General features: G+C 42.4%; 1 protein-coding gene across 2 annotated transcripts; it reads left to right on the forward strand.

Annotated features, from left to right (window-relative positions):
* Window positions 1-17,666: 17,666 nt before the first annotated feature.
* Window positions 17,667-54,655, forward strand: ctif (CBP80/20-dependent translation initiation factor). Of its 2 annotated transcripts, XM_028418281.1 has the most exons (14): window positions 17,667-17,830; window positions 25,055-25,242; window positions 25,658-25,729; window positions 27,396-27,518; window positions 27,720-27,793; window positions 29,994-30,098; window positions 30,223-30,301; window positions 38,801-38,877; window positions 41,965-42,045; window positions 44,023-44,611; window positions 45,052-45,351; window positions 47,125-47,280; window positions 52,378-52,431; window positions 53,302-54,655. In XM_028418281.1, exons 2-14 carry the CDS (start codon window positions 25,066-25,068, stop codon window positions 53,521-53,523), a joined length of 2,109 nt encoding a protein of 702 aa, XP_028274082.1. In that variant the 5' UTR covers window positions 17,667-17,830; window positions 25,055-25,065; the 3' UTR covers window positions 53,524-54,655. The 2 variants fall into 2 exon arrangements, with proteins under 2 accessions (XP_028274082.1, XP_028274083.1); XM_028418282.1 differs by lacking the exon at window positions 41,965-42,045.
* Window positions 54,656-72,089: the final 17,434 nt, after the last annotated feature.

A 72,089-nucleotide genomic window follows, 5' to 3' on the forward strand; every position in this document is an offset into this window, starting at 1 on the left:
CTCACTCCCTCCCTCCCTCATCCATCCATCTATCTCTTCTTAATTCACTCTCTGCTCTATATCTAATCTGCCCTTCTTTCCATCTCTCAGTCGGTACCCTCTACCCACCTCTTTTCACTGTGTTCATTTTTATGCAATCTCTCACTTCTGGCAAGTCTTGCATATAATATTTCAAACTTTTGGACCTCGACACAGCCTCAGTAGGATACATTAACTCACATATGTATAAAGCATCCATTGCACATTTTATTAAACTACTTTCAATGAGATATTAAGAAGAAAACAGAATTGAACACAATGAAAATGAAAATTTGCTGCACTAAATGTATGGTCCTAATTAGATCACAGAACTCTTTTCAACACTCATATTTAGCATCCACTCTCGCTTTTAACACGTCTTCTGTTCATTCAATTACTGTATAAATAATCTATCAGCCATTTGTAGATGACTCAGTGATAAAAAAGTCATCCACAAGAACAGAGGAGTTGACTCACACAACAACAGCTCATACTCAAAACGAAGTCAGCGTTTGTTCTCTGTTTATCAGGGATTTGTTATGATAGTCAGTCTTTCATTGACAAAAACTACTAAAGAACTACATACACATTACGTCTTATAGGAGCGCATAATCTGCTGACACAGCCTTCAACTTTCCCCCGTCAGCTTCATAATAAACGCCCATGAAGTAGCGCGTGTCCTCCTGAAGCTGCCAAAATAAATTGACAAAATTGGCTCTTTTTTGGATATGGCAAGAACAATTGTGGTGATAGTGGTGCATGCCAATTTTGTTGTGCGCCCTTAAAGCAATTTTCATCATTTAAAAATAGCTGCACACACAAATGCAGACACACTTAGGCAAAGTTAAAGGCTTTACAAGACAGCTAATCGGTTTGTGCATTGCAGTGTGTGAACATTTGTCCTATTAATGAAGTGCATCTAAAATAAGAATGGAAACACATATTAGATGTTTTGTTTTTTTACATAAAAATGTAAGAGGTGTCTTCTGCAAGCGCGGCAGATTTTAAAATGCAGAATAAATGCTCTTTTTTGGTCCTGTAAAGTGTAAAGAGAAAGGAGAAACGTTGTCTAAGTCCTGACTTGGAGTGAGAAAAATTGTTATATTTTTATTGATTTTTCAAGCTCAGGAAATAAAAGCAACTTCACCTTAGATAGTAAGTGAGAAAAGAATAAGAGACATCATATATCAGTGAGGAAAACACTGATGTATCAGTGATAGCTGGGTCTGTGTTTTGCATCTCATGTCGTGGCTTGTCGGGGCTCTTAATGAAACTGAGTCATCATGTCATAATGTGCCTGTCCTGTTGTGACATGTGAAAATTGTCTGTATGTATAGTGACGTGACGGCACACTTGTGCCTCGTGCTCTATATGACACTGCATAAATGTATTTTCGTGGATGTGACGTTTACCAGAAGTGTAGAGTACGTTATGGGAGTTGTGAGGAGAGTTGTGTTTTTTTTCTCTGCGGCCCACTTTCTAATAGGCCCCAGGTGGTGCTGACAAATGTGAGACATAGAATCAGTAAGGATATATATATGCAGTATGCAGCTATGAAACTGAAACCAATAAGTTGGAGATAATGAAGATAAGTCTTAACCCCAAAACTCACCTTACAAAGCACCGCCTACCACTGGTTTGAGCTCTGCCATGTCAGCAGTGCAGTATGGGAAATGAGGAGTGGGTGTGTGTGTGTGTGTGTGTGTGTGTGACCCCGCCGACCTATCAACAACTCGCTCAGGGGCCTGCCGCGCACCATCAACATCTCCGCGTACACCATCAACATCTCTGCACGCTCAGCTCCAGCTCGATCGATCGCCCTCATTTTCACATGTACAGAAGGAAAACCAACTGTTTTACAGTTGTGTTGCAAGACGTCTGTGAACTGGGGGAGGTGGAAAGGAAACTGCATCGCAGATGGTCCTTGTGTTTCTTGAACACTCAACAGTTTACTCACCTTCTGTGCTTGTTATCACTTTTACATTATAGTTTAGTGAGAGAGAGAGAGAGAGAGAGAGAGAGAGAGGGGACGTGAGCTTACGGCTTGTTTGGGATATTATATTTAACCTTATGGTGACTGATGTTGTCTAATCCTGCAAGCCGCTACACCTGAGAACTCATGTTTATCACTGCAGTGTGTGTATATGTTGCCCACACATTATTCAGATTGCTTCTTAAGATGAAGCTGAGTAAAAAAGATCAGGTCATCATTCACACTTCTTGCATCAAGTAATTAACATGCACTCAAGTGTGCCAAATCTGCACTTGAAAACCACAACATACTTGTTTATACAGTGATAAAGGAGAAGATATAAATATGCCTATTTTTTTTAAACTGTTCTCACACATGTGCTGTGTTTGTCAGCCCAGCCTAACAATAATTAATTAGCTGTTCTTTGTGTTTATTTTTAGTTTTTGAAGTTGACAAGACAATAAATTGCAGTTGCTTGTCCCCTCATTTTTAAACATTTTTTTTTTGAGTTGACTGGACCCGTCTTCAGCCCGTCAACAAACATGATATTCTACTAAATGTTCTTATAGACGTCAGCCCGCGCTGACAGACGTCATGCCCTGACAGTCAGGTAGCTTCGACAGATGGTCCTGTTATTTCACCCTTGCTAATCACAAAACTCGCACTCAGTGGGGAGTCTCAGTGTTTACAGAGAAGATCCTTCAACCAGAGCAACAGAGTTCAAGAAGTCTCAGTGGCACGGCTTTGTATCAGAGCCCGACTATACCAATACAATTTGCCATGCATGTTGCTGTGAGTTTAAAATGAATGAAATGGAAAAAAAGTTCCCGTTCTGGATTTAGAGTTAATTGTGATACCCTTGTGAAACTTTAGCTCATCATCAGAGCCCATAAAAGCTGGAGCTACTAATTAATAGGTTCACCATTGCTGTAAAACAAACTGAACCTTGATCCGGCAACACCTTCACACCTCGTCTCAGAGTAAAATCAGTCCTTCTCTCATGGGAACTGAGGTTGGGACTCGCTTATATCAGGTGTGAAAGTCATAAAAAAAAACCTTGATGTTTTCTGCCCTCGGACAGTCGTGATAACGTCATTATCTCAGTACAGCTAAATAGTTCATGCGCATATTGCAAGAGCTAAATGAGAGGAAAATGACATTAGTGTGTAAGACAGGAAGTAGGAGTGAGCTATTTCCAATCCTATAAATGCACATTTCTTGTTTATTTTTATTCACAAATTACTCTCTAATTCTTAAAACATAGTTTAACAGGAAATTGCAGGAATCCCAGGAAAAAGAATGCGATGAGTGCAAGGCGTAGTGTAAGGAAGAAACTGGATGTTAGTATGTGTTCGTATGATGAGAAAGAAGAAAGCAGAACAGGAAGTGGCTGAGGACGAAGGAAGGAAGGAAGGAAGGAAGGAGCATCATGGGAAAGGGCTGCGGCTGCCGAGTGCAGCTTTGTCTCAGGCTGTGATTCCAGGGTTGAAATAATGAAGTGATGACAAGAAAACAAGTGAATACAACAACCGAGGATGGCATGTGCTGTAATAAAGACACCGTCATGTTCAGCAGAATAGCAGAGGCAGCTCTGTGTGTCGGAAACCAAAGGCTAAATCACAAGCAGAGGCTTTTATTTTTGGATAAACAGATAATAATGATTGTTGATAATTGAAGGATATGATTAAAAGACACGCGCTTTTATTGATTTTGAGTCAGGGATGTTTTTCTCAATGAAAATATTCACAAATTTATTGAAGTTATGGCAAAAACAAAATGTTTGGGTTGAGCAGTGCCAAAAATAACAAACAAAACAGCTGCAAAGTTTATGTCTAACTAACGCTAACCACACAAAAATCAAACAAAAATAGAGGGCGCTTCCCTGAAACTCAAAACATGGGAGGAAAATGGGAGAAAACGGCTTCTCAACCCTACCAAACTTCTCTAGTATAAAATAAACACATTTAATGTAATTTCAATTATTCACAGCCAAAGGCACAAATACATGAAATTACTTAAAATATTAAAAACTCTCAATACAAAATCGCAAAGTCCTGGGAGGTAGAGAGGAGAGAGAGATTTTATGTGAAGCCGAGATGATGCATCTTATTTCTTCTAGGACAGGTGGAGGAGTTCTCTTAGGTCTGTTGGATCCTACCTAAATAAATAAATCAAAACATTAACTGGTTTATTAGATGCGTTAAAGCATTTTAATTCCTTATTTGTTTGCTTTTTAAAATCTTATTTTGGTCTAAACTCTTTCCTGGTGCACACTGTGAGCCTTGTCCTCTGGTCATTGGTGCTGTATTGTGCACTGTGAACAAGCCCTAATCAGCTTACTTCCTTGGGCATCAGTCTCTGGCCGAGGGCACAAAAGGCCACGCTGGGACCACCGAGATTCTTCCTGAGACTCTCACTGCCCTATTAAATACCACAAACACACACACACACACACGTATATATATACAAACATCTTCCTACACACACACACACACACACACACTGCTGCATTAATTCTGACAGGTTACTCCTTTGTCTCCAACTGACAGACCTCACACACATGAAGTGACACACTGAATTCGTTTTTTTTTTTACTTTTATTTTGGACTGACTCTGACAACTAGCCGACAGACTTTAAACAAACAGCAGGTGGTGGTTAAAATATATGTGAATTAAAGAATGTAAGTTTAACAACATGGAGATGTGATTTGACTGGCCGCTGCCGATGCTTTTCATCAGGAAGCTTGCAGATTGTGACATTTTCACAAAACCAAGATGGTGCCGGTGATAAATCAGCAGAAAACAAAGTGTGAGATTTATCTCTTTCTGTATATAGACGAGAAAGGGCTGAAGTTTCTGGGTCAGTGCTGTGGGTAGGCGATATCAGGCTGCTGAGAAGTGAGCTCTTAACACTTTGTGTGTCACTGATGGCACTGAGACATGCATATATATATATATATATATATGATGACCCCTTTAGATTAGAAATACACAGCTGTGCATTGTCTGTGAAGGTGAATACACTTTTCTGTATTTCTCAACTTTTGTGTCATTTATTGTTTATTTTTTGGCATTCGTATATATATTTTTTTTACCATGACAGTGTCTGTGTTTGCAGCTTATCTTAAGGAAGAGTTTGTTTCTGCCCCTACATTTCTGTCTGTTAGGACACAAATGACTGGCAGTCAGTCTGTTCTGCTGTTTTGTTCGGTCGAGTGAGGATGAGTTTGATACATGAACTTTCAGTTCTGCTCGGAGTACTTAATTAAGTCTTTCTGCAACATTTCATTGGTTGCTATGAAGCACGAGAAACCAAGATGTGATCAGGATTATTGCCATGGTGACAAGTGTTTTCCCTTAGTGACTCATGTCAGAGGAGAACTCACAGCGGGTCTGTGGTATGTGCTTCTGCATGCAGGTACAGTAGAGACAATGCTCTAACAACACAGTCTCACCACTTGTTTTTTGGGCTTTTTACCGTTTCCATGTTCTCATCCCTCCACCCTGCCATCTACCCCTCCACCCTGCCATCTACCCCTCCACCCACCCACCCACCCCTTCCAGAGAAGTCTTTCCTGCCCGCCTGAGAAGCAGAGGCACGGCCTGCCGGCGTTGACCTCACCCTTAGACCCCCAGGAGACGCTGTCCATTACTGTTTCCAGCTGTCTCACTGTCCAGCCAGTTATCCCTTCTCAGACTAAAATAGCATCGGCTACTCAGCCTCACATCCTCTGCCTATTAGCAGTCACATGTGGCCTTACCACTGTCGCTGTCATTGTTTTGTTGGAGGACTGAGTGCTAGCACAGGCCTACAAAAAGTTGTCAGGAAAACCAGAAACTCTTGACAACCACACTTAAATGAATCTGTTGTTATTTTGTGTACCTGATCTGTACTTATGAACACTTTACAGCTTTTGGGCTTAAAGTGATGAACTGTGGGCAGATGACGTGGAAGAGTGAGGTCACCTCTGACATCAGCTGATCCATCACTGCCGGACTATTAGCAGAGAGGAGGATGATGTTATGAAATGACATGCAGGGAGGAGTAAAGCATTCTGGACACAGATGGGTCTATAACTAGTGTTTCAGACGTTTCTGGTCAAACTGGTGCCCTCGTTAAAGTCCTATAGGTGACACGTTGAGGCGTGTTAGGAATACACTGTCCAAGTGAAGAAACTATTTTGTGAAAGAAATAAACACACAGCAGCCGTTTTCAACTAGAGGTGTGTGGGGCGTGCGTGTGATTCACACCCACAGTGTCAACTGATCCCCTCCAGATGTCCACGAAGTGGCAGAAGCATGTCTGTCTCTGTGAGACGACTGTTTTATAGAAGTGGGGGGTTAGGGAACAAGCACACAGGATGCACAGGTCTGAATACAGATCAGAGTAAAGTAAGACATGTAAATCCAAGTCAAGTAATGTGTCACTGATTTTAGTTTAAAATAAGGGCAAAAAGTAGTTTTTAATTAATTTTTTTATTAATTAGACATTTGCAGCAAAAAAGAGTTCAGTTAGTTTAATAGTAAATGTTCTTATTGCCATAATAACCTTTTCTTTTGTAAAGATTGCACATAATTACAAATGTTTTGTTTTATTTCTAAATTCAGTTTCAATTTGTTGTAAGAGTGAAACCACACACACACACACACACTTAAATAACATTGTAATGCTACACACAAGATACAGAGTTATTTTAAAATCGGTCAGTCCTTTGTTTTTATTTCTCTGTGTGGAAGGTTAGGTTTTGATATCCACTCACATTTTGTGCTGCCTTCTCTACTTGTTAGTAGAATTGGAGGTTGTTTAACTTGATTTCTGCTACAGTTATTTTGAGCTTTGGCAGTTTTTAGAGAAAAACTCGTTGATACACATTTTAAAGCAACTGACTGAATAATTGACTCCACCACTTTCTCATGGTAAAATATGGCAAACACCTACTGAGACATACATAACAATTTAAACCATTAGAACAGCCCTAATGACAAATGCAGGAAGGAACCCCCCCCCCCCCCCCAACCATTCATTGTGGAAAATCAATTGAACCAAATCTGTTTATGCATTCACCCCATACACTCTGTGGCACATTACATTCTGCAATGCAAATAAGGGTGCAGGTAATGAAGCTTATGCAGTGTGAAAAGGCCAATTACTCTAGTATGTGGTGGCTGGGACAAGAGTGTGCTCGGGCTCCCTCCAGGCTAAAGACAGAGCCTAGTAAACACCTCATCAGCTGATGAGACACACACACACACACACACACAGTGCTGAAGATTCTCATGGCTATTGTGACACAAAATAACACACACTCCCAATAAATGGCTCACATTAATGTGAGCATTAAACACAGTTGTATGTCATCGTAAAGAGGTATACAGACTCTACATGCATTAATTAAAGGACTCTATACAAATGCATGTTCACAGCAGTAGCCTGCTGATGATGCTGATGAGCAGAGGAGTTGGGTGGAGGAGGAGGAAGGAGAAGCAGAAAGACACATGCGCTATAAATCCTTCTTTTGTGTGGAGGCCTGTCACGTGCTTTGCCGTCCCAATGAGGACTTGTTGTGTCTTGTTTTATGATCGCACATTCTAAAAATGTTTTTGATATTTCCACACAATAAAAATCCATAAGCTAAGAGAAATAAAGCACCGCAGAGCAAACTGAGGAGAGAGGAATCAGGGTTGACAGGACAGAGGAGAAAACAGCAGACGTGCAGCAGGAGGCCACTTGTGTCACCAGTTGCAGAGGGTCATGGTGGGGGAGGTGAAAATTAAAGCACGCAGGCGGCGTCTTGCACCTCAGCCCAGGCTGAACCCCCCTCCTCCCTTGCCCTCGTTGGTGTCAGCACCATGTGTGTGTGTGTGTGTGTGCAAGATGCGTTCAGGGGAGGGGAGTGATGGGTGAGGGATCTCAGGTGAGTCGCAGGTGTAGCTGCGGCACATATTTCAGGAGTATCATCACAGGGCGGAGGGGGCACCTGAGCATGGGGCACGCCATGTGCCTCCCCGCCCGTCAGACAAATTACTCTGATGTCTCATTGTGTGGAGCAGGGAGTGTGGACTGGAAGGAGTGAGACCTGTTGGTTGTGTTGCGAGCAAAAGAAATTTGTTGCAAATATGAGGAAGACGAGGCTCTTTATTGTTTGTGTGCACGTGCAGCTCAGTGTTTTAAACGTATACAGTAGCTGGTCCTCTTCTGGCTCAGTATACACAATTAAATCCAGCAAGCAGAGGAGACACACATGTCTGTAGCGTTGCGGTGAGTCACAGAAGGTCAGGATGAACTAGCCTGAAGGATGGAGATAGAAAGGACGGGAGATGGGAGACAGAGTGTACAGTGCTGTAATGACTTAACTCTGCGGTGGCTCTTTAGCCCATGGAAAAATAAATCAGTTCTTTGAAGGTTTAAAAAAAAAAATTAAACTAACTCCTTTTTATTTAAACATGATGAATGCTACGATGCTAATGTTAAGCAGGTATATATAAGTTAATTAGCATCTTAGCATGCTAATGGTTTCTAATTAGCATGTTATGATAAGATCAAGTTGTTAGAATTAATGTACATATTGTCAATATATTGAAGTCAATGAATGAATTAAATAAAAGTAAACAAGAAGACCGGAAGCTAAAGTGACATGAGAACACACATGAACATAAAAATGCTTTATGTCATACATTGAATTTATCACTGAGAAAGTTTCACTCTGTCTTCTGAGTGTGTGTGTGTGTTTCATTCACATCCTATCTTGACCTATGTGACTCAGCATGGGTTTTAGTGGTCATATAATCGGGATGCCCAAGCACATAAACCATAATCATCTTCCTTTCCATCTCTCAACATTAAAGACTGCTCGTTTTTTTTCTACCATGTAATAATAGGGAACTTCCAATTCATGCCTTACAACGGCTTGTAACTTTGTACAAATCACATGCCCATCAAAAAGCTGGCGCTTCCCCCATTTGGTGTTTATTTCACTTGGTTTCACCAAAACCAAAAAAAAAGTCATAAACATGTTTTTTTTTTTTAAAAAGAAAAAAAAAGTCTTCGTTATTGTAGATTTTAAAAATAGGGGAAATAAAAAAAATGAGATGTATTAAAAGGAGAGGAAGAGGGACGTGTGAAGTTCAGTGTTGTTGACAGGAGGAGTGACGAGAGACAAGTCTCTGAGAAACTCCAGCGAAAGAGGAGGAGGTAGAATCTCTGCCTCACCAGTGGAGAGGAGGGTGGGGAGAGCTTGGACCTCACTGCACACACACACACACACACACACACACACACACACACATGCACACAGACGCGTTTCCATGCAAACAAGTTGGCCGTGCCGGGCGGTTAGGTGGGAGGATGTAAGGGAGAGGGCTACACCCTTATGCGAAGCTTTGTTGTGTGACACATAGACAGCCCACCCTAGCATTCCCACCCCTATATTTGGCCTTGAATACAATTGCAGGTTTGAGAGTGACAAATCGGACTGGGGCAGGCGGGCAGGCGGGCAGGCAGACTCAGCTGAGGACAAGGGCAAAATTAAACGAGTAGAAGGGTAAAACCGCCATGGTGGAGAGGCTGTTTTGCAATAGTGTCAAAGATAAGAAAGATACTGCGCTGAACAACAACTCATGTTAACTCATTATTTTAAGCTGGAAGTCCTTCAACAGGTGCGAATAAAAAGGAAAAGACGGCATATTAAAGTGGGACAGCTGTGGGTTTATAATGACTTCACATAATTTGTCTGAATTTTCAGTTCAGACAGTTTTATTGTTCCTAAACTTTTGATGTTGTTTTGTTTTTTGTTCATTTCCTGCTAACCAATCTCATGTGAGGACTTGAGTAACTTTGAATCTTTTGTTTATTTCTGAAGATGTAAAAACCATTAGCAATGAATTCAGATGGTTTTAGACATAAAACGGGGACATGGTTTCATTTTAGAGATTTAATCTATAATCCTACATCCAATTTATTTTATATTAAACAAATTGCAGCAAGAGCTACATTTACAGTGCTAGTACTATACTATGCAAGTATATACTATATTGATGTACTATTACTTTACTGTGACATTTTTTTGTGCAATTTTAAACCAAAAAGAAGCTTTAAATAAAATGATATTTTAGTTTGACGCTAATAACAAATTAAATTGTATGATTTTACAGCACACAAAAGACTGAAGCGCTCGGAGCATACGCTGAGGTGACTGCGGCGAGCAGCGCTCCCCCTTTGAGAGCGTGAAACCTTGAACAGAACCAGGCTGGTTTGAAGGAATCCGCCCGCTTGACGCCAGCTGGACAGAGAGGCAGAAAGAACATGGAGGTGAGAGAGAAGAGAATCAGAAGCAGATAAAAATTCTTCCTCGTTCACGCTCCCAAACATATAGCATGAAGAAAGATGTTGAATTCAAATGTAAAATCAAAGAGCTCTGTCAGTATAGCGGCGGCCATGTTGGCATTGTTTTTTGTTTATTTTTTTTAATCCTTGTGTTACACGTCTCATCCATGTGCGTACAGTAAGTGCGTGCTTCTTATGCTGTGTGACTGTGTTTGTAATTATGCTTGAGTGTGTGTGTGTGTGTAGTTCTGTGTGTGTGTGTTGGGGGTAATTATACAGTAGTGGACTGGTGGTGGGACAGTAAATCAACTGTAGAATGGCTTGGATTGGTCCGCTTTGCCGGCAGCACTCCTCACCCTAACCGGTCATCAGGGAGGGATACACGCTTAGAATAAATACTGTGTGTGTCTACAGTGTGTGTGTGTGTGTGTGTGTGTGTGTGTGCATCCGTGCACACACACTGATTTTTCTGTACCTCTCTGTCCACATGTTTTTGCACACATGTTTTGTCAGTAAGAAGGAGTGCGTGCATGCGTGCGCGTGCAGCACGGGCGGGTCTGAGGCACGAGTGTGTGTGTGTACGTGTGCGGCTTGTTGGTAGTGTGTCAGCAGAGTTCTTCACCCAAACAGGTCATGAAAAAGGGACTCTTGACTGCTGCCTTTTTCACCACAGCAGCCACTCGGCCTGCAGCCACACGGTTAGCTGCTATTAAAAACACTCTCCACAAACCCAGAGTGAAAGAAATATTTCAGTGCGTCACTCACGGGCAAAAAGCATTTCTCAAATTTTATGAGACGACCCTGCCAACAGAAATGTAATCGGTTACAGAGAGTGTTTTCTTAAAAGATTATTTTGGTTTTGTCAAAGTTTGAGAAAGACTTGTAGTTGTTTACTTAAAGGTAGGGTAGGAGATTTTAAAAACTTTGTGAGAGTCAGCCAGATTTGACTTCGGCCATCATGCACGTACCTCTCTGGTGCGTGCAGAGCAGGAAGAGAGTGACAACCAGCCAATACTCCGCGCAGGGTCCACCCGGAGGATTGGCTGATGTTTTTAGCGTTTTATAGCTTCCACAGATGATTCATATTCTTCGTTTTAATGTGAAACTAATTGGTTGCTATCATGATGCTATCAAACATGATGCACATACACAGGGAGTTTTAATTACAGAGAAGTTACACTAATTTAACAAAACGTGCATCAGAATGAAAGCTCCTACCCTACCTCTAATATGTAGGAAATTTTGAGTAGTGCAGTAGTGCAGCAACTCTCACCTGCTCATAAGTGGCAGGAGCTGAGGCCAGTATGTGGTACAATTGTTATGAATGCAGTTTAAATTCTAAGTAACTACAGACGGCCTCATTTAAACCTGCCTTTGTATGTTTGTGTGTGTGTGTGTGTGTGTGTTTGTGCTCGTGATGATGTTAAAACTGCCGCTTCTGCCAACACACAGAACGTGACTGACTACAAAACTCAGAAAATCTGAAAATGCAGGCGTGTTCCAGCATGACTCACTGTCACACACACACAGACTGTCCAGGTTATTGGAACCACAGATTATTGGCAATAATTGCCAATCAACTTGCATGCTGGTTGTGTCGGTGTATATATAAATATATATTTATATATACATAAATACGAAACATGAATGTGAAACACAGCCACATTGCTGTGACCCTGCACAAAAAGAAAACCCACACCCTGTTCCTGCTGCTGCACACATCAACCCATTAAGAGTCTCGCTGCACACACAACAAAACTTTGTAGCCTTGATCATATCACATCTTTTAGCCACCACTGCTACAGTGCAACCTCCAGCCTCCTTTCACCATGACTACCACAGGCCGACCGCACACATCTTCTCTTCTCACAGTGCACACAGTCTAGATTTGAGGTGTGAAGTCAGGATGACATTGTTTTATATGCTAACAGAACACTTTTTGATGGGTTTTTTTTTTCCACTTGTAACACACAGGGGGGGGAAAAAAAGTCCCAACTCCATGACGCATATTTGATTTTGAGATACAGCTACAGTTTTAAAAATAACCAACAGTAGCTAAAGGTGTGCAAATGAAAACCATAGCAACTCTCTGCTTTAAGAGCTCACCTGCGTGACTTCAGTGTGCGGATGAACCACCGCGATGGCAGCGCTTGATCTATAACTTCTTTATTTTTCTGTTTTAAATTGAAAACATTCAGCCCACAACATGCACATAAAAGGAGAGCGACAGAGCGAATAAAGCCCACTGACACTGTCAGAACATGATGCGATCCTATTATTTTCTCTTTTCTTCTATGTATTTATAATGACACAGGCAGCCAGTCAAATAAAAACTGGCAATTTCATTAACTTTAATTGAATTTAATTGTTTAGTATTTTCACAGCCACAGTGCAATTCTGTATAAAATAAAACTGTTAGTAACCGAAAGTATTAAAATGGAAACATGATGCACATACACAGGGAGTTTTAATTAAAAAATATATATGTGTGTGTATATATATATAAAGTCTAGAGGAGCCCACAGTATTAGTCTTGTGTGGGATGTAGACTGGCTGGGCATCGATGCAATAAAACTAGACCCCTACCACTCCTCTTCAGACACCCCACACACACACACACACACACACAGACAGATGTTTCATAATTTTAACACCCCTCTATGACCTGAAGGCACCTCTTGCTATCAGTGTGTGCACTGTACAGTTCAGACAAGGTCAGTTAGTGGGCTGAGATTTCAGTTTTAACACCCCTAGTTGGAGTCCTCGTGCTCAACACACACACACACACACACATAGCCTACACATACGGACGGGAGTAAATGTTAAAAATGTTGCTAGTTTATGGAAAAGAAATATGCATGGGAAACTGAGTTAGAATAAAGCCAGAAGCTACTTTTTAAAATAAAATAAAATAAGACAGTGTACCAGACACTTTTCTTATTTTAGTAAACAAAGGGGCAACAAGGTTTGTTTAAAAGGAGGTCATATTCATGTTTACATTATTAAGTCTGCTCTGTAAATGCAGTTCCTTCTCACCTTAGTTTGAACTTTTCCTATTGTCTTCAAATGGATTCAATTACTCCTCCAACACTTACTCATGTCCAGACAGCCTAATGCCACTACATGGCCCGTAAATTAGACACAGACTGGAATAGAATAGAAGTGCCAGAGCATTGACAGTGGGGGGAACGATGGCATAATGAAAAAATCCCTGACGCAAACGAACAGCAATGCAGGAAACATGTCATCGTGTCACGAATGTTCAGCCTAAGAAGTCCGTTTAATGGATTTAAGCAAACACATGACATCGTATTGGGTAGTGTCTGTTTTTTTGGAAAAATGGTCACATGAGGGATTTTATAGTTTTTTTTTTCTCAACTTTTGTTCTTTACCAACTCAGAAATATGTTTTTATGATCATCACATTTACTATTATATCTGCAAAATCTGATTTTATGATATTAAGACTTGTTTGTCACATCAGTTATGGTTCAATATTCAGCTTTGAAACTTTCAGACTTCAGACTACAAACACTTCAATGTGCTTGTTTTATTGCAGAAGAAGAGCTATTATGTTTTCTTTGCTAGTGGAAAACAAAATAGTTTTGAACATAATTATGTTTAGGTCTTTTTTTTGGTATGACTTGAATCACGTCTGGTCTGCTTTTCCTTGATAATTTACACATAAAACATGAACCGTCTTACCTTTAAAAAAGCAGCCTGTACATGTAGTAACTATTTCAACATAAATGCATCTGACATAAATCATTTCTCTGTAATACGTTAAAGGTTGCAGTCTTTTTATAGATTAATTACATTATTTGATAGGTGCAGAAAGACACTCAGAACCCTCCCATCTTTGGGTTTTTGTAGATATCTTTGTTGTTTTTTGGCCTCCAACCATCAAATGATTTTTGAAGGTCAAAAGTATCCTCCTCAGTCCTCCCATCCTTGCACCCTCTTGCACCTGCTATCATTATCACCCCCCCAACCCCGACTCCTCCGCCCTCCATGCCTACCTGTCACCCTCCCTCCGACCCCTGCTGCTAGTCGCGGCTCTCTCACCTCTCCCTCTGGTACCTGACACATCTCTCACCTCTCCCGCTCCCTTTACTCTGCGCTGTCTTGCTCCTAATACCACCCACTACTCCCTCCACCTTTCGTCTCAGCATATATCACCAGCGCACGTTCTCTCCTCTCAGTTTTTTTGCCTCTTCTACCTATCGCTGTCCCTGCGACTCCCCTCCCTCTCCATCCCTCTCTACTTTCTGACACTCTATGTGTCGCTGGAGAACTTCCTTCTGTGTTCCATCTGCCCCTTTCCCACCTCTCCCACTCCCTTCCAGCAGACCCACCTACTCAACGGGTGCTCACCATACATGCAGGCAGGCGCACACACGGGCCCAGAGCTGTCAACGTGCTCCTCGGACAGTCCGTGCGCTACCGCGGTTCAACAGCAGGGGGAGTGTCAGCCTGCAGAGCTTAGGACAGCACAGGTTGAGGGATTTTATTTTTTATTTTTATTTAACCTTTATTTCACCAGGAAAGAGACTCATTGAGATTAATTTTTTTTTTTTTGCAAGTGTGTCCTGGCCATAAAATCTATTATTGCAAATTTAATTCAAGTTTTGAACATTTAGAGCATTCTTTGAGGGTTAATCAGCCAAAAAATGTCAGAATTCATGGCTTACGTTTGTTTATATTATAAGAAATATTTGGGATGTTTGAATGATTGTTTGGACTTCTTCTAGATTAAACAATTCAGATCTACAACCAGTCATCAAAAAATAAATGTTAACAAGCCTGCATTTGATTTTGTTCAATTTTAAATGTTGATTCTTTGGGCTTTACTAATAAAATCTGATTTTTTTTTCATGTACCACATGTGAATATATTAAATAGCATGGTTAACTCCAGAATCCAAATCCTGCTCTTAAAAATTAGTTTAAAATGTTTAAACGTTTCCATTATTTTTTGCCGTTAAGTAAACACCTGTCTGACCAACTCTCGGCTGAAATGATCAGTTCCACTGCTCCTATTGCAGGGCAGTGTGAGTTTCTTTCCGCCCTCTGTACATGTAGGTTACAGTAGATCTGTGACTTTAATAGCTCCACTCAGCACACAACAGTCCTATGATCTGTCTGCTGCCCCCACCTGCTGGTTAGAAAGCTATCATGTTTTTGTTACTCAACAAATTGAACCCCAGCCAATCTCAGTGTGTGTGTGTGTGTGTGTGTGTGTGTTTTACACAAAGAGATGTTCAGTCACTTCCACCCACTTAGTTTCTCTCCATCTAGTTCACAGTGATCTCTCTCCCACACCTATCTCCTGCAGCCATTCAGCCTGTAACAATACAAGAGCAGGCCGCTGCATCGGGGCTGCTGGCCTTAATGAACTTCACATACTGAAAGGCACAAATAATCAGCCGCCCTGTCTAAAAAACCCCGTACGTACAGTAATAACAGTTCGCCTGCCAGTGTTGTTTATATCACACCGTTGCCCTCGGAAGCCACAGGAGGGGAGAGTCTGTGACCTTAAGAGCTGTGGGACCTGTACTGTCTAATTCCATGTTTATGGTTTTGCCTTTTATAACACACACAGACGGAGCTGCCCAGGCCACAAGCACACTGAAATATCATCATGCGCCCTCTCTGCTGCTAATTGGTGCCTTGGTACCATCCCTCTGGTTGGGGAGGATTCGGCTTTGTGCAGGGTGACCTGAGGAGCAGTTTCAGCTCCTGCCTCTCTCCTACCAACATAAAAAAAAATGTGTATTAACAGCAGAGTTCATAGCAACTGAACACTGATTTGAGTTTCTGTCAGTTTTCTTTTTGTTGCATGCGACCACAGAGAATGTCAGAGAGTTCTTCTTCTACATTTCTGAAGCGATTTTTTTCTTGTATTTATATTACATAGGTAAAAATAACTAACAAGTTCATGCGTGTAAACTTGCATGCTGGCATTTCTAGAACAATGAAATTAGAAAGCAGTTAGAGTTCCCTTGGCAACAGTGCCGATAAATTTGCATGTTTATTCACAACCATGATGCACAAAAATACCAAAAATTCGAGTTAGATGTAAAACGAAGACATCGTTTTCTTTAGGAGTAGCATGCAATACGAAGAGGTCGTCGAAACAAAGCATGCACACACACACACACACACACACAGAGAATGCACAGCAGCACGGGAGGGAAGTAGAAGGCTTGAATAGCTTGTGGTGCTGCGGGTGATGTGAGCAGGACAACAAAGTAATTATGGGATGACTAAGGATAGACACAGGACTGGGAGTGTGAGTGAAAAGGACCAGGAGGTGGAGGAGAAGAAGGAAGAAGATTGGGTTGAGGGGGGGCAGCAGGAGGAGTATAGTGACCGGCTGGAGTCTCTATCACGCCATGGTGGTTAATTAGCCTCTGACTGTGACACTCTGCAGCCATATGGAAGAGAGAAGATTTCCTCCGCTGTCTACCTGTCAGATTTCAGATTCATACATCTGTCTCCCAGAACCGAGCTTAGTTCATGTGTTGTCTGAATTCATTCTTCTGAATCTAATATGAAAACATGGATCCATCTGCCATATTGATTACAGACCCTGCAGTGTATATATATTCATAATGTGTACAGATACACACATCTACTGTACATCTACAGTATCGCACAAACAAATCCATTCCTCTGCACTTCTCTCTTTTTCCACAAGGGGTCATAATAAAACTAAGATGGAAGAAAATGAAGTGATGGCACAGAGGAGAGTGAAGAATGAATAACTTATTTGTAACCTCACATTTTACCTGTTGACCTCTATTCATTTTATTTTATTTAGAATTTTATGTTTATTTTATTCTTGCTATCTTACCCTATTTTATATTTCTAACCTGTTTCTGAGCATGCATGGAGCACCTGGAATGCAAGCGATTTCCCCCTGGGATTAATCAAGTATTTCTGATTCTGATTAACGAACTAAATTATTAAAGAGATTAATAAAGAGTGGGTGCACCTGTTACCTGTAAGTTTTTTTTTTTTAAGATGCTGTAAAATGTAATCAAAAACAAAAAAAAGCACGTCTATCACCTAATGTGTATTTTCTCAAAATTGTAGTCATTTATTTGGAAAGAAATGAACTAATAATAAACTAATTACTAATTTAAATAATTAATAAAAGACAGTTATGTCACAGTGCTGCTTAAGTGGCACATATGCAGTTGTGATTTATTTTTTTTATTTTTTTTAATTATTGTCAATATTATACGGGATCAGTCCAGAATTGTGTTTTACGCAGCTGTACTCCATTTCCCACAATGCTCCGCTCTTTCGTGCACGTGTCCGCGCTGCCAGCAGACCGGACTGGACGTCACATTCCTGCATTCCGTTTTTCTTCGGTGTGGGACGGCGGAGTTTGCTGCTACATAGCTATAATCCTCTTTTGCCTCTTTTCTTACCAAGAAACACAGCCATGGCGCGGTGGACTTGATCTCAGGGGGAGTTCCCGAGTTCTTCAGGAGTCACAGTCTCACTTAGGGTAAGGATTTATCCCGTTTTAAGCCGGGTGAAGGTGTCTTAGTTGCAGTGCTCCTCCAGTCGTTTGGGAACAGTTAACAGTTGTGTAAGATGCGGTGGATTTGCGGCGAGTTGTCTCAGTGAGTGACGCGGCTGTGTTCAGACTAAGGCCGGCAGACCTGTTGATGTGAGCACGGTGACAGTGAGAGTGGTTTGAATGTGTATTTTTTGTGGCCTGCTGTTTTGTTGATGTACTTAACAGCTAGCTTTAGCCCCCGGCTGGTTAGCCGCAAAGCTTGCGTCACCATTGTTACCATTGATACGCGGCGGACACGCCAGGGCGTGGAAGTGGCCTCCAGATGTGGCTTTTTGTCACTTTTGACACGGAGTACTGTGTTGCTCAGCCACAAACACTCCCTAGACCTGATAACACCACCTGGCTAACAGATATAAACGCTGCTAGCATCCTAGGCAGCATGGGCGTGGCTACAATGCTAAACACAAATATAACTGTAGCTGTAAACACAACAATGGAATCCATATGGCTGCTTGTTACTCCGGTTTCAGTGATACTTGCAGGGCAGGAATGAGGTGGATAGTCGGGTAAAATGTCAGACAGACCTGGAGAGGGGCTGAGCTGAGCTGAGCTGCAGGTCTAGTCTCAGCTGTTGCTCCCCCCCCTCCTCACAACAAAGAGAGGATCACTGCTGCCTCTGTGCCAGGACAGAGGGGAGGGAAATCACTGCTAACTTTAAACTGAGGCTGTCAGAACCTTTACAAAACTAATCAATAAACATACCAGTCCTGTCTGGTGTTATTCTTTAAGTCCAGTTTGCTCATAACATTCCCAGGATTCCTTCTGTTCACACACTGATGGGATCAGAGTGACTTCAGTGCTGCACAGGAATGTTTGCATGCTGCCGCACGTCACCGAGCAGATGTGTCCCTGTCTTTTATGAGACAGGTGTTGTCACACTTTGATGCATAGCAGCAGGATGAAACGGAATAACTACCTTGAGTGATCATTTGTATCTTATGCAAATTCATTAGCCTGCCCGGTGGGAAGTCGGGTTCAACCAGTGTTGAAGTCCTCCCTGACTCAGAGTTGCTTTGATACCAACACCTTCGATATTTTCCTCAGCAAAACACCAAAAAAATGCTTGCTGGCATGCTAATTATTAGTTTGCAGTTGTGGCTCAACAGCTTGTTGTGTGTCCTTGTGATTTGTCCATGCTTGACATCCAGCCTCCACTTGTAAGAAATGTTAAAAACTAGGCTGATCATAAGTTGCCCAGAGCAGAACAGCTGATTATCACAGTAATAAACTCTGGTGACTCTGCGTGCGTGTTTCCCTTTGCTTGCTTGCATACATTCGTTCTGGGTCATCATTCAAATTCGAACATCTTGTCTTGAGTAGGTTTCTCTCTGATGTGTGTAAACCTGTCCTGACATACAGCTTCTCACACACCACCTCAGAGGAATCCGTGCATCGTCATCACTTCTGTGATCTGCTGTATCTGCTGTATTGATATGAATGAGTGATTGGGACAAAGGTCAACTAGAGTGACAGCGTTACCATCAGAGATACCGAAAGTTTGTTTTGGAAGAAGGTGGAGGAGGAGGAGGGGAGGCTGCATGTCGTGGAGAGAGTGGGAGTATCCTGCAGAAAACTGGAACAGTCTGAGTCAGGCTCTGCGTAGAGAAGATCCAGCCTCATTTCTGTAGGAACTGCTGCTCATTATATTGCCTGTAATGCATGGATGAGTGAGTGGGAAAGGAGGGTGGAAAATCACATGGGTTGTGATTCAGAAAAACATAGAACACAGAGATAATAATGCTGAGGAGTCCTTTATTTTGGTGCTGGAATACAGAGCTCTACCAATTGTGTGACCATTGTTACAGGTGTGGGCTTTCTGCGGCTGTCCCTTTGTCCGCGTAGGTACATGTTTTGTCATCATCCCATGTGTTCAGCCAGTGCCGATAATGGCTACAGCTCCATTGCAGATTGACCTTTGTTGCACTTTTTGTTCTGTTGGGCTTTGAGGTCCCATGACTGCTACCTACCTTCCAAATGTGCTGTGAAGCTGTGAGTAGTTTTACACACCCTCGTTTGTTTGCCAGGACTCTGTGTGTGTGTGTGTGAGATCCGGGCATAATTGGACTGTGGGGCTACAGTTCCACAGCACTGCACATGCTCAATCTTATCCTATTAGGTCACTATGGGGACATGGGGGGGACACTGATGCTATTGTTTTAAGTGTACACACATCCTCGGACCTCTCTTTGTGGCATGAGTAGAATGTCTTCTACTACTCTGTTCCCTGGATTCAGGTCATTGGGCCCACACACACTTATTTTCCAGAGACCTTATGCAACCAAGTGTCAGCTAAAGAATTTTGATTGATTCGTGCTGGCTGCCTAAAGCTTGATATTTGCATGAAAGTATGCTAGTATTTGAATAGGGGCACTTTTTGTTGCCATGTATTTAAAGCTACCGTGCAGAAAGTTGGTTTCTGTAATTATATGAAAGGAGTGAGCTTCCACAAATCAGACCTCTCACTGTGTCACAGTGTGTGCTTTACATGCCATATATTCATGTTTGTGGTAATACTGGTAATATTACTTAAATGTGTATTTGTGTCTAGTCACACACAATTTGAAATCTTGCTTGGGTTAGCAACACTGTGAGAATTTGTCATTGAGTTTACAGCTAAATAAAGATTAGTGGTTGATATCAAGTGAATGTCAAATGAATGCTTAGATTACAGGAAGCTGCTCAGCTCTCAGTCTACTCCAAATTATGTTTAAACCCAAGTGTGAGTTTGTTAAGCCAGCCAGTCAGTAGTAGACCAGATTAAGCGTATTTACCAGCTCGCGCTGCATGGGGTGAGAACACTGACTTGGGACTCCCACTGGGAAGGCTGGTGTTTTTCTCTGTTTGTGTTTTAAGGATTACGGTTCCTAATGTTTGATTGTGTAACCATATCTGCAGCTTGTTTTACAGTAGAGACAAGAGACCAGAGGAAAGTTAAGCTTTCTTCAGTTCATCAAAGTTGAATTAAGAGTAGTAGAAACTGTAATTTTATGCTGTAATTGTTGACATTGTAAAGTGTAGATTAGCTGTAAAGCCAGTGATGTTACAAGCTGGGTGATTTTTCTCATCATATTGTGTACACGGTGTGGATTGGTATCGGACTTTGCTTCTCAAACAAAGAAACAGTGTGCTGTTCAGTGCCATGCTGTGTCTGTCTGGACACTTTAATATCTGTCTGAATGGTGCTAACTGAGCTTCAGGCACAATCCTCACCGTAGTGCAGGCGGCCGCACATTTTACAGTAGTGATGCGTCTCAGCGGGCCTGTGGTGTCACTGGCTGGGACGACCATCCCAGCATCTCACTGCTCCACTCGGCCATAAAGAGGCTTTTGGCTTTATGTGGTGTTTGATTCACAATAAGTTAGTCAAAAGGAAAACAATCTTTTAGACATTACAGCGCAGCAACAAAGCTAAACCTGTGACATGGACAGGATGGCAGGCAGTTCTTTGTTTGAACAGCTGGTAGAAGTGAGAGAAGATGGAAACAGGAAGGACCGGGAGTTGGGGCAATGTGGGACTGGGGACTGAAAAATGTAGTATGAGAAGGAAAGGGAGACAGACAGAAGGAGAGACTAATGCTACAGACCACAGACACAGCGAGCAGCAGATCTTTTTCTCAGCACACTTTTTGAGCAAGTATAGAAAGGAAGGATCACTGAATTAAAATGCAAGCATACTTTTTTTAATCTCTTGTAATCTGAGACTACAGACTGTTGATTCATTAAAGCGTATGCAGTGGGAAGACGAGACCTGTGTGTGGTAAATCTGAGATGCATCAGGCTGCTATTTGTGCTCCTGACCTTGCAGAATCAGTTTCTCTCTTTAATCAGAGCTGAAGAGAGGGGCCACCAGCCTGCTGTCCTTCTTTGTGTTAGTTCTTTACATGCGCACTGGATGCAGTAACCTATCCTTTGTTGGGGTCAGATGAAGTCCTTGATCTAGTCTCCTCCGATCTCAGATGAGCAAATCGAATGGATGCTGTGTTAGGATGGAAAACCTGTTTGTCCTCCACCAGCAGAGCCATGATTCTGTTGTTACAGGCCCAATGTGGAAGTACATGCACCCATCAGACCACTCAGAACAGATTACTGCAGGTTTGGAATGACGTGTTATGAAACACTGCAGGATTGAGTGGACTTTGAGTCCCATTTGACAGACAGCAGGTCAGTGCTACAATGATGCAGAACCAGTGTTTACTTTGCATGCTGAGACTGATGGACTCGTGTTTCAGACTAAAAATGTATAGAGGCCAAGACAGAAACACAGAGAGCTACATGAGAGTCAATAACTATTGGCAGCTGTTTTACTTCAGGCGGTAATTTCAAGGACAACAGGAGGACATCTGACTGGGCTGCAGCCGCTACTCGCTTGAGTAGGAGTCTGTAGTCTAGCGACTGCAAATCACCAGGCTAATCCAAGCTCTGGTAATAATGTATGAATGGATTGTACTATTGACATGTAGGGATTATGGTATTGACACTAGGTCAAATTTAGGACATGTTGACCTGCTATTTAGTGTGAAGAGATTAAAGCATTAGTGTAAAATGTGGATCAAGAAAAACATCTGCAAAGTGATGAGTAGATACATTTTAAAATGACCTTGGTACTTGGCTGGAAGTGTGATCTGAGTTGTATCCTTACTTTCCAAGCTGCTGTTCAGGATATTAATGTGTAAGACTGAATTTGTGTATAAGAAAAGAGTGCAGGGAGACTTTAGTTTGCACCACTCTTCATTACTATGGCATTAGATGATCCTGTTGCTAAAACCGAAAGAACGATTTAAACATTGCGTAGCTGACTTGTTGGCAGCAAATGCACAGGGCTCCCCAGTGAGTCCCCAGGGCTCAGCAGATACCATTCTGCCTGCTCCAGCCACAAATCCTCTTTGCATGGCTGGTGATCAAGCCATGATGTAAAGGAGATTAGTAGCAATAGACAGGCAGGCAGGAAGCGGCTTCCCTGTTGGCCGGGGAGTCAGGTGATCACACCTAGCACTGACAGGAGAGAGACAAACAAGGTGGAAAAACAAACAGAGAAATGGACACAGAGAGGTGTGTGGATGGTGACTCCAGGAGGAGTGAGTGCAGAGATGCAATAGAGTATTTTTTTTTCCCAAGGATGGATCTGAGTGATAAACACAGCCTGGGTCTGCTGTAGCTCCACTCTAGAACTGTGTCAGTGTTGGATGCTTTGCTGGAAGGAAGTGTCTATGGATGTTTGCTGACAGCAGGGTGGTTATGTACCATCTTTGAATGTTGGGAAGTTGAAGGAGAGGTGAGAGATGTGCATGTTATTTTTACTTAGCCATACATTGGAGCTGAGACAATTATCACATTTTGGTAATGTTCCAGTAATAATCTTGATTAATTGATTCAATTCAGCTCTTCTAACCTAGCCTGGCCTCTGGGACTTTGATCCACCTTATGTGTCTGTAATAACCAGGGCTCTAGAGTGCGACCATTTTGGGCGCACATGCGACCTAATTTCTCAAAGGTGCAACCAAAAAATATCAGAGGTCGCACCAGTACGACCAGCTGTAAGAGGGAGATACATTCTCCGCGACTCTCAAAAGTCTCCAACAACAGACACACAACAGGCCCATATCGTGGTCTGAACCAATCAGAGACGGTGAAGGGAGGGACCTCCGTGTGTGTATCTTTGAAAACGTGTCTGCTGCGGTCAGCAGAGACCGAAAATTCAGAAGAAGAACGCGGACATATGCTGCGCAGAGCGGATGCTGTGTGATAAAGCTTGTTCCATACTCCACGAGAACAGAGAGATCTGTTCGTGTTCCCAAGGTGACGAGAACAAAGTCCATTTCGGCCCGGACTTTTTAAAACGTGTGTGCAGAACTCATACGGCCCTCTGACTGTAGCGCGCAGCGCGCACACAGACAGACAGGTATTAAAGACGTTTCGCTGCAGAAACCGCAGTTTAAGTGAACATGCAGCGGAGGAGCAGGATTTGTTGCTACTATGCGGGTTTTGATAATTTGCTGTTGACCTGAATGAGTGATGATAACGAGCCGGTAATGTTCAGGGAGGGGGCGTGACGTGCTCGTGGCATTATAACAGACTGAACAGCAGGTCTGAGGACAGTGTTATCTGACCTGTGAGGTTCATCCATGAAGGCTGAGTCACTGACTGACAGCAGTCAGCTGGTTTTAAGGAGTTATAGAACATGGTTACATGACGAACGCCCATTTAAAAAGTATTGTTATTATCCTGCTATAGTGGACCACTGTCTGCCAGTATGATGTCTGCATACAGCTAAACTGTAACAGACAGAATGAAGAGTCTGTCAGCTGGAGCTCAGCTTTAGAAAGAGAGGAGACAGAGGCAGAGAGGAAGAGAGGTGAGGAAGATGAGAGAAGAAGTACTGTAGCTGCATTAGAAACGTGAATCTCAATCACAGCTATTAAATAAATAAAGGTGTATATAATTTAAATAATTTTTAATTCCCATTGCCAGATAGATAAGTGAGGAGCGACAGCCAGAAAATACAGAGAGAAAGCAAACAGGGAAATGAAGAGTGCTGTAACTTTGAATCTTCATCATGGATTTCTGACAGGCAGACTTGTTGGATAGTTTGTCCATAATTTGAATGAGTACTATCGGTACATGTATTTGTTTATTTTTATTTACCTGTGTTCATTAAACAAGGTCCAAAGTCAGTTTAGGATGATATGTTATTATTAAGCCCGTTCATATTTCCTAGAGATCAATTTTTGGACCTCAGTATTTCTAAAACTTTGGCTACAGCCCTGCGAGGCCGTCAGGTAAACAGTAGATGTAGCTGCAGATGATGAGAGAAGATGAAAAGAACTTCTGCGTTAGGATAGGTGTCAAGTTAAGGCCTGATCCATAACATATATGGACAGCATTTAAAAAACAAACTGCTGTGTGATGTGTGATGCGGTGCACCTAACTTTTGTGCCGGTGCACCCAAGAAAAAAAGGTTAGGCGCACCGGTGCAACCAGTGCAAAAAGTTAGTCTAGAGCCCTGATAACATTGTCTTGGTGTTGAATGTTTGAGTGTAAACAACCCGTCTTATCACAGGTGATGAATCTCTTACAATTCCACAGAAGAAACCAGTCATGCTGAATTTTTTAGCTTACTCGTCTCTCTTTCTCTCTCCACCCCGTCTGCAGAGCCGGTTGCCATGGAGAACTCTTCGGTGGCGTCTGCATCGTCTGAGGCTGGGAGCACACGCTCACAGGAGATTGAAGAGCTGGAGCGCTTCATTGACAGCTACGTGCTAGAGTACCAGGTGCAGGGGCTTCTGGGAGACAAGGCAGATGGAGACTTGGACATGGACAATGGTGGCAAGGTGCCACAGGTCAGAGCCTTATTACTTAAATGGATAATAATAATAATAATAATGCATCAGTCTTATGTAGCGCTGTTTTTGCCGGGCACTCAGAGCACTTTGCATTAAAATGCATTATTCATTCACACCACAATTCACACAGTGGTGGTGGTAATGTAGCCACAGCTCCCCAGGTTTATGTCTTTGAGAACACCTTGGAGAGATACGGTCTGCTTTAAAACCGCTACAAACCTTTATTTATTGTTGTAGTGTATGTGTAAACATAGACATAGGTGGAGGTGCATTTCCCAGCACCGTGGCTGGATATACAGCTGTTCTGATGCACAAGCCACTTTGAAGATGCACGAAATATCCCACACAGTTTATGATATTTACCTGTGTGTTTTGTGAGTGTGTAACATTCCTCCGTGTTCTTCTATTCTAGTGGACAGACGACTGCAATGACAAGAAGGATGGAAGCTGGACGTCATCACGAGGAAGAGGCTCATCTAAGCCAGTAAGGCCTTTCCCATGTTTTATAAGTTAAAAATGAGTTTTCTGCTGGGCCATCACTCTAATTGATTTTCCTCATCACTGCTTACAAAGAAAATCTTAGTTGCACTCACAGCTCTGCTTAAAACAGTTTTTTCAACATAGTGCCATCATGCTGTAGGGCAGTGGTCCCCAACCACCGGGCCGGGGACCGGTACCGGTCCGTGGGTCATTTGGTACCGGGCCGCACAGAAAGACTGAGCAAAACATATATTATTCATTATCTGAGTCTGAAAGCTGTTTCATTTATAAATCGATCAGATTCATCCACCTGTGCCTTTAAGCACCTGCCCAGACGCTTGTCTCGGTCACGGGATACGGAACCCCAAAATTAAGCCCACAAGCAAAAATGAATAAAAAACAAACGTCTTTGGAGAGCTTCTTCGGAAAGGGGAAAAGGCCTAACGAGGAGACAGAAGAAGAGGAGCCTACCCCTTCAAAGAAAAAGAAACCCGCATTTAAAAGACTATATCAGGAGTCCTATTTAAAATACGGATTTATTGCAACAGGTGATTCTCACACACCAAGTCCGCTCTGAGTGATATGTGGCGACAGACTCGCAAATGAGGCAACGAAGCCTTCAAAACTGCGAGACCGAGCACCCTGCATTAAAAGACACGCCATGGAAGAAAACATGAACAAGAACGACTGAAGCAATTAATGACGGCCAAAACAAAATTACGGAGTGGACTGGACATAAGAAACACACTTCGGGTGTCATGTCTCCCATTATCCCCAGATGGGACCGCCTCATTGCTGAGAAAGCTCAAAGGCTCCCACTAATTAAGCATAAGAGTAAGTTGTCTGTTTATGCACTTTGTTTTTTTGTTTTTTTTCTGTGCCGGTCCGTGAAAGTATTGTTTTACATGATACCGGTCCGTGGTGCAAAAAAGGTTGGGGACCGCTGCTGTAGGGAACGCAGATTACATAAAGCACTGACAGGCTGCTAGGTAGGCGTGCAAAACGGTGAGCACCATTTCAGAAGGTTAAACCCCCACTCCACAGAGCATAAGGTTACTCTTTATCAGCAAAATCAGTTCCTAATCAATGACATGGGATACTGTGATGTAAAGCCACTAACTCAATAATCATAAATGAATCATCAGACCATTACCCTGCTGTATGAGAAAAGAATAGAAACTTTATTGTCACTGTACAAGTATACAGATTCCAAATTCCATTTGGCAGCATCTCTCGTATAGCAGCAGCTACATGTCATGTCGAGTAAGACAAAATAAATAAAAACAGTAAAGTACAGGTGAAATGTTACATACACAATAGTCTAACTTTAGTCTCTGATTGTGTGTGCTGTGTAGTTTTCAGTGATTTATTGGTGGCAGCATGCATGAGGTTGAAATCATCAAATCCCAGTTGATTCCTTAATCATAACTTGCAGAAAAAAAGGAGATCATGCCTTTGGCCCCTTCAGTTTGTTTTAGCAGTCCTCTCATAGTATGTAGAATAACAGTGCAGAGATGTGTGTGACTGCCCAACTGGCAAGACCTCTGTTGTGTGTAAACTGTACCTAATTCTGTGTGGGCTTAGTTTGGTTTGAGAAGAATCAATGGCTCACTGTCACATTCAAATCTAAATCAGCACATTTCTTAATGCCCCTCCTCCTGTTTCCACAGGATGAGTGGGAACACAGCAGTAATGGCAGTACAGGCTCCAGGCCTAGCTCAGGGTCCAGACCAGGATCTGGCTCACGCTCTGGCAGCAGAGGCAGGAACAACCAGTTCAAAGGTCCTGCAAAGGTAAAGGAAAAAAGGTGTAAATGAACTGGAAGCTTAAACATCATCAAGTTAATTCCTCGCAAATCAGCATTGTGTCATTAATAATATTACATAATACAAAAAAGTAACACTTTGTAGGCTTTCCATTTGTAAAATGTTACAAACGTATGTGATGTTTTGTGGGCAAACTGAAAACATTCTTTCCCCTATTGTGTGGTTTAGAACGGGAACAGAGATGGCTCCTTTGACATCTTGGGGACAGACATCTGGGCTGCTAACACCATGGACTCACATGGGTAGGTGCCTTGATTATTTTTCCGGCACTAAAATCCAAATTTTGCTTTTTAGAAATTCACTATAAAACATCCATAAAAGGTGCAGCAGATATTTTACTGTATTATTGTTAAAGAAGGCCTCCTCTATCACCACAGTGAGTTTCATGAAAAAATACTGCAGGAATATAGAGAAATGCAAGGTTGAATTGGCACTAAAATCTGAATTTTTGATAAATTTTGCATTTTTTAAAAATTCGCTATAAACGATCCATAAAAGCTGCAACAGATATTTCACTGTATTATTGCTAAAGAAGGTCCCTTCTATCACCACAGTGAGTTTCATGGAAGAAATACTGCAGAATTATGGAGAAATGCAAGGTTGAATTGGCACTAAAATTTGAATTTTTGAGAAATTTGGCTTTTAAAAAATTCCCTAAAAGAAAAATCATAAAAGGTGCAGCAGATATTTCACTGTATTATTGCTAAAGATTGCTAAAGGCATTTTTTAAAAAATCACTATAAAAAAATCCATAAAAGCTGCAGCAAAAAACAAATGATGATTTCGGTAGAAATGACAAGAACATGTGTGTGATTAAAAGTTTAAAGAGCGCCATGGTCGTCTGTACTTATCAAAAGTATTCATAAAAGAGCTGAATGAACGCTCAGCGTCTCCTTTAAAATGCTACTAAACAGAATACTATAAATTATTGAAATCTGTCCTTAACAAGGACGAAGACCAAGACATGCACCAGTGTCAACAATGCATTTTCATCAGGGGAGGGTAACTTTAACGGCTGATGGTAATCATTTAGCTGTGACTTCAATGGGGTTATCATACCAGCAACCTTTGCCACCTTGGGTGGTACCGAAATCTCATCTGGCCCATGGACTATTTAGCCCCCCCAGGGCTTAGAGTCCTAAGGCCCCGTTCACACTGGAGAAAGTAATCCCAGCTAGAGTAGGATTGAGCCCAGACAGCCTTTAAGCTGGATGCGTTCACACCTATTTTCAAATCTGGCTAGCACACACTTGTATCCGCACTCAATCCGGCTTCATCCAGCATGTTTGCGGTCCTCCAAACCACTAGGTGGCGCCTCGTAATATACAGAGTCCGTTCACGCCGCCGTAGGACCGCGTGTGCACATGCGTCATGCGGGTTTTTTGTCCCGTGTCATGCCCCGTAAACCGGAAGTAGCACATCGCTAACCGGGAAGTAGCACGTCGCTAACCGGGAAGTAGCATGTCGCTAACCGGGAAGTAGCATGTCGCTAACCGGGAAGTAGCATGTCGCTAGCCGGATTCGCTTGCCACATTTGCGTTCACACCTGAGCCACATTTGAGCCAATCCCACCCACGAGAGGTGGATCTAGCCGGATTGAAATCAAACTGGATACAGCCAGATTCGAGGTGTTCACACTCAGAAAAAAACACATCTGGATTGATCTGGATGCGGCCGAAGCCTGCTTAAGCCACATTTTTTTCCCCAGTGTGAACGGGGCCTAACTGTCTTAAACAAGTGAGGCCTCTGTGTGGATCAGCTTTTGCTCATCTAAATTCTATTTATTTTCCCAAAAAAACAAAAGACCTGAACCATAAGAGCAGCAACAAAAACAGCACACTGCACACTACACAGGAGGGAAAAGGCCAGACGGACAGAAATCAGTTACAGTGAAAAGAGGAGTGGTTGCTATGGTAACGTCTGCACAGCAGCTTCACCGACCTAGGTTCCGGCCACGCTGGCACATCTGAGCACGCAGTGAATGATGCAGCAGGCACATTAGGATGATGTAAGCACCTCACACAGGCAGGCACAGACGGACAGATGCTTCTATTGATCCCGAGGGAAATTTAGAAGTTGAAGAAATTTAGATTTCTTCAACTTCTTAGCTATTACTAACTTTAACACTGTATTGGCACACACAGTAGTAGCTTCTTGTACGTGTACCACCCTCCATATGTAATCTATATCATCTCAAGTAACCAAGTAACTCAATTGTTTTCAATTCAATTGTATTGAACTGTCTCTAGGCGCTTTACAGACACGCAGAGCCTGACCCCCAAGCTAACTAACTGAATGCAGGCTTTTTTGCAAGCTTTGGAGTTTTTCTCAGCAGTGTTGGTAAAAGTTATTAGCCCTAACCTAACTAAAGACAAAATCAAAATGTAGACATCCTCCTCTCTGCATCTTTGTTAATCTAATTACTTTGTCTCCCGGTTGCAGAGGTGCAGGCTGGGATGTGCAGCCAGAGAAGCTGGACTTCAGCCATTTCCACAGGAAACATTTCAGAGGAACGCCAAAGCACCTGCCACACATCGACAGAGAGGGGTAAGATTAACAGGATCTATACATCTGGTTCACCCCTGCCCAGTCAGTATGATTTACTGCACGCTGCCCGATTTTGCTTGACATGCATATTGTTGCTTATTGATCATCTAATCATGCCTTTCAGGATGAACAAAAACAAGTTTGAGGATGATGACGGCATAGACATGAATGACATAGAGAGGTTCTTACCCCACCTGCGCTCTGTAAGTGTAACTAACTCAACCTATTTACACCGTTTTCTCTCTGATATGCAACACAATATTTGTTTACATAGTTTAGTTATACACTAGCAGTTTGATAAAACAGCTCTTTTAATTGCTGCTCAGATTTGACTCAAGGTTATAAATATGTTCTAGTAGTTGTTAGAGAGTGACACCTGGTGGTGTAGAAGGAATAATCATGTGCAGTGAACACAACACTAGAAACACTGCAGTACAACATTATTTAAAAAGAAAAACTTGAGCACTGATCAGCTTTCTTGTATTAAAAGGGAAGTCTGTGGAGTGTTGTCTTGTTTTTTCAAGAATTGGAGCATGTAACTAATATTTGTATTGCATTACACTGACACATGATGAGGGCTGATTATATATATGACACGTTGGTGACATCTACTGGTCAGAGGCTGAAGTGAACTGAAAATGCATCAAATTCAATGTATAAAAAGTGCAGTGCTCCCTAGTGGTTGAATGCATGCACTTACTGAAGTGACTTAAAGTAAACTCTACTGACCAAACTACACTGTGCTTTTTGGGGACAAAAATTTGCATTGTAGACTTCGTTTGCTTGCTTAGCTTCAGTGTAAAGACAGTAAATCAAAGAATTAAATCCACTACAGCTCCTGGGTAACCCAGAGAGAAAGAGAGAATTATATAGTTAACACACAGGCCCTGCCAGTTCAGTCTAAAAAGCACCTTCTAATCTGCATTATGCAGTATTTTATGCTGTCTGGCATCAGCCGAGTAAAATTTGTTTTGCAGCTGTGTGTACATCACAGCACAGCGAATGAAGCATGGTGTTTTCCACGGTGACGTGTAATTTGTTGGGGTGGTGGAGTTCACTCCAGGTCACTCCAGGTCACCCTCCTCTCTTTCCTTCCCTGCTTTCCCAGCCAAAATGTCTTCCATCTTTCAAAGTGTTTGAGCTACAGTGTCTTCCTCTTTCCTTCCCTTCTTGGCCTTTGAGCTGAGCCGAGCATCGCCTCTCATACTGCCTGAGCCAAGCCGGGGCTAGTTGAGCCACCAAAGATGGCTTCCTCATTGTATAGTTCCTGAGCCAGGATTGCTGTTTCCGTTCATTCAGTTCAGGCCAAAATAAAGATGGGGTCAACTCTGTGATCTGGGCTCGGATATGTGGTGGCACTGGGACATGGTAAGGTCAGAGACGCAAAGGTGCTCTGCTGTTTCTGGCTTTACACCATCCTCACAGTCACGTTCATGTAATGACTGCGCCAAGCATCGTGCTTTTTAATCGATTTCGGATCGATTCCATTTAAATTTTGCACTATCGATTCACAGGGCATGAGATCGAGTTTTTTTGTGTTGTGTGATTTTCCTCCCTCAGCGCTCTGGTGCGTGATGACGCAGCTGCGCAGTCGTACGTCGCGTCATTCAGGCACGCAGCCAAAATGGCTAAGGCAGGGAAAACACCGCTCGGCAAGCCATCCCAAATGAAATCCGAAGTGTGGAATCATTTCAAGTTTAAAAGGACAAAGGACGAAGAGCTTGATAAAACCAAGGTAGTTTGCAAGATATGCCAATCAGAGCTCAGTTATTGTAGGTTTACTACAAACCTCAGAAACCACCTGACAAGGTACCACACTACGCTAAACTTAGCTTCCGACAGTACACCGCCCGGAGCAAAACAAAAGAAACTGCCTGACCTGCCAGCATTACCGTCAGAGTCTCCGTGGCCCATAAAGACAACAGAGGCCATCGCAACTTTTGTTTTCAGAGATTTACGCCCATACTCGGCAGTGGAAACTGAAGGATTCCGGCAGCTCATTCAGGTGCTCGAACCACACTACGTTATGGTGCAACGTAAACATCTGAATGAAACTGTGATCCCCGTGATGTATACATCTGTGAAAGATGTGACACGAATGAAAATACAGTCAGCAAATGTCAATGAGCTCCTTTTCCTCAACAAGGATCTCTGTGACAGTTTAAGTTTACTGTCTACGATTGTTAATATTTAATACTAATACTAATTTTTTCATGTAAAAAGTGCAATTTTCTGCAACATTCATATGAGCACTTTTTACATTTGCACTTTTTTTAATACAATAGGATAAGACAGTTTTGTTTACAGTTACATGTGAACTGTCAAATTTACAAAATAAAGACGTGTATTTTGCAACGTATTGTATATTTTCATTATTTAAGAGCAGATTGAATCGAATCGAATCGAATCGAATTGAATCGTGATTAATCAATTTAAAACCCTAAGAATCGAAATCGAATCGAGCTAGGAAATTGATGGTAATACCCAGCCCTAGTGCTCTGGCTGCTTTATCTCAAGGCAGAGTCATGCAGTTGTGGTGTAAAGTTGTTCCTCGTGCATACAACAGCACCCAGTCTGTAAGACACATGGGGAACTTGATAGCGCTTTCTCTTTTGACACACCAAGGTGTCCGTTCTGCTTACTGTAGTTTACGGTAACAAGAACCGAGGTAGGGGATTTTGAATCATTTCTGTTAGACCACAAGACTGTCTGTCATGTCTGGCTTGGTTGGAGCATCACAGAATACATTTACATAAAGTGCAGTACTTGCATGCAATATATATTAGTACTTCTGCTGTCCTTTAAAATTACATCTTAAATAAAATACAAAATATCACCGAGCAGCCATCTATCCAGGAATAAAGACACAAAGCACCTCAGCAAAAAAATGTAACATATGTCTTTACCAAAGTCATCACCTCAAGCTACTGTATGGCAGGACTACATCATCCAAAGTACCGGTCTACGTAGCACACTTCCTGCCAACATTCACTTCCCCTTTCCAGGAGCCAGAATAGACTTACAAATAGCCCTGGGATGTGAAAAACATCTCATTTGTGTGTGGGCGTGTGAGCAGCTCAGTGAGAAAGAACTTCCTCCTTTTGCCCTCACACTCTGCTGGACCTCTACTGGCCTCTCTGGAATGTCAATCTGCGCACACATAACCCTGCCTTCACGACCAACGGCAGGTTGTAATGACAGAAGCATTCAGGGGTCAGAGAGCAAGTATTTGATCTGTGGATTCCAGCCACGTATCACATGGATCATGGAAAGTTTGAATACTAAGACCACACAATGGTAATGCTTGAATGGATATAATATTATCATACATTCTTAGAAATGTCTTATTCAAAACATTTAAAACAAAAACATGTTAATTAAAATATTTTTTAAGAAGCAAAAGGCAACAATTCGCTCATAAAGTCGACCTTTGGTTTGACAATATTCTATCATGTCAGGAGCCATGACAGCCAGTATTAATGTTTTTTGGGGGAAAAATACTATATCTTTATGCGAGCTTACAGGTTATACTGTACATTGTAAATTTATTGTTACGTGTCCATATTCAGCTTCTCATTACTGCCAATAACAGAGTTCAGCACTGAGGCATGAATGGAGGGCTGGAGAAGGAGCAGAGGGTAGGGTGAGACCAAGGGGAGAGGGAGAAAGCAGTTAGTCACTGAGGAGACATCCGGTCTCTGCTCTGTGAACAAAGCCGTCCAACAGGGGAACAAAGCAGGAGTCCGGAGCTGAGATATTACAGACTGGTTGGCCCCTCCGTCTGGAAGTGTACGTGCCGCAGAGCAGGACTCTGCTTGTGAAGGCACATGGGGATGCCAGGATGAGATTTTTGGTGGTCTGTCTGTCAGCTGTCAATGTGTCACAACCTGCATTATTCTCCTAGTAGACATCCAAACACACATTTACTGCTCCTATTTTTACCTAAACTGTCTCCTTCATGTCTGTTCTGCCATCTTTTACCTCCTCTCCCTTTGCAGCTTCCTATTTGCTGTTTCCTTTTCTCTTCTGACCATCATCATTATGCTCTGTCCCTCCTCTCCTCGTGTTGTCCTTCACTCCTCCCGTCCATCCTTCAAACGTTAGTAGGCAGCAGAACAATATCCAGGGGGTCATGGCGACCGGCAGACCCCTCCCTGTGGTCACTTCCTGCTATTGTCCCTGGTTCTACTGCTGATTGGTTCCTGTGCTCTATTAACTGCACACACACTAGCTTAATCACCACTTCAGTGTTCTGCTCTGAGCTCCGGCATGGGAGAGGAACACTGGAGACCAGAGTACATGCATGAGTGCACCTTGGGAAGGTGTGACCATCTCTTATGTCAGATCTGAGTGGCAGCCTATAATAGCCTAGAATAGTATACCACATTTCTTTCTGCATAGTCATTCAAAGAGTTGAGGTCTACGTGCACAAAATTCCTAGAAGCATGGTAATCTCTAGTTTGAGTCATTCTGTAACCATAAACTCACGGAAGTGAAAATTCACAGTAAGAAGCAGCCAAAATTTCCTGTGTTTTCACACATCGAACTAGACCTCCACACAAAAGCATCTGGCCTAATGGACTAAGAAAGATGAGGTGGCTGCCAGTACAGCGCGACACAGAGCTGTGTACACATGAAACCTGCAGCAGCAGCAGTTACATTTCTATAGGGTACTACAGTTTTTCCCCCTGACACTTTGATCCCAGCGTGGCTTCATCTCCTCCTGTAGCTAGACCACCAGGTTCTTTGATGTACCTGTCTATCCGTCCATGGCCCTACCCTCAGATCACTTATTAAATGATACATAGATGTCAGGACCTCACATCTTTTGCTCTTATCACAGATCACCCATCATATGTGACTCTGGCAGCTCTAAATCTCTTCTTTCTGTACTCTTGGCAGGCATCAGCTGCACAACATGAAAGGCCTGAAACAGGGGATCATAAAACATCAAGTAAAAATCCTGCACTCAAGGGATTTTACAGGAAAACAATCGAAAATATTCGGAAACTTTAACTTGATTTCTGACACAAGAGCTAGACTAGAAAATCCCGGATAATAAGTAGGCCTTTCTGCTACTTAATTCTCACAGCAGATGATGTGTCCATTGAATATGATCAGTGATCACATTATGTAACTGATCTGTGTAGAATCATTGTAACCGATTAAGATTCTGTTATACTTTCGATACTGCTCAAGCTCCAGAGAATATCACATCATAGAATCTAAGTTCTGTTCCACCTTAAAAATAAAATGCATACCCATCGGTGCATTTTAAGGTGTATAAAAGCTCTGTTTTCTCACTGAAGACAAATGACAAATTGAATTTGTTATTTAAGACCTTTTATAATTGATGTTACAGCCGCATGTAACAGAAATAGTTCATCTCTGTTCCCAGCAAAATCTAATTTTCTTATAGACACACAGGAAGGAGCACGACTTGTTCAAGCTCAGTGTGTGGACAGAATCTCCCAGTTTATTTCAGCGTATGCGTTTCCGCTCCCTCAATATTTTACGTGCTCACAGTCTTGTATTTACAGTCTCTTATTGTCATTCTTGCTCCCCATCTCTCTCTCTCTCGCTCTCTGCCTCTCTCTCTCTCTCTCTCTCTCTCGGCAACCTGTCCTGTAATGCCACCCCTGGGGCAGTTTTAAATTTATTGCCTTTGGCCGAGGGCCCTTGCAACATAAATAAGCAGAGAGAAACAATGGACTGGCTGAATGAGCACCATACCAGAATTGTTACTCACTAGAAGAGACAGGAAAGCATGCACTTCACTTTCTATGCTATTGCAAGAGAAAGTCCTGTAATGGTTATTCTCTGTTTCTATTCTTCACATTTCCATCCCTGTTAGTTTTTCCTCATTTCCTTACTTTCCTTCCTTGATACTTACACCCCCTTCCACAATAAAGCAGCGTCATTGTTACTAATGGATCTACAATAGTATCTGAATAAAGTCCACGACCTTTAGGGCTCATGCAAGCAAGTTGTGTTGGCATGTATGATTTGCTGTAAAATGCCCACATTCCATCCAGTTAGCATTGATTAAAAACTAATGATGCTTCATAAGAAACTTAACAAGCACAGCTCTGCTTTGCAGCTATCATACAAATCATACATCAAGACATACAAATCTGAATGATTCAACTGTCCTGAAACTCAAATCCTAATAATCATTGGCCCTACACATGCAAAGCTTCTCCGTCTGTGTTGACAGTTCCCATCATTTGCCTCGTTTGATTCCGTCTTTTCCTTGAAACCTCACAAGAATTACATTGTCAAAACTGTCTTCTTTTCATATGAAAGGATCCACCGTATACCCATCCATTTTCTTCGGCACTCCTACAACTTTTATCTGCTCTTCAAGGCCCCAGCTAGCCTGTCAATGGCCAATCAAAAACATATAACCAGAACACTTTGTAACGTGACGTTGTTATTCTAATGTATAACTTGTGATTTTACAGATGGAAGGTAAAGTTACTGTTGCTATGATTGCTGTCTAGCTTTATATCCTCACCAAGCACCATGCAGCCTGTGCCGTCTGAAGGATGCTTTTGAATTAATAACTAAAAACTTGATGTCTTTGTGCAAGATCACACCTCATCAGTGAAAACTTAGACACCTCTTTGGTTTCTAAAGGGCTCTATCTTCAGCCTGAACGCCTCTTAAAGGTGCAATTTGTCAGATGGATAATTCAAAAGGTAAAATTATCAACAGAATGTGAAGAAATGACAGAGGGAGAGGATGAAATAGCCCATAGAGTCTATGATTCCAACCTTGTCGGTCATGTTGACGGACAGGTAGTCGATAAACAAGACGATGGCTGAAGCATTTTGTAAGCAACCACTGGTGAGCAGGGTGAACAGGCCAACTGTCTGGCTATGGTTAGTTTTTAGCCTTACTGCACTTCTACTTCCTCACACACCAGTTTCAACATCCTCTCCCCTGGCCACTGATATCAGGCAGTGCGGATAGTAACTAAGACTAAAACATGGGATCTACACATCATTCACCCACACAGATGGAAGCAGATTCAGTCAAAATCTCTTTGTTTCTACCAGCTCTGTGTCTTTATCCCACTCACACAGCCAGCTCCCCCTCATCATCCCTGTCACGTCCACAGGGCTTGGACTGCTTGCCTTGAGGTGAGAGGTCCTCTGGCTGGGGACCAGGACAGCACATGCCTCTCTTTGATCTACCTAGCACTGGCTGCTACCTGCAGATAGCATATTCACACAGACACACACACACACAGCTCTCCTTTTCTACATCTCACATTCCCTCACTCTCCCCGTTTCTGGCAGATTTGTTCTAAACAGTTTTTTTTATATACATCAAATAATAATGAGACAAGGGCAAGTTAAAGGGTTTTATGAAATGTGGGTTGCATCGTTTGCTGTGTGTGCTGTGCTTGCCGTCATCTGGTTACCATTTGAAGGCAGAATTACAGCTAATGATATCCTAGAGGAAAACTACAGTAGTAGTAAACATGCAACAGTTCCTATGTGTCTCTCTTTTTCTCTCTCCGCCTACTTTTTCTTCTCTCTCAGACCATTCCATTGCTAAAAAGGTAAAGTCTGGCTGAGTCTGACAGATAAAAATAATATTAATACATTGGTTTCACACACATTTCTCTAACATCTCATGAGCAGACACAGAAAGACAATCAAGTATCAATCAGAATCAGAATCAATCAGAATTGTGTTTCTGGAGAGAAAATTCTACAACTGATGACGCTCTGCAGCCACATGGTGTATGTTGTCCTCTTTAGGATTTGTGAAAAGACATCTTTGAGCCATTATAGCAGTATATGGGAGCTCACAAACTTCTCTCCAACTCTCATAAAATTTTTACCACAATCATGGATGCCAACAGAGACCAAAATGAAAACAGACTCCCATCTCAGAACAGTGGAAATAATGCTGACAAACAGGTCCTAGTACTGTAGAGTGGAATTACCCAAACAGAATAATGCTGTAGTCCTCCTTCCAGACTGTGGTCGGCTCTGTGCGCAACACAAGAGACATGTGCACAGAACACATGCACGCCACAATCAGCCCTACTGATAGTGACACTAACTGACTTTGGCTATTAATGAAGCAGGTTGTCATCTCACGTATTGTGTCTTGGGACATTGCATTGTGTGTACAGCTGTCCACACATTTATGCACTCATCCTTATTTACTGTATACAGCGCTGGTGCTAAGCCACCTGTAACCATGGTAACAGCACACAGTGATTTTCAGCAGCAGAGAAGAAGTGTGCCGTTTGATTGACAGGCATGATGTTTAATAATTGACAGATGGGCTCATTTTTTTTTTCACAGAAAGTGAACTGTATACGTAAGCAACAAACTGCACATTCTACACAACCTCACCAGATAACCCCGACTGCCTTACTGCAAAATATGAGATGTAGTCAGGTAAAAGGAAAAAAAAACAACTACAGTGCTGAGATATTTGTAAATTAATTAATCTTCGCAATCAAAGAATGACTGAACTCCTACGATGAGAACTGTCATGGTAATAATTCAGTCACCCTTCGGAGAGAAACTACATATTTGACATCATTTAGGCTATAGAAGGGCAGTTCTAGTTTGAGAGTATACATACGATAATGCACATAGCCTGTCTCGGTGTACGACTGTGTATTTGGTGGTCTTGACAGAAGCCGTCTCTTTCTTTATGATTTGTCTCTAACAGGTCTTCCCACCCCTTCCTAATGAAGCGGAGATCGCACACACCAAAAAGCTCTTCCGACGCAGGAGGAATGACCGACGGTAATGACGCATCTCGAGCCTGCACACACACAGACACACACACACACACAGACCTACCTCAGTGAGAGGGAATGTTTTCAGTGCTCGGCTTTAACATCTTTCCCCTTCCAAAGTAATGTCAAGACAGGAATGCAGGCTCCACACTTCACTGCAGACAGGAAAAAGAAAAAAGAATCCATGAGGAGAAGTTGAATAGGTCCCTCCACAACGTTCATGCCAGTTACTTAGTCACTTACTTGCTGTAATCACACACATCTTCTTTTTTTTTCTGACTACGAGTTAACTCGTCATGCTTTGCAACACTTAACCTGCTGTCCTGTCCCAATGGTCCAAACTCATTCCATTTTTTTTTTTTATTGTGCACACTCTGAAATCTAATTTCACCCAAGTCTGACTTCATTGGAACCAGGTCCTTAAAAGAGAAATCTCTCTCGCTCCCTGCCCTGATGTCACTGGAAAAATGTTCTTCAGTTGCTAAGAGACAGGCAAAGAGAAAATATTTTGGTTCAATTTAACGTTTTAAAAAGAGGAAATCGTATTCCAACCAAATGGACAAAAGCACTTTCATCCCTGTTTTTTTTTTTTTTTTTAAAAACACAGAGAATAATAATTACTTCTGTCCAGAGCTGTGTTGTGTTTACGTGCAGTGGGCACAGCACAGGCCTGGCAAAAAGCAAAGAACAGAACATACCAATACAGACCAACAGCAGTTTGTTTGTTTTGTCAAGTGGAAATATTAACAAGACTCCATCCTGTTTTCTCATGCACTCTGCTTCCAGGCACGCTTTCTCAGAACTTTACAACTTGTATATGAGGACGAGTTTGACATGTAGCGTATTTGTGTGTCTGTGTCTGGTGTACAACACTTGAAATTAGAAAGTGCGAGACAGCCAGAGACAACCAAACAGGGTGATTTCAGAGTCAGTGACTTTTTTTTTTTTTTTTTTTTTTACACTCACCCCCGCCATTTTGCAAACCAAGAAAAACAATACTTAAATCGCAGTTGCATCTTAAATTTGTAGTTGTCTCTGTTTTACATTTCTAAATATCGGATGCGTGTCTACAGGGGATGTAAGATTGTTGACCTCTAGTCAGTCTCAGGATAGTAAGCAGAGTACACAGCCTTTATATGAACAAAGAGTTTAATGAAGAACTGCCTTTTTCAGAATAAAGGTCCACCAACGTTGTCAAGTTTAGCATGTTTGCTTATCTGCATTTTCTGTCTAGCTCGCCTTTTATGTTGGTACTGGCTTTGAGTTCATGTTCTATAACAGAACACAACCAGAAGCCCAAAGGCAATAATGAACAAACCACACAGATGGTGTTCAACTTGTGTTATCCAGTATTCTAATGTGTGTGTGTGTGTGTATGACCACAGGTGGGTGAAAAACAGAAAACTTGCTGGAAGCAGATGATGAAATATGGAAATGAATATTGATCATTTGACTATATGTTTGAAGCACGAGGGCTGAACTGAACAAAGCAGGAGAAAAAGAAACAGAGTGGGACTGTGCGATTGAGTAGAGGAAAAGTGTAGGCTGGCCGCAGCAGGAAGGAAAAGAAAGGGGAGGCAGTGCATGTGTTTCTACTTTAGTAGGCACGTCAAGCAGGGCTGAAATTAGTTGTGATTTACTGGAATGTGCTGCTTACCACTTTCTGCTGCAAAACAGAAAAGGGGCAACGAAGCAACATTTAAGCTCCTTCTACATTTACTTGTTCTAAAGATCTGTTAATTATTCAGCAGCTTTTTTTTTTACACATGTGGTCTTTATTTTGTCCACAACATTGTTTTTATTGTCCCTGCAACACCAAACACTATCCCTGCCTACCTATTCCCACCACATCTGTTTGATGGTCAAAATGATGTGCGTGTGTGTGTCTGCGCTTACACACCAAAGAGTAAACAACAGGGGACAGATGCATAAAATTATGAGTAGATGCACCACTGAGAACGTGTCTTAAACACTAAGACAGCAATAGATATGCAAACTCTTTTAGTGAGATTTATAAAGAAGCACGTACGCCCAGTTCCGTTTTATAAATCTCAGTGCTAGTAGATACCAGTGCAATTACACAGACTTCTCTACTTGCAGTCACACAATCATAAATAAATAGACATGGATATACAATGAATTACTCACCGTCACATGAACCACTTATTTGACCTGTCACGTAAATGATTTGTGTTACAGCAGCAATTATCCTGAACAGTATCAAGAGTGGCATTGCTTATACAAGACTAGCTATTTATAGAATTCTTCTCATTTACTCATACCATGTACTCTGTAAGCCACCATCCCAGTGACTTCTTATTCATTAGTGATGGTTAATCAATACTGTACATAGTGATCCACCCACTGTCGTATGAACTTATAATTGTCTACATTGGTTATCCATCTTACTCTGGTTCTTCGTATCTACACCTACCTGCTTTTATAATCTTTAGCCATCTTAACTCAGGGTTACCAGTGTAATCAATACAACTCTTGCTTGTACACACACACACACACACACACACACACACACACACACACACACAGTATGTTTTAGGAATCTTAAGACTTAGCAATGCAAATGTTCAGTCAGGCGCTCAAAACTTCTCTCCTCACAGTCCATTAAGTCGGTGTGTTGTGTCCCTGTATGAATTGTTGGCCATGCTATTGATCGTCTGGCCTGCAGGCTTCCCTCCCCCTGGGCCAATCGATTCTCTAGTCTGGGTCAACCAATGCTTCCAGGAGTTCTCCATCAACATACACAGACACGATTGATCATCAGTATGCTGTGTTTCCTCCCACGATCTCATCTGCCAGTTAATTCCACCTTTGTTAGTTTCCATAGCTTTCTTCCATGTTTCCTGTAGTTCTGTGTGTTTTTTGTAATGACATAGTTATCAACCTGTAGTTTTTTTTTGTTCCCCTTTATGCTCCTTTATGCTTTTTTTCTACTTTGTTTTCTTACATCTATAAATCTATTAAATTCCCCTACTACTTCCTACAAACTGTCCCTCCACTCTTCATCTATCCTTCATTTTCTCCATCCGTCCTATCACCTCCTGCACTGTGGCATGCCCTTCTGTCCTGCTTGTAGAGCGTTTGATCAGTTCACCTGTGACCAGTTAACCATACTTCTGCCTACTGTGCCAGGGGGAACGCGGCAAGTCTCCGCCAGGTCAGTGCCAAAAATAAGCAAAATGGGAGCTGAACACAGGTTCAAACATTTGGCAAAACAGTAAATAAACTGCATCTGATTATTTTCTACTTTACAAAACATCCAAAGGTCTTTTGTTAAATCAAAGATTGAAGCAGGTGGAATAGAAATGACAAGGTTTAAAGGTGGGTCCGGAACCGCCCGGAAACGTCAAGCATTAATTTTAACCTGATTAATCCCTATCAAAAAAAAAAGTCATTTTTCATTTTATTACATGCTATCACACCAGAGTCAGGTCTGTTTCTATGTAACAAGATATTGTGAGATGAAATTTCATCAGTGGCCCCATCATTTATCCTTAATGCAAACATCTCCCTGGCACTAATGTGACGGATGGATGGTCAATCTGTGCAACACTCGAACTGCAGCAGAGCCGCACAGTCATTAAATATGATTAACATTTTATTACCGTCTCACTTTCACCTCCCCACATCACCAGAGGATCAGGACTTCAGCTTATTAGAACCTAAACTAACAGACTGTGTCAAAATCCAATGAATCGTCAGATCTGTGTGTGTGTGTGTGTGTGTGTGTGTGTGTGTGTGTGTGTGTGGTCTATGGCTTTGCAAAAGATTAAGAAATTTTACTTTCTTAAAGTCATTTTAAATAAGATTTCACTATTTCTGTCAACGTCTAATCCTTAGTTTAGTATCTTGGTTGATATGGTGTCACCTGTGGTCAGTTCAGTCCCGTCACCATGGTAACTGCAATAGTAGTTCTATTACTACTCAAACAAGCTATTTAGTAACTGTTGGATGTGAAACTTGAGGATGCTTATTAGGATGTCCTTTCACCATTCAGTATACAGAAACGGCCTAAATTAGGCCGCACTGTCAGGATAACCCAGAGACAGAATATTTATAAATTGATGGAGGCAGGCTGTTTGGTAAAGGAGAGGCAGAAGATGAACTGTCTCTCAAACTCCCCAAGAGAGTGTAGCCGAGGGGCAGGGTGAGACATAAACCACACACACAAAAAAGACTATAAATACATTGGGACACTTTCATGTCCTCTACCTGTAAACACACACGCTCATATTTCTCCACTTTCCATTTCTTATATATATTATATATTGGAGTTATTGTTAGACATTTTAAAAAACATTTGGCGCAAACAAAAAATAAAAAAAGATCAAAACAACTGTAAGTAAAATGAAAAATGAAAACAGATTTTTGCTTTTGTCTGAATTGTTTTGTACATTTTCTATTTTTTGGTCTATAATACTCAACACAGGCTAGGCGGACGCATTATTAAACATGTGCTGTCCATAAATAAGAGTATGTTATGCTGATTTAATGTCATTTAATTCATGCATGTCTTCTGTGGCTTGTGTTTTGTTTACGGCGGTCTTTATGTGTTCCTTCATATGAAACACACAACCGACCAAAAGGGAGTTTTGTCGCCGAATTTTCTTATTAGCTGTGGTTTATTACAAGTTATCAACACAGGATGGCATTATAATATGTTCTGTTGTTTCTTGTTGAAACATTTGTTAAACGCGACAAAATGTTAGGTATCTGTACGCAGCATCAAAACAGTTCTGTGTGCAAAGGTGCGTTAGCTTGTGTTTGTGCTAGTTTACAGGCTGAGGCAGATAATAGGTCGCCTCCACAGTGCCAGGGTGACTAATCCCCTGGACCATATGTCAGAGGCTTGTCAAGCCCAGAGCCTGTGCAGCAAAGGGACACAGCGATGCAGGACAGGAAAACACAGACACACTGTGCATCCATATGTAAGCAGGCATCGGGCTTTTGACGTTGTAGTACATAGTTCAGTAGATGATAGGTTAGTGTTTGTATATGCCTGTCAGTTGTCAGAGTATAGTCCAATCTCTGTGAGGAGGATGAGTAAGGTGCAGCGTGAGGCACAGGAACTGGAGCCTCCAGCCAGCCACTGCTCCATCACATTGAAGCTAACTGAAACCTGCTCTCATTCCAGGAAACAGCAGCGGCCTCAGGGAGGAGGAGGAGGAGGAGGAGGTGGAGGAGGGAAGAACCAGCAGCAACAGTCACCGCAGCAGCAGCAGCGGGATCACACTCAACAACAGTCTCCAAACCAACAGCAGCAGACCTTAACAGAACTGGGAGATAACAGAAATCATAGTGCTGTTCGGCCACCTCGCCAGTACCAAGGGGGACATGGGCAGCGACAAGGAGGTGCGCCACACCACGGATACAGCCAGAATCGGCGTTGGCACCACAATCAGAAAGGTCAGGGGCATGGACAGGCAAATACTACAGGTGATAAAGGAGTGCCCCCTAGAACAACCAAAGACAAAGAGGCAGAGAATGTAAAACTGGCTGATGAGCAAATCAGACCATCTCCAGACTGCAGCAGCCAGAATCCCGATCAATCACCCAAATATGACTCAACACCCAATACAAACGCTTTCCCTGATCTGACCGTTTATAAGGAAACTTCTCACCCACCACGAAGTGGAAAGGCAAGCAGGGGCCAGTCGGAGCAGCCCAAAATCAGCCTGCTGCAGTCATCGAAGGAAAGGCTGAGGAGGAGACTAAAGGACAAGGTACCGAAAAGCTGCTTACTGCCTGTCAGTCAGTATTATGGAAACCAGGACTGAGGTGCACACACCACCACCACCATTTGGTCTTACTTCCATCATGTTCTTTAACACACGCTCTCCCATTTATATACAGACACGCAGACACGTCATCTACTTGTTTATTTAGCATTTAGGCTAAATAACACCCAGACTGGCAAGAGAGGGAAGTACATATTCTTACTAAGGAGGTGAAGGAACTAAAGCAACATTAGCTTAACGGTTTGTGATGTTTTCCGCTGTGCACTGAACTGATGAGACGGCCAACTACGTGGCTGCCCTACAGCTTCCTCTTTCTACAGCTAACTCGTTACCACCGGGGGGGGGTCACTAAACTCCAGCTTACTGGTTACATGTCATAAAACCTATATTAATATAATATTGCCCTGTCCTATCTCTCGGTGCAGGAAGAGGCACGCGTGGAGCAGTCGGGCTCCAGCCCACAGAGCATGGACCGGCTGGTGGAGCTCCTGAACAGCATGAGGAGCAACAGCAGTGGAGTGGAGCAGCAGCTGGCATCCTTCATGGAGGAGGCGCAATTCTCTGCACGGTCCGAGGAAACGTTGGCTCAGGTGGTCGGCACCATCTACTCCAAGGCCGTGTCAGACAGGAGCTTTGCTGCAACTGCTGCAAAGCTCTGCGACAAGATGGCGATGTTCATGGTGGAAGGAACCAAGTTCAGATCACTGCTGCTGAACATGCTACAGGTGAGATCACTGGAAGCAAGAGATGCAGCACCCAGACGACAAATATACTGACACCAAAACTCATAGCGTATTCTGTATGTTTTTTTGTAGCCTGCCACACTTGAACAGCAGTTGTTCTATAGCAAGGCAGTATTTTATTTTTATAATGTATGTTTTACCAAACTCTTCTCTGTAATTTCAGCAGTTTCATTCAAGCTTAGTTTTATGTGAACCCTCAGGTGGAAGCCAACTGTGTGTGAGATGTTGTAAATGTCAGTGGGCAAAGTAGCTAAGCCTAACACCCAGTATAGAGAGACCTGTTCCCTGTTCACTCTCCATCCCCTCAGTTAACTGCACAGTTCCAGTCCTGCACCCTCGATAAAAAACATCCTCTCAGCCATTGCATATTTCACTGCCCCCACTCCTCCTTTTACCTCATGAGCTCTCTATTCCTGTGTTCTGAGTTTTATCGCCTCCCCCAACAATGCGGGCTGGTGCCTTGCTACTTCTCCCTGCATAGTTCCCATATCACTTTCCCTCCCAACTACGGCCCTCCCTTTCACCCTTTGCTCCATCCTGAGAGCCAGACAACCTCATCAGAGCCAGACAGTCTAGAAGGCAAACAACACGCACACTTCATCATCATTTAGGGTCTAAATGGTGACCCACCTGCGTTCTCCTTCTGTTGATGCTCTTTTTAGACTAAACTGTTTTCCTCTCCCCCTTGTGTTTTGTTGTATTTTTCCATTAAAACACCTCATTCTTCAGATGTTAAGTTTTTTTTTTATCCCAGACCTAGCAGCAGTGTACCCTGCCTTGATCCTTTTACCCCCCTTTACTTTCCCACTCCCTATCAGAGCTGTGTGGTCTCTTCTCTTCTTTAATTTCCACTTCAATATCAGCACGGACCCCCTCCTTGTCTTTGACATTTTGGCTTTTTTTGCTTTAAAACGTTTTAAATGTCATAAGCTGGCTCGTGAAGGCCTTCATTAATGATGTTGCTTCCAGACCCCTGGATCTCAATATGGGGGCAATTAGTGTGTGACTGCTCCGCTCATTAAAAAGAGAAACATCAGGGTGTGTTGTTTCTTTGCTTTAATTTTTTTTAATTGCCAGGCTCACTTTTTATTGATGCTTCTCAGAGGAGATTGTCCTTTTTCGGTAATGTCGCTAACACCTTTGTAGTCTCTTGGTTTCTGTGTTGGCCTGTTGTTCAGTATGGCGGCAGCCTGCTTAGAGCAGCAGCGTGGTGACTGTGAGTTTTTCTGTTCATTCAAGGCTACATATACATGTCTGTGCGCAAGAGTCTGTGAGAATAAAAGCGGCTGGTGTCTCCAGAGCTCTTTAGTCCTAACGGGCAGCTCGCTCTGGGAACACTATGAGAAGCAGAGTGAGTTGCTCTGACTGTTAATAAAGTTTCAGTTTAACCTGCTGAGTAACATCTTTTACGAGTGCACATTAAGCATTAACCCATATTAACCCCAACGCTTTTACAGCACTGACGCAGTTCAGTACCCTTCGTTTTCAAACTAAATTAACACACTATCCTCTACTTCAGGCAGATAAAAGAATTTGTGAATTTGTTTAATGTGTTTTTCAATTGCTTTTTAGCTTTAAGTACCTGAGGTGATTAATGGTTCTGCCAGGAATTATACTTTTAACACCACTGCATATGAATTTATGAAACACTTAAACATCCACCTACCTACTGCCTACTTGACAAAGCTGGGTATAAAGTAGTGTTTTCCAGTCTAAACTATGCATCTGCTTAAATCTTTTTCTTTTCTTCCACAGAGGGATTTCGCTCGCCGTGAGGAGCTCCAGCAGTCAGATGTAGAAAGGTGGTTAGGATTCATCACCTTCTTATGCGAGGTGTTTGGTACCATGAGGAGCAGCTCCGGCGAGCCATTCAGGGTGCTGGTCTGTCCTATCTACACCTGCCTTCGAGAGGTGTGTATCTACACGGTTGTTTCTCAACAAGTAACAAGGCAGTCAATTAACCTGTATAAAAAAAAAAAAAATAATAACATCCAGCTGTGCCTACATGTTCCCGTCTGTTCAGTTCTTGACATATTCTTCCGACCAGAGTTTACGGTTTTTGGCGTAGACCTCGTCTAGACTGCATACACAGGGCTCTAGAGTGCGACCATTTTGGGCGCACATGCGACCCAATTTCTCAAAGGTGCAACCAAAAAATATCAGAGGTCGCACTGGTACGACCAGCTGTAAGAGGGAGATACATTCTCTGTGACTCTCAAAAGTCTCCAACAACAGACACACAACAGGCCCATACCGTGGTCTCAACCAATCAGAGACGGTGAAGGGCGGGACCTCCGTGTGTGTATCTTTGAAAACGTGTCTGCTGCGGTCAGCCGAGACCGAAAATCCAGAAGAAGAAGAACGCGGACATATGCTGCGCAGAGCTGATGCTGTGTGCTAAAGCTTGTTCCATACTCCACGAGAACAGAGAGATCTGTTCATGTTACCGAGGTGACGAGAACAAAGTCCGTTTCGGCCCGGACTTTTTAAAACGTGTGTGCAGAACTCATACGGCCCTCTGACTGTAGCGCGCAGCGCGCACACACAGACAGACAGGGTTTAAAGACGTTTCGCTGCAGAAACCGCAGTTTAAGTGAACATGTGCGGAGGAGGAAGAGTTGTTGCTACTATGCGGGTTTTGCTAATTTGCTGTTGACCTGAATGATGGATGATAACGAGCCGGTAATGTTCGAAAAAGGGGGGCGTGACGTGCTCGTGGCATTATAACAGACTGAACAGCAGGTCTGAGGACAGTGTTATCTGACCTGTGAGGTTCATCCATGAAGGCTGAGTCACTCTGACTGACAGCAGTCAGCTGGTTTAAAGGAGTTATAGAACATGGTTACATGACGAACGCCCATTTAAACAGTATTGTTATTATCCTGCTATAGTGGAGCATTGTCTGCCAGTATGATATCTGCATACAGCTAAAACTGTAACAGACAGAATGAAGAGTCTGTCAGCTGGAGCTCAGCTTTAGAAAGAGAGGAGAGGAGAAACTGAGGAAGAGAGGTGAGGAAGATGAGAGAAGAGATACTGTAGCTGCAATAGAAACGTGTTGAAGAAAACAAAATATATATCTCAATCACAACTATTAAATAAATAAAGGTGTATATAATTTAAATAATTTTTAATTCCCATTGCCAGATAGATAAGTGAGGAGTGACAGCCTGAAAATACAGAGAGAACGCAAACAGGGAACTGAAGAGTGCTGTAACTTTGAATCTTCATCATGGATTTCTGACAGGCAGACTTGTTGGCTAGTTTGTCCATAATTTGAATAAGTACTATCGGTACATGTATTTATTTATTTGTATTTACCTGTGTTCATTAAACAAGGTCCAAAGTCAGTTTAGGATGATATGTGATTATTAAGCCCGTTCATATTTCCTAGACATCATTTTTTGGACCTCAGTATTTCTAAAACTTTGGCTACAGCCCTGCGAGGCCGTCAGGTAAACAGTGGATGTAGCTGCAGATGATGAGAGAAGATGAAAAAAACTTCTGCATTAAGAAAGGTGTCAAGTTAAGGCCTTAAAGGCCATAAAATATATGGACAGCATTTAAAAAACAAACTGCTGTGTGATGCGGTGCACCTAACTTTTGTGCCGGTGCACCCAAGAAAAAAAGGTTAGGCGCACCGGTGCAACCAGTGCAAAAAGTTAGTCTAGAGCCCTGATACACCACAGCAGCATGTTGCTTCGTGGTGTCAGGACACCATTGGTTCCAGAAACATGCGTGACCCCAGGTTCACTTTCCTTTGGTCACCATGGAAACTATGTATAGTAGCCACAGCAGACGCACTACGATACAGAAGTGGTTAACGGCGAATGGAATATTGAAAGGGGAAGCGTTGGGGGGGTGAGAGGAAGTGCAGGAGACTGTGGTCAGGTAGACGGTTAGGGCAGAGGAACTTTACTCATGGTGTTACAGGTAAAAGAAAAAAGAGAAGGTAGAAAGGACAACAGAATCTGCAGGGGGTGGAGGGTGGGGGATAAGTAGCATAAGTAGTTCAGGCGAGAGGAACGGCAGGTGTTGAAGCACATGCCAAGTAGTTTTATCACCCATGTCCACACCTCTGCCAGTCTGGCACTCGGCACACACCCAGCGTCTCGTTAACAAACAAAACAATCACACACAGCTAATGTCATCCACACCCTGTCTGAGGGTATTCCCAGGGCATTATCTCAGCTTGTTAAAGGCTCGACAGCATGACCAAGGGTGTGGAGTAACCAGCTAGAAATGTGCATACGCACCTCTATATTCCATCAGTGTCATAAGTAGCCTGGTCACACTTGAGGCCAGAACACTCCTTATATACAATGTCAAAGCAGTCTCGTTTTCATCCACTTTCATCTGCCTGCCGTTGTAACTGTCCTGTTGTTACATGTGGTTTACAGGTTCGAGCTACAAGCTATGTGCCTGCACACGTGCATACTGCAGTGCTTTTTGCAACGGCTGTCTTCTGTAGCCTATAGAACAGGATTAGGTAACAACTGAGGTGTGTTAGAAATGACAATAGTGATCTCATCCATACATGCCTGTCAAGTCTTCTGATGGCAGAACTGCCTTACACTGTCTATATATAGTCTATATATTGTCTATATATATATACAGTTTGTATTAACATTTGTAGCACACAACAAGCTGTAACCCAAATTAATATCATTGTGAATGCAAAATTATTCTATTTGTATTACATTCCACGGCACTATGAGCAGTACTAGCTCTCGTTTTAGCTGAAAGCAATATCTCCTAGTTACTAAATGACTAAGGGTCATCCCGTATGAAACCATCCAGCTTCAGGCACATCAGCCTGGATGACCCCCTCAGATATTTTTCAAAAAATTCACTGATGTACATCAATATTATGGAGAAATGCAAAATATTTTTTGTTATTTTTCCACAGTAATCCAGCACTTTTTACCTCGTGATCTATCGAGGCGTTTTACTTGCTGTTATTTTAGACGTAAAATTAAACATTTAAACAAAAGTCCTCCCTTCTATCACATGTGTGTGGGGCCTGCTACTGTTTCAGCATGTTACTGTGGATACGTCTGTGGTTAAGAAATCTAGTGTTGAGTGTGTAAATTTAGAACAGTGGCTGAGCTGAAGAGCATGTGCCGTAAACAGTTTTAATACACCTACTCAGGCAAATGAGAAATTATTATTTATACTGACTAATTCTGTATTAGCCTGTTTCACGTACCCTTTAAACAAACAAAAATAAAAGACAAAACATCATCAAACGTACCTAAACTTTAAAAGAGAAGAGCTTAAATGTCTCTTATGTGGCCCATAAAGGCCGTCATCAGGATATTGGTTTGCAGTTGCACACTGCAGAAAGCATGCACACACACACTGTGTGTGTGGTAGTGACATCATGAGCTATTCTTACACTGCCTTGGTATCCCTCTTTGAATACCAGCGTAAGCCCTTACAGTCAAGTATAATTTAAATTTGTTTAGGTCCTTAGTAAAGTACAGAACAAGTGGCTATAGAAATATAGTAATATTGTGTAAAGAGCTGGTCCTGAAGAGAGAGCTGCTGTTGCTATGCAACCACTGGAAACTCGGTCAAAGTTGAACTTAAACTTTGAATGCTCTGTCATTAGTATCCTGATAACATGCTGACAGGTTTTACTTGTGTTGTAGTGATGAAGATGAAGCCTCAGTAAGACATTTAAATGGATTCATTCATTTGACGTGTTCAGTCATGCTACAGGAGGATCACGGCTGTCCTAGTTATTGCTTTTTGATCAAATATCTTTTGTAAATCTATCAGAATCTCCAGGTTTCCCAGCACAGGGAGATTCATGTCTTGAGCAGACATCTTACTCTTTCCAGCTCAAACAGATGAGCCATGTGAAGCAGCCACTGAAACATTTTTCCCTTTCTACTTAAAAATACAAAAAAAAAAAAAATCGAAGTGATGGATTGTACATAAACGTCTAGAGCTAAAGCATTGGAAAAAAGACAGGAGGAAAAAGCTATGTCGATGGATGGGAGTGCTGATGATAGATGAGTATAGATTAGACCGTTTTACACGTATTGAGCAAAACGTCACTTCTGGCTCCCTGGAGAACTCATTATGAGCTAATCCAGCTTGTCACATAGTTCTATACTCTGGAAACGACGCGACTTGAGTTCCCACATCAAACAGCCACACTGTCACCACACCCGTCTAAGCATACTGAGGAGCTGACGTCTGTGCAACTGCTGGCCCTGAATGATAGGTGGAATACCATTAAGCTTACAGCGTGGAAATAAAAAGGCCGGCTCACATCGAGCATCAGATGGTGGTTGATTCCTTTTCACTTGTGTGGAGTTTGTCTACTCAAATTAATTCCAATCTCTATAGAGGTGCCTGGGGACTGAATAAGGTGGCTGTGTATCATGGACTTTGGGGAAGCATTAGCCAGTTGTAAACAGAATTTGTAGAATAAAGCAGCCTTGTAGATCGAAAAAACTATTAAACCCAATTCCTCTTTACTGTAATCTGTTCATAATTCAATGTGGGGGGGGGGGCTCTCGGTGGTTCTGCCTCCCTTTGTGACCATCTCTCCCCTGCGTTGTTTCAAAGTGTCAGCTGTAATGCCCATCTGTGCATGGGGCCAGCATGGGGGGAAAAGCCAGCTAGCATGTTTACCAGCTCCGCTGTTTGTCTTTGGCTACACTGTGTGTGTGTTGACAGTGTGTGTGTTGCGCATAAAGCAGGTCTTAACGTGTGGTGTTGCTGAGCGTGCCAGGTGGAAAGCCTGGCCTGTTGTCTTCCAAGATTTAAATTGTTAATGTCAAAATTATTTACAATCAGGATTAGGCTTTTATTTTCCTGCATTTCTTCTGAACTAAATAACATAAATCTCTCCATATGGTCTAAATCCAAACACACACATATTTTTAGATCTTCTAAGAGACTTTGGATTTTGTTTCTTTCAGATTTTTTTCCTTACATGGCTCTTTTTGTTTTCAAGTATAGTCAGTTAGTGTCTGTCCTTGTCTTTTGTAGCTGCTGGAGTCGACAGATGTTAAGGAAGATGCTGTGCTGTGCTGCTCCATGGAGGTATGGATCACACACACACACGCACACACACACACACACACATCAAGTCACATTGGTCCTCACAAAGACAGGCATTTATACTTTACACACACAATGCCAGAACCTAATAATGTTTGTAATAAACAAATACCTAAACAACTAAGAAAATCCCCTATAGGTCGCACCAGAGTATAAGTCGCACCAGCCAAAAAATGCATAATGAAGAAGAAAAAAACCATAGACAAGTCACACCGGAGTATTACGAGTATTACTCACGTGGAGAAATGATTAGCTTCACCACACAGAAACTCCTATAAACATCCTGTAAATGAGTAAAAGTCAGACTACCGTGCGCTATAGCTGTCTGGAATTAGCGACATATCGACTACGTGCGTCACCTACGCTCGGAATGCAAAGTGTGGACAAGCTGGAGGTGGAAGAGAACCGTCAGGAGAGGGACAGAACAGCTGCCATTATATTTGTAATGGGACGTCAGGACACGAGGCTAACTAATTGTATATTTTTTCATAGATAAGTCGCCGCACCTGAGTATAAGTCGCATACCCAGCCAGAGGGTGGAAAAAAAGTGTATAATTCGGAAAATACGGTAGAATTATTCTGTAAGCAGCAGAATAAAAGACAGAGAAGGAATGGAGAAAAGGGGTTCTCACATCCTACCGCAACCTTTGCAGAGGATTACTTTGTGGCAGACACACACACACACACACCTCAATAGCTAGAGGGTGTGTGAACCACTGCTGTCTGACTGTTTCCAATGTAACAAGGTGCCAGACTATGCATCTTGCTCCCAGTAAAGGACACACACTTTCTCTGACCTCCCACTTATTTGCTTCTCTCGCTGCTTCCCCCTTTTTTTTCCTCTTACACCAGTTGCAGAGTGCAGGGCGTCTCCTGGAGGAGCAGCTCCCCGAGATGATGACAGAGCTCTTAGCCGCCGTCAGAGACAAGATGCTTTGCCCGGCTGAATCTCAGCTAACTCGCTCTCTCCTCATGGAGGTCATCGAGCTGCATGCACACCGCTGGAACCCGCTGGAGGCTCTTACTACCCAGTACTACAACCGTACCATCCAAAAGCTCACCACCACTGCCTAGGTGCCAGGAGTAGAAGAGACAAACCCCTCTGACAACCCAACATGATCTAAAAAAAAACATTAACACTACAGATAAATTCATATTATACTACAGGACAGGTAGCCACTGCCACAAACAGGTCACCCAATCAATTCCCTGAACTATCATGAAAAACACTACACACGTCTGGAAAAAAAAAAAACTGAATCATGGCCAGTAGGGGCGTGCTTGGCCACATAGTCTGGGAGCTCGTCTGGCTGTGGCTGCAGAGGGACAAAGGGAGGGAAGAGAGAGGGGTCACGCAGGAGAGGGCAGCAGCCTGTCCGTGGGGAATAGAGAGATCTGTACCCAAAGATGAATGGAGAAGGGAAGGGGTGGGTAGGTGGGGGTCAGGGTGGTCTGTGTCAGTCTCTCCATTGTGTTCATATGCCAAACCGCCCTCCCCTCTCTCTCTCCCTCTCTCTCCTCCCCCTTCCCTCTGTCTCTCCGTCAGCCCCTAGGGTCTGTGTGGCTGATAAAAAGAGGAGGAGACAGAAAGTAGACACGGTGATGTCTGTCGGGGCCGTCTGCCCCCGCCGGGGCCAGAGACCAGGTCAAAGGGCCTCGCTGTGGAGCTCCCCAGCTCCCACAGCTCCTCTCTCTCTGTCTTTGTCTCCCCCCAACTACACCCCCAGCAGGAAGCCTTTTTGTGAGGATGAGACAGCGGGCCTGCTGGGCCAGGCTGGGCTGAGGATAAGGATCAGGCTGGCTAGAGTAGGGTGGCAGATGGCTGCTTGAGCCCCTGTGAGACGACACACTCCTAACACACCCCACTGGCACCCCAGCCTTCCTGCTCCCAGGAGCTCAGGCCAGAAGCAGCAGAAATATTGCAGGGGTGTGGGGGGGGGGGGCAACAGCTTTAGAAAATTACACTGCTGTCTGATAATTCTGTTTTTGTCTTGCAGGGGAATGTCTCTTCTTCTCTGCTAAGCCGTGCATGTCCATGCTTTGTTAACCGCCTCATTAATACTATATTTTTTTAATCATTTATTGTTTTTATTATCATTGATGTTTCATTTTTTGTTTTTATGGTAAGATGTATGTATGAGATATAGTGGTAGGCCTTATTGCACAGGTTTGATTTGTTTTGCACTGTTTGAAGGCGATTTGCTTTTAAAAAAATGAAACAAAAAAGAAGCAAAAGTTTGAATTTGAATCAGTGCTCGTGGATCAATATGAAATCTCAGTAGCGAGAGAAGTGGGGTGAGCGTAGCGAGGGATCTTTAGGATGTTTTAATGGACTAGTGGCCTTGTGAATTATCCATTTTTATAGGAGCTCTTTTGCTTCATGGCCTTCAGGGCTCGTGGCAGCAGAGAGCACGCCGAGGACTTACTGAATCACACTGTTCTGTTGCTGAAGGAAGGAAAAGACGTGATGTGACGGCAAAAAAAAAGCATGGCACAAAGCGATAGAAGCGAAAAGGCTTCTTTCGGTTTTTTCTCTCATTCAAGCCATTCTTTGCAGTGGACATTTTTGCAAGTGTTTATTATCGACTGTATTTGATCTTGCTTTGTTTTTGAGAGAACTATTAACCTGTGTATTTGAAGATGATAATGATCGTTTGACCTCATATTAGCTAGTCATATGTGACCCTTATTCCAGCTAACGTGTGTACTATGATATTGACGTACCAAGCCAATCATGTACCATTTGTAAATGGGCTCTATATGTAATCTGCATACGATATATTTACAAGTATTTAAAAAAACACTGAAATAGAGAGGGATAGTGCAACAGAGATGTTACACATAGAAAGACTGTGGTTGTGCGGCCAGACGTTGGCCTTCCCCATGCATTTCTGTCAGGAACTTCTTTTTGCTTGGGAGATACTTACATGCATATATGCACACATACTTAGTTCCCCCACTGAATCTCTGTGGGCAAGTGTTTTTTTTTTAATATTATTTTCTGTGTCTTGCATCAAGAATTAAAATCCTGTGTGGTAGAAACACACCCCAGAAGGTTAGTAGGATGAAATGAGTGATTTTAAATGCTCACAAATGTGTTTTTTTTTTTTTGGAGGTGCAACCTAATCATCTGTGTGTGTGTGTGTGTGTGTGTGTGTGTGTGTGTGTGTGTGTGTGTGTGTGTGTGTCTGCTGACGATGTGATTTGTTTTATTGTTTATTTTTGTCCTCATTTTATTTTTTAGGTTTCTATTTATATTATATTTACTCATTTGTATAAATAATACATTTTCTTTTGGTGGGTTTTCAGGACATCTGAAACAGTGATATCTAGCTTGCTGGCAAGTGTGTAAGTGTGGTATTACCGTGTTTTCCTTTGCGGAGGACAAAAGGCCCATCAGTCAGTGTCCATTATGCAAAGAGCGGCTCGCTCACAGCAGATCGAGGCAGGTGGGGACCCCCCCCCCCCCCCCCCCCTCTGCTCGGGTCACATGACTCTCTTGACGATTGAATGAGACGCACCTTCATTTGCATATTCTCATGAATATTAAAAAAAAAAAAACTGAGGCACCGGTCGGTGCACAGACGAGCTTTAGTTTGGTAGTAGTGGGTCATCTGTGAGTTCTTGTTTGTTTTGTTTTTCTAAGTAACTGAAAAATAAACTAACAGGAAAAAAAAAAAAGACATGACATGAAAAAAAAAAAACTGGCGTGATTTCTGTCTGCTCCGTTATCAGCACAGACACGTGGAAGTCAGCCTGGTGTCATAAAGTCATTCAGACAAAAACACAATGGTGCACACACAGTTTCCTCTGCTCCCAACAAACAGACTGCGTGACTAATCACTGCACCACAGTAGGTCATTATAAACACAATTCACACATGTGCACGCTGGAACTCCTCATTTACATGCCTTCGCCTTTACACCGTCACACATTAAGCCGACCACACTTCAGAATATTAACAACACTACAGCATCGTGTGCGAGTGCTGCTGAACGTCCTTGACCAATGATTCGCCTCGGAACATGCCTGCGGCTCCACCAATGTGGGCATCCCAACGGGAGCTCCCAATACCGGGGTTGACTTCCCACTGAGGGACTCCCATCCTTCCAACCTATAGGACGTCCTTCAGCACTTGTCCACATCGATCAACATAATCCTCCATGTCTGAATATTCAAAAGATTGAAACACCTAAGCTGTCATCAGTACCAGTGAGAAGATTTGTTGTTGTTGTTTTTTTGTCCTAAACAGCTGGATTTATGCCAGTTCCGGTCCATTTAGAATCACAACACTATTAAACACCTTTAAACACCAAACAAAAAGGGACTATAGGGAAGATGCATACAGCTACAGACCTACTGATGCAACAGCCAGTGTTCCTACAAAGGGAAATACTGTATATACAGGGATTAGGGCTGCAGCATCCACACATGCATAGACAGTAAAATAAGGCAGCATCGCGATGAGGCCGAATAGCAGCATGTGTTGCGCCATCCATCACCTGTTGCCACGCCGACATCAGTTTTTAAAATCGGGAAGACGCTGAGCTTATTATTCATCTAAACTATACAATTGAATACAGTGTCCTATCGACTTGCTTGTCCACATATTCTGTGTTAACCGTTTATGGATCTTTTGACTATATGGGGCCCTATTGAGAAAGACAAGAGGCAGCTCCAGCTGACAATCAGCTTCACAGTTAATTTAGTGTAAACAGGCAGTCTGACAGGCGCATTAGCCTTCAGGAACAATGTTGGATACTAAGATACTGTTAGCTGTGTTATTAGATCACATTACAGCAAGATGATCATTTGTCTTCCAGCAGAATGACACAATGAGGGACAAATTAAGAGACTTAAAAACCGTCAAGAGCAAGAAAGGACCGCAGGCCACATGGCTGCATTTATGTTGTTCACTAAAGGCCAGACAACAGTCAGTTAATGGAGATACAGTATCAATCAAAAGAAAACGTTTTTTGAGTTTTGCTCCTAAAAACAATTTACCATCTCAAAGGTTTTTTTTCGGACTAACGAAGCACGTAAACATTCATTAGCTGCAGTCCTTAGGTAGACAGACTGCTGGGGAAAATGTGATCATGCAGGCCGTAGGGCTCCATATCATGACTCTGCTGAGCTTCGCCTGCTCTCTCTGCCGGCAGCGACAGATGAATGGATGTATGCTTGCGCAGTGTGACTCACACCAGTATCATCCATTGTTTGAGCCAGACAAAAAGCAGGCTGCTTCTCCATTGGCCTTGATGACGAACCAAAGACGAGGAGGGAGGACACTCGCATTAAGATAGCGGCTTACACACACACACACACACACACACACACACTCCCACAAACTTAAACAGCACCAGTGGGTCGTGCGTTCAAGTGTCTCCTTGTGGATGTGTCTCATAATCTTTAGTTGTCTGATGGCTCACACACTGTATTTTTCTACTTATTTATGTGTGTGTGTGTGTGTGTGTGTGTGTGTGTGTGCCCCCCTGTCTGCATCTTTTTGTGTTGCATTGTGTTTAGTCCGAGGGGTGCAGAGGCCAGATACTGTATAAAACAAAGCGGAGTTAAAACACACAGAAGCATCCCCAGATGTTTTTCGACAGTGTGCTTTGCTGTGGGAGAAATCGATAACTGTGGGCTACGAAGTGGTTTTAGCTCGCTCTCTTGACCTTTCCATCTCAGCAGCAGTAGCTAGTGCACTGTATTCCACTCCCCCCCCCCCCCCAAAAAAAAAACAAACAGACTTTATCTCAACTATATTTGGATTCAGACATTTTTCAGGCTATCGTGAAGAGATTCTGGGGTCTCATGTAGCTCTCTGGGTAATATGCATTTCTTATTATATTTTTACAGATGAAATATTCCCATCACATCCACTGTATAACGTCAGTTTAACAAAGTCTAGGCAAGTTTTGAAGTATTGTTTAGTTTGTCTTTTTTTTTTACACACAGATCGCACATTAGTGCTGCTATTACAATCAATGTTTAGGTCACCTTTAGTGCAAACTTCCAACAAAATGCCACTTTAGTGTCTCTCACGCACAATAACCAGCCAAATTTAACACATATACCGACAAAAATAAACGTATTTACAGCCTAAGTTGGGTACATGCTCTCTCCTCTTCTCACACACACAAAGAAATCCCAGGTTTTTCGAGGAAAAGATAAAACGTCATCTCACCCAGAGCGGAAACTGAAAAGCTGTATTCCTGCTTCCTGGACAGGCAGTGGAGGAAGTGATGTCATGACCTGCTCACTTCCTGAATAAACTCTTTCACTGGCCTTTTTTTGGAGGGAGGACCTGCTGAGTCAGCATAAAAACCAAAAATATTATTGGTTTCTGTGGCTGTGAATGAAACACACCCACAACTCATGTGTACCAGCGCACACTGTGATGGTGGTGATCTATTTTTTAGCAAAACCCGGACACCTGTCAGCAGCACACGCTGTAAACCCAGTAAAAATCATAAACAAATGTGTGATCACATCACCACTCTTAACAATTTAATCATAAAGTATGGACGCTAAGTGAAAAACCTGTGATTAGAGGACATATTCCAAATCTAGCACAAGCTATTATTTATTTAGTTTAGCAAAAGCATAACAGCAGCAGCAGATTTTTGCAGAAGAAATGTGAATTTCACACTTTAATGAAAAGCATTCACAGGTCTTAAAACGGCTTGCTCCTAGGTGAGGAAGCATGACGTCTTTGTTGTTCAGGAGCATGTGTGCCCTTGCAGTGGCCTGGCTGAAAAGTGTGCTGCAGCAGCCTACTCTCACTTTGTTGCTGCCAGCAGCAGCAGAGCACGCACGCTGCCAATGTCAACAGACGGATCTTCATAAAGGGAGAGGAGGAGAGAAGGAAGGTGAGGTAGAGGGGAAAATTTAAAAAAAAAAAAAAAAAAAAGGAGGAAACTCTACAAACATGAAGGCAGAACAAGGAGCAGATTCAGAGGGGGAGAAAAATCAGCAGTGCAGAGAAAATAAGCAGACGGGGGATCATTAGATCATTCCCTGTCTTTATCTCTCTTACAAGGTTCATCTCAGCTAAATGTGGTAATTTATGAGCAATGGCGTGTGTGTCCATATGTGTGTGTGTGTGTGTGTGTGTGTCATTTCCTAGCCTGACCAGACCAGCCACCCAGAAGTGTGTCTTTCTTTGTGGCTGACAAGTCGGCATGAGCAAAGCTTCCGCTGTGAGCTGCACTCGGTGACCGATCACTCAAGCAGAAATCTACACACACACACACACACACACACACACACACGTGCACACACGTACGTGCGCGCACACACACACACGTGCATACGCACGGCTGCATGCCATAATTAGAGACAGTTAAGGGAAAGGGACATGGGTAGTGTCCGCATAGCCTCTGCTGTTCACCGAAGCAGAAGTGAACACACACATACTGTACAGACACACACACACAGACACACACACATATATACTGCAGCCGTTGGAGGTCGATGGAAGTGTCCGCAGACAAGCAGTGGGAAGTAACACCTGATGTCTTTGTTGCCAGGCTCCCGCCTAGCGACTGTCGATGTAGCAACCTGCTGCGACAAGCACGACCCTGTTGCTAGGCAACCCCGAACTTCTGTGACAGATAGTGGGAAAGTTCTGCGGAGCGAGTGAAACTGAAAGAAGAGTGGTGGAGTCAGATATATTTACAAAAACAACCAAAAAAATAAATGCCTAAAAACACCAAGAAGTACATGAATGTCTGTGGACAGCTTATCAAAGACAGCAGAACCGACATTCCAACCTGAGTGTGTCTTCATCAAAACGGCTGCAGCTGTCTGCCTTCTCTCCTACTTTTACAGTCCTACGCCCCTGCGTGCCAGCAGTCCTTTGATTTGCGAGGTGGCATGCTGTGCAAGGCGTGTTCCTAGTATACCGTGTGTGTAAACACACACATAAAAGAGCCCGGCTCACACAGCCGGGGGATCACATGAACTCTTGTACAAGGTACGCTCTTGTCTGAGGACATGCAGCCTCCCTCTGGTACTGATTTCAGCCACACTACACACTCAACACCCTCTGTTGTTAGACCCTTGTTTCACATAAGGAAAAGCCCCGTCCACAAAAGACGCTCTAGGGAAAATGGACTAACAACACATGCATATAAACCAACACCCTACATATTTACACTGTGTTCCTTCATGTCATTTTTTAGCATCATAACTGCCGAAAAATCACCATTTTCTGCATCATAAATGGGAGAAAATGTGTGAATTTTTACTTTAATCATTCCATTATTTATAAAGACATTCACTGACATTTAAACCAGCAAACCTGATGGACAAGAATGACGCAGGAGGTGCTACACCCCAAATATAACTGTTAGCGTCCAAACGGCCTCAGTGTGTGAATACATGTGCATGAGTCAGAGTGAATTCTCCTGCTGAGTGTCATACACCCACCAAATCCAGCTATCGCTGTTTCTAAATGATGTCGGGTTTCGGGGCGTCATAACTTGAATCAAACATCCCCTTCCTCTGTAGCGTCTCACACACACACAGCCCACACAGCCTATGAAGACACACCGTCTCCCCTGAGATACCCGAGTGAGAATTGGTAATACACACACAAAAAAAACATTGTGTGCTCACTTTAGAGTTATAAAACTGAGGCTTACACTCAACTTGCAATCAAACTGAAGACTTAGTGATAAAAAAAATGGGGATTTAGGAGTTCTGCCCAATTATTTTTTATATACATGATCTATCAGATGGACAGAATGTCCTGTTTTAAAACAACACACATCAGACCTCACGACTGATGTGTAAATAAGAGGATGAACCTTTTATACTTCACAAACAGCCTAATTTTACTCAATCACGTTGCTGGTGTGTCACAGCCTTAACCCTCATGCACTGTTCGGGACATTTTTGTCCTCTGAGAGAAATTTTTCTGTTTATTTTGGCCATAACTTTGTCAATATGTGAGCAAATTGAATCATTTTTGCTCAACAAGCTTCATTTTACATACATTTTGTTAATATGATTTTCAAATTTTTCATAGGTCAACAGTACACTGTGGGCAAATTTTACCCCCTAATGTGTTGTTCGGGGACAAAAACGTCCTCTAACTTTAACGGTTTTAAAAATATATCAGATAAATATTTTTTTGAATTTTTTTTTTGCATAGACCTTTTAATTAACTTCAGTTCTAATCAACAGTAGTGAAAAAAAACATTTTTTCCTCCAGGATTTTAACCCTTTAATCACCAATTTTATAAGGGGTGGTGCTGAAAATTGAAAAAAAAAACACACAAAATGGCTCATTTTTAATAGAAAAGGTGAATGTGGACTGGATTTTTTTAACCTTTATTACAGTCTTGGTCATGTCAAACATCAGTAAAAAAATTGACTTTATTGCATTATTAGTTTTTGCACACCACTGGATTTTCATTTTTTCTCTCATTTTTGTCCCATAGACTTACATTATAAACACACTTTTTTTGGACTGCACAGCCATGGCACTAAATAATCATGCATTCTTGATTGTTGGTGGTTTACCCTGTTGGTAGGAGGTAACATTTGTGATTTGTGATATATATATATATGAAGGGTTGTGGTGCCTGGGAGCATCTTATATATATATATATATATATATAATTTTCTCATTTGAGATTTGATTGATCTGTGTTTGTAAAACATGATAGCAACATCCAGCTGCACACAGAGAGCGTTACATATGCTACAGAAAGAGAACAGACAGCAGAGAGCTCTTATAATTCATCTAATTAAAAGCACTATGGCAAGTTCACTACAACATTGTTATTGAGCTTATCCTAGCAGAGCTTTGAAGTTTGCTCACAAACCAAGTGAATTAATAAACTAAACAACTGGCCAGTGTCTTAATTATTTAGAGTGTCTTCATTATTTCTGTCTGCTCACCAGCAGGTTAATTGCTCCGAAGTCTTTTATCTTACAGTAGAAGATATTCTTATCCCCCCTTTATCTTCTCCCAATGCTCCCTTTCTTTTTACATTACTGTTCTTTTTTTAGGCGTACACAACAAAAGGCATGCCCACTTGGCACATACAAGTACACACACACAAACACACACACACACAAGATGAAGCGAGCGTCTTTACACATGTAGTCTTCTGGTTCCCTAGTAACCGAAGTTGGTGCAGCAATAGAGCAGCTGTCTGCTGTTTTATTAGCAGTCGCCCGTCTGACTGACTGAGACTGTGCGGTCTGAATAAATGTGGAAATTCAGCTCTTTCAAAATAAAGCTGTCGTGTGACAGACTTTTGACAGGCTGGTAACAAATAGAAGTGTTCTCCAGAGAGGCAGGAATCTACTGACGCTGAGGTACAAACACAGCCATGATGGTTAATATTTAATTGGAGCTGTACTTTTATCATACCGTATACTATAACGAAGCAAGTTCTAAAATATCCCAACACAGCGTTTAGATGATACAGAAAGAAATGTTCAGAGAGAGACTGCACTAAGAAAAAGAAATCGGTGATGTTTCCTGTTCTAATCATGTGGTGCAAATATGCATCTATAATCTATAATTATATAAATCGTCACATGTGCTTGACAGGAGATGTTAGTAGTATACAGAAGTTATAGGTAATAAGAAGACAACGTCAAAAAAAACAGGAAGCACAGGGCAGATTGTGACAGTACGTCGGATCCAGACCTTCACCTGGTTCCATCTTACATATTAACTCATGGTTTAAGTTAATAAACAAACCCTTCAATCAACAAATGGGGTTTTACGAGGCAAACTTCTCCCCATCTGCAACAAGCCTCTGTGCCATTTTCTTGGCACAGTAACACGTCACACTCTGAGCGGGAGGATCTTACTTGCACTTCCTAACATGACCACAGGAGGGTGCATATCTACGAACACTGATTAGGATCACTGCAGATACTCGACCTTCCTTTGCCTTGAAAGGATGAATAAACCACAGTGTGATTGGCCTCATCATTTTTAGTTTATTTTTAAATTAAGTGCAGACATACAACTGTAAAACATATCAACATGTGCATAAAAGTTTACAGAGCCGTTTGGTTTTTTTTTTCACTTCTCTGTGTTTCCAGCAGGACTCCTGTTGACATTTTGATCCTCTCCCCTGTGTCCGACTGTGAGAAACAACCCTGAAGCCTTTTGGGAGAATAGCAGTCCAAAAACATCTGACTGACTCCAGCTGACTGACTCCGTTTCACGTCCTCCCACACATAACCTACACACCCTGTCCCTGGAGCCAGGCGGGCTGAAGCTCACCTGTCACACGCTCTCTGCATAGAAGGGTCACGGACACAAACACAGGTCCACAAAGTGGTATCAGGCCGGCTCCACAACAACATCTATCTATCTATCTCTCTATCTATCTAGCCTTCTGACAGTGAAAGCTCCATTGTTCAGTCTGACAGAGGAAATCAATCCTGCGTCAATGCAGAGCAGACAGTCTCGCTTTCTATCACGATGTTTTCAGCACAAGAGTACATTTATTTTTTTAAAAAGTAATTTTTACCTGCCGTTAAAAATGATTGTTGTAGCGAAGCGTTGAATTTCTATTAGAGCAGCTTTATGTCTCCCTGAAGTATCAACGTATATTACGACTTCTTTATGGCAATAACGGCATGCTTAATGAGATCAGATATGATGCACGCTCTGTATGGCCCACTACGCTTTATCTTTCATTAAATGTGTACCTTCTTTGACATTGAGCCATGACTGAAATACCAATACAATATATATGATAATTACACTGCGTGGGCATCTCTCACCTATTTAAAGCCATTTGTTTCATATCTGTACATCTGTGTGTGTGTGTGTGTGTGTGTGTGTGTGTGTGTGTGTGTATGCTGGTAAATGCTTCACTTAATGTAATCTGTGGAAAATGCAGACATAATATTTCAGTCTGCCCTACCCTGAGAGTATCTAATAGATGAGTGGATGTTACAACAGTATGTGACTGTGTGTGTGTGTGTGTGCAAGAGCCACCATGGCTGCACTTCAGACACGAGGCTCACAAACAAAAGGCCATTCATCGTCCCATTCAGGCGATTGTGAGGCCTCTCTTGGAGACACTGGGGCTGACACCGAGATTGGCGGCACCGGGCGCCACAATAGCTACATTATTTGGTGTCAGCACAACTAGAGCCACGCTTCTTGGAAAGAATGACTTGAGGCTCCAGCCTGACATGCGAAACACACACACACACACACAGCGGGGTGTGTGTGTGTGTTTGATGCTGCTTTGCAAACTTGTAGAAAGTAAGACATTATTATTATTCTCTCCATTCTGTCTTTTCTTAGGACCAGCAGGTTGGTGTGGAAACTCGAGGTGAACACGTTGTTACACAGGCAAATTGAATTCTAATAGCAATAACAGCTCTGCCAGCGATTGATCCACTCTGTACAACCTCAACATTTCAACTAGAATCAGCCTTATTGACAAACCTTTTAGACAATCAGATAAACCTGATTGATTTTTGAACAGATTCCTGTATTACTGATAGTCACACTGTGCTGGTTACGGTGAGACATTATTGGACTTGATTGTGCATCATCACTCAAACCTCTCCCACACAGCCTGATTAAGTTATTGATTGGTCACTGCAGAACATGACCATCTCCTCAGGCATGTGTTTGGTCCTCTTATAATGGCCACTGCTGCCGCTCTAAATTATTGATTAAGTACATTCTTTACACATGTGCATTTTAGGCCCAAACATGTGGCTGGACAGAGGTTTAAAAACCAGGCAAGGACACAAAAAAAATGAGTGAAGAAACTGAAAGAATAGCAGATGCATGCATGTCTGTCCTCCGCAGGCTTCGATGAGGTCATCGTGTGGTGCCTGAAATCCACCTTTTCCTCCAGGATATGTTTACAAACCAGTCCAACTTGTGCAGAGAGTGACTGCCTGGCAAGCAATTAAGCTTGAGTTTGTCTTAACACTCACCCCAGAGCCAAGGGAAACACCAAAGTGTCAGAATTAACATACAGGTGTAAAAACCAGTTTGGCTCTTTGTTATTACAAAGCCACAGGCTTGGCTGATGCATCCATGTTAGCACACACATCTTTCGCTGCAAGCTAACTAACATAAGCCAAGGTAAATTTGAGTGAGCATTTAGAAACCTTTTAAAGTAAGCTTGTATCAACAGTTTTTACCTTAAATCAAAATGCATGCACTTAATTACCAAACAGGAAAGCAGGTAAATAAAGGGCCTCTGTTGGTTTTATATTTTGCAGAATGACTCACCCTGTTAAATGTGTTTACATCGCTGCAAGTTTGTATTCCTTTCTAGTTTTTTTACTTGAGATAAGAACCCCTCCTTTGGTACAAATATTTGTCTTCTGAATATAAATAACTAGCCCGCACAGATCTAAGTGGAATTAGCAATACAAAGCCTGTGCTGCTATATGTGTACTGTCTTCAATGGGAAAGGACCAATTAACGTTCATTCTACAATCAAATGGCTTATGGCAGACCTGGGCAAAGTACGGCTTGCGTCTTCAATGCGGCCCGCGGACCACGCACTCAAATATTAAACAAATATTTGAGTGCATATTAAACAAAGGCAGCAAAAGTCAGCTGTTGAGCACGACATTACCAGTAATGTCTTCCCATCTCTCCTTGTCTCTTTCACGCTGCTGTACTGCATCATCCCATCATACTTTTTGTTGAGACACGGTCGCGCTTCCTACACTTTAAAAATGCTGCGCGACTACGCTGAAATGTGCGGTAAAGCGTCCGGAAACTCCACAGTGCATTCAGATGTTGCTGCGGTGCTGCAGCTGAAATATTTCATTGTTTCGACTTAGTATCTAACGGTTTTCTTTCTGTGCTGCTGTGCCGGAGTGTGTTTTAACACACAACCAACATACACTCGGAGTAGACATGGACACACACAGCGAGGACAGAGGAGTGAGCAGTAAATGACAGCAAAAGACTCACAAAGATGAAAATGTAACAGGAGCATATTTATAAAAGATAGATACTGTGCCTGTGATCTCCAATTTATATTACTGTACTATTTATGAAAAGAAAACGTGGCTCTTTGCTTTCTTATTAGGGATGTCCCGATCCGATCACGTGATCGGAAATCGGGCCTGATTACGTGATTTCAGACTCGATCGGAATTGGACATTACCTCCCGATCAGGACTCGGATATATATTTATCAGGGCTGTCAAAGTTAATGCCTTCTATGCAGGCTGGCTCTGTGTCTTGTAGTGTAGGGGCTTTTGCCGCGAGAGGTCCTGGGTTCGAGACTTCGATGCTGCGTGTGTGAAATCTCCCAGTGTGGCGGTAGTGCGACAGACACAGACACACACACACACACGTTTTGCTGCAATGAGTGCCAGATACTCAAAATCAAATGACACAGACTCGGACTCGAGGGCAAAAAAACCTGATCGGGACATCCCTATTTCTTATGGAAGTCTATGTGGCCCTTGCAAAAAAACATAATTGCCCACCCCTGGCTTATGGCTATTTGGGTATTTTTTTTACAGCATGAACTGACATTAGGTGCCATGAATGATCATTTACAGGAGAGGCCTTTTAGTCATTTTGAACAATGAGCAATTCAAAATTGGGCGAGAGAGGGAAGTTCCAATAGTATATTAATTGTTAAAAACAACAATATACTGCATACATGTGGGATGACTGGTTGCCAATGCCACAGATATGTTCTATCAGGTTTCACTTAGGAATTGGGTTTAGGAGTCGAGTATCTGTCACAAACATCTCTTCAATGAAATGGAATTGATGAACAATTATTTACTGACCTTTTAGTCTAATTAGGCTCACAAACATTAAGGTAAGGTTGAGAGCAGATGAGCCAGGAGGGAGTGGACTGGGCAATATTAGAGCCAGCTTTTCCCCTCTCCTTTTCCAACTCCTTGTCCACCTGAGTCTTTTTATCATCCTTGTGGGTCAACCAAAACACTGACTATACATGTGTGTGCTTTTCAGCCTCTGATTGTGCCCACAACTGTGTGCTTTCAGTCCGTCTCCTTGCATTATCACCCTTCCTCTGCCCTACAGCCGTAAAGCAAGAAGAGCACAAAAAAAAAAATCAACTGTGAAGCATAATGTGAGAGACACCCTAGATGAACTGTTAACTTCCTCCTCTCACCCCCCATTCGTCTCATATCCACACACACACAGAGACAGACTGCACTCTGCTTTGTCCCACCCCGTCTCCCTTCTATTCAGCTCCTTTCCTCCCGGTCCCTGCCTTTGACCTCAGCGTCAGTATGAGGGCCAACCTTTTACGTCAGACAAAGGTCACTCGCACACAGGGGTGGGTCAAGGAGAGGTTGCGTTCGTGCGCTGGGGGTGCTGCCTGTGTCCCAAAGGACTATGGGCAATGTGACAAGTACGAGGCAGGGGGGGGAGGAGGTTCCCAATTGACCTCAGGGGGGGGGTGTTCATCTACACACATCCAGCTGTATGTTTCCAATGACTGAGCCCGTGTGGGTCTACTACACAACAATTTTTGCTCTTTTTAAAAGCAAACATGGTCACAAAAAATAACAGGTTTTGGCTTCAATAAAGACTTCGATTTCTCACTGCTTAATCTACACCCAAATACATGCGGGAGCATCTTTTTCTTGCTCACAGGCACAGATCTTCATATTTCAAAGCAGGCTGTTGTATCTGTTTGATATTTTAAATCATCCGTACTTTTCTCCATCCCTCAGTTTTTATTGTGTGCGAGTGTGTGCGCATCTGTGTGTGTGTGTCTGCCGATTGTCTGCCTCCCACAAACTGATCTGTCTTCCTCAGAGCAGGGTGACAGGTCCCTCTGTGTCTCACAATAGAAAGACAACCCCCTCACACACAGACACACACAGCCACACTTACCATATAGCTACAGCCAGATGGGCTTGTGTCCCCCATCGCCAGACAAATTAAGTTTGGGCCCCCAGATTAATATTCAGGCAAAGCACTGGCTCTATATAATTGAATCATGGTGCCATGAGTGTACAACAGGGGCTACTTTAGATGCAGCCACCATGTTGAGCACACACACACACACACACACACACAAACACTTGGCTGCCAGCTGCGCTCGGTATCCCGTCTGCTGGGTGGGGGCAACTCATGTATATAGAATCACTGCTCCGTGTGCCCCACACACTGTTTTATGGTGGATTTTACTCTGCCACTAGAGACAGACTATTGCTTTATACCTCCTGAAAAGAAAATACAGCAAAGAAATGTGCATAATGTAATAATAAAATTACAAAAATGCAGGCCATGTCGTCTCCAAGCTTTTCATCACACACAAAAGTATAATTGTGACACAGAATAAAGTGCATCCTATGAAAAATTTAAACTCTGATGATGTTTATCTCATGTGTGTACATTAAAAATAAAAGAAGCACTAGTTCAGACTTGTTCACGTCTCCTCCTGAGAAGTCAGCCATTAAAAGCACACTCTTTATGAATACAACATGTTATTTGTTGAATTGAGGCTTAAACGTTCTGTTAACTGAACTCAGGCTGGTGCAGTTCATCTTTATTAGACAAGGAAGCAGCTGGCTGGGAGAGCTCCAATTATATGACTCACAGCTTCAGTTAATGTGGCTGCATCAATACTGCTCTCGTGCCACCTGACATAAAAATAAAATTCCCTTGAACCTGCAATGGGAATCACACATGCTGCGTATAGTGAGATGAGGATATAGGTAAAAGGGGGAAAACATAGTTTTCCTTTTGATGAGGATTTCTTTTTGATGAAACATGCTTTTTGAATGAAAGTTTCATAAGAGATATTCTGGTGTTTGAGTCCCTTGACACTGTGAGCTGTTGTGTTTTTACTTTTAGAGTTATTGTTAGAGTTTGACATGAAAAACTATTGGCTAAGTTTACGCATCAAAAAACAGGGTAAGATCATCATCATCTATCCAATCGGCTCTGAGGAACACAAAGAGATGCAGCCAGAAAAATACCGACAAATGTTCCGTTTGCAAATTCAGAAATATCGACCTCATGTTATGTTTTATATTTCACTAAATGTGACTTCAGCAGAAAGAAAACATCGATTCTAAAAACAGACAAAGTGTTAGCCTGCTCAGCTAGCTGCTAGACTGACCACTCATCTTTTACCCTCACACATACACACAGACAACACACACATCTGCACACTCACACCAAGTTTGCTGCAGAGAAGAGGAGGTGACATGGACACACCCAACCTAAACACACTTCATTTCTCACCAGGCTTTTTCTGTCTCTCCCACACCTCCTACTTCCCCCCTCTTTTGCCGTTTCTCTCTCCTCTCTGTCTCTCACACTCTGTCGCACACTCAGGGTTCAGTGGTGGGTTAGCTGGCACAGTCTCTACATCTTGGATTACATGTTAACTATACAACTGAATTCTATGTTTGTTTGCATCAACATATTTCATTTGATGGCTCACATCAATTCCCATCATTATGTACACATATTAACTGCAGTAAAGTCTGATGCTTATCTTCTTTACACAAACAAACAGATTCAATTCACCAGCTAAACACTTCTTTACATCTCTACAGTGAACACTAGAGATTTAGCATGAAGAGGATCGTTCTTAGTCCAATCCAATCTCAGCACATTACAGCTTTGGTCAGCAAAGAAGCTTTCACATATAGCTCTCAGTGTGTGATAAAGGCTCTAATGCCAGTGAGCCCGAGTGTGTACTGTAGTAAAAAAAGGGTATCTGTGGTCCACAGCTGTTTGCATGTTCTGTAAGAACCATCACTTTCAGTTGATTAAAGCCACACAGTTATCTGAAGGAAGCAGGACAGGTGAGTGATGCTCCACAGGCGGCCGTTAATCTGAGGGATGTGATGCACGGTTTCAAAAAGGGACGCCCCAATTATACACACCACTTCCTGTTCGGGTGCCTTGGTTAACAGAACCAGACTTTAGTTCTCTGTTTGTGTCAACATTAAACTGGCTGCAAAGCTTAGAGTTTGGAAATAGATTGTTACGGGGACATGATGACGAAATATGACTGAATTCTCAAAAGTGACTATAAGTGACATTTATCGCAACAGGTTTCCCAAATTTCTTTTGTCAATACTTAATGTTATTTTCACAGGTGTTTTAATTATATTTTGCCACCATGACTACTACTACTATTTAACAGCAACACTATTATACTGACTGTTGCAGAGGTGTGTTGAAGCCACAACATAAACAAAAACACACACAGAATCACTGAAGAGTGAGTTTAATTTTAATTAATATCACTGCCATCACAAAAATTAGACAAACCAAAGAACAGCCAACTCTAGCTGCTCTATGTCCAATAAACAGACGGTTCACACACCCATAAACTCAAACCTACACACAACAACACCACTAATGACATGCTTCAAAATGCCACACCTTTATTAACCAGTCACTTCACAGCTACAGTACTCTACTGTACTCCTCCTGGCCAGATGAGCGTGTGAGAAGCATGAATAATTAGGCCAGATGTCCTGTTCTGTGCCAGCAATACTTTTCCCAGAATTCAGTGCAAGTACATACAGTAGAGGAAGTCCTTGTGAGGGACAAGCACAGGACAGTCAAAGGCAAAATAAAGTGAGCTGCAGCTGGGATGTTGTTATGGTCACACGAACCACAAATAGTTAAATATGACTGAGGAGCAGAGAAGAGAAGACCTAGATATCACTGCAAGCCCCTGCAGTCATTTTTCCAATGTCTGGACCACTTAGAGTGAGAGAGAGAGAGAGGGGGAGAGAGAATGAGAGAGAGTGACACACACCACATCTTTCCTACACTAATGCAGCAGGAAAAGTGGCGGTTCTGTTGAAAAGCACATGAAGCCCCCAAGGCAGCTTTCTGAACCTTGGTAATCTTCTACAAATCTCATGCCTAATGCTCACTCACACCCAAACATCCATCTAAAAAATAAAAAAAAAAATAAAAAGGGCAGACCTGGCCTGGATGACTAGATGGCCAGCTAATTGACTGGGTGAGTGAAATCAATGTTGTGAACTGGATGTGCTTTTCAGCTCCACTAACAGTGCACTGGTTCAGTAAGAGTTCAGCATGCCATGGGGATTTATGTGTGCCTCAGCTGGTAGGACATAGTAGCACAGCTATGAACATGTATTTACTACAGGCCTTGCTTAATTGACATCTGTCAGTAAAAGGCGACAGTGGGCTCATTGCGGTGGATAAAACAAATATATTAGTGTAATGCTGACAGGCTGTTTTATATCTGATGGTGGCTATTTTTGGCTATGCAAAATAATCTCCCTCTGCTCTTATCCGTTAATGTTGACAAGTCAGGGCACTGATAGGACGCTGGACAACATTTAGACATAGCTTATCTGTTTCTTGTTGCCTTCAACACTCATGAAGCCATGTCTTGGTTGTAGCTTCTTGATGAAAGGACAGCAGTGTTAATTTTGTTGACGAATCATTTTCGTCATAGTTTTCGTTGATGATAAAAATGAGACGATAACTAAATAAAAACTAAGGCACGGTGCCAAAAACGAAGACGAAATGTATTGACACTTTCGTCAACGAATAAAAACGAGACGAAATTATTGATGGAGACGAGATCCAATCAGATCAAATTTTGTTTGTGGAAGGGACGAATCAGGAGACGGCGGCAGAGAGCCAATCAGAAGTGCTCTCTCTGT

Source organism: Parambassis ranga, chromosome 12 (genome assembly GCF_900634625.1).
Source record: "Parambassis ranga chromosome 12, fParRan2.1, whole genome shotgun sequence".
NCBI lineage: Eukaryota > Metazoa > Chordata > Actinopteri > Ambassidae > Parambassis > Parambassis ranga.

Coding starts and splice junctions, on each gene's coding strand:
- ctif (XM_028418281.1), top strand. CDS start 25,066: ATGGAGAACTCTTCGGTGGCGTCTGCATCGTCTGAGGCTGGGAGCACA. Junction 38,878..41,964: donor CGCAGGAGGAATGACCGACG/GTAATGACGCAT, acceptor TCCTGCTTGTAG/AGCGTTTGATCAGTTCACCT. Junction 52,432..53,301: donor TGCTGTGCTGCTCCATGGAG/GTATGGATCACA, acceptor CTCTTACACCAG/TTGCAGAGTGCAGGGCGTCT.